The sequence below is a fragment of the Lynx canadensis genome, chromosome B2 (assembly GCF_007474595.2).
Source record: "Lynx canadensis isolate LIC74 chromosome B2, mLynCan4.pri.v2, whole genome shotgun sequence".
Classification (NCBI taxonomy): domain Eukaryota; kingdom Metazoa; phylum Chordata; class Mammalia; order Carnivora; family Felidae; genus Lynx; species Lynx canadensis.
This window is the reverse complement of record NC_044307.1, coordinates 150,340,819-150,411,215: the sequence shown is the minus strand read 5'-3', so window position 1 is coordinate 150,411,215 and position 70,397 is coordinate 150,340,819. Positions and strand designations below refer to the sequence as shown.

The 70,397-nt window shown below is 55.0% G+C and overlaps 2 protein-coding genes across 2 annotated transcripts in view; both read left to right on the top strand.

Moving 5' to 3' along the window:
- The window catches only part of TTLL2 (tubulin tyrosine ligase like 2), a 12,797-nt gene extending 7,565 nt beyond the window's left edge, over window positions 1-5,232 (top strand). Inside the window, 5 exon segments of the mRNA XM_030317131.1 lie at window positions 3,628-3,924; window positions 3,926-4,623; window positions 4,625-4,704; window positions 4,707-4,979; window positions 4,982-5,232. Of these exon segments, the coding sequence (XP_030172991.1) occupies window positions 3,628-3,924; window positions 3,926-4,623; window positions 4,625-4,704; window positions 4,707-4,979; window positions 4,982-5,232 (1,599 nt within the window).
- A 28,045-nt stretch (window positions 5,233-33,277) lies between these two features.
- On the top strand, window positions 33,278-61,105 carry GPR31 (G protein-coupled receptor 31). Its single transcript, XM_032593353.1, is given in 9 exon segments — window positions 33,278-33,303; window positions 35,259-35,397; window positions 35,794-35,954; window positions 49,319-49,374; window positions 55,045-55,161; window positions 55,227-55,784; window positions 55,787-57,688; window positions 58,237-58,354; window positions 58,450-61,105. Coding segments are annotated over 7 exon segments (1,446 nt in total). The 3' UTR covers window positions 56,176-57,688; window positions 58,237-58,354; window positions 58,450-61,105.
- Window positions 61,106-70,397: the final 9,292 nt, after the last annotated feature.

Sequence of the window (70,397 nt, the reverse complement as noted above, 5' to 3'; positions counted from 1 at the left end):
CTCTCCACCTCCATCCAGAACCCCCCGGGCCCTGACCCCTCTCGGAGCCTCCTCTTAACAAGGTCACAGAATATGCGATCCTTCAAAAATCTCTGAAGGAACAGTGACACCTGGGACCCACCACCCAGTTTACACAGATAACGGGGAGGAGGGGGCACCGCTAACCCTCTGCGGGACTTTGATGCCCCCTCCCCTCCTCCCTCCCCCTCCTTCCTTCCCTCCCCCCTCCCCTCTCCCTTCCCCTCCCCTCCTCCCTCCCCTCCTCCTTCACCTCTTCCCTCATGTCTCCTCCCTTCTCTCTTCCCTCCCCTCCTCCCTCCCCCTCCTTCCTCCCCCTCCTCCCTCCCCTCCTCCCTCCCCTCCTCCCTCCCCTCCTCCCTCCCCCTCCTTCCTCCCCCTCCTCCCTCCCCTCCTCCCTCCCCTCCTCCCTCCCCTCCTCCCTCCCCTCCTCCCTCCCCCCTCCCTCCCTTCCTCCCTCCCCTCCTCCCTCCCCTCCTCCTTCCCCTCCTCCTTCACCTCTTCCCTCATGTCTCCTCCCTTCTCTCTTCCCTCCCCTCCTCCCTCCCCCTCCTCCCTCCCCTCCTCCCTCACCTCTCCCTCCACCTCCCCTCTCTGTTCCCCCCTCACCTCCTCCTTCATCAGCAGGAGGTCAACCTTTGGACACCATACAGAGGGGAACCACATGTGCATTTCACGGGTTCTCTTCCTATGTCCACGGACCACATGGCCACACCTGGAGCTGGAACCCACCCGTGGCTCATCCTGCCGTGGCCATGAACGGTGTGACCTCCTCACCATCCTCCCTCCTAGAGATGAAGCTCAGACCAAGGGAGAAACTAGGCTATTATGAAAATCTCCGTGGACAGCTTCACTCTCAGCCGCAAGGACACCACCTCTGAGATGAGAGGATGGTGTGACCGATGGCTGGGCCACCCTGCTCCAGAAGGGGTGGGGGGGGGGCATGTGGCTCCAGGGCCTGTGAGCACACAAAGAGGTTGTATCCTGGTCCCCTCCAGCAGGTGGCCTTCGGCCCACATCTACACTCACGGGAACGGCCACGCTCACCTTAAGATGAGCACTTCGTCCTCTACAGGCGTGGGAGGCGAGAGCCGAGCGACTGGGGACGTGCCCCATGACGCCCCCCGGGGCCGGCCGGCGTGCCTGGCACGGGAAGGGGCCTCTGCAGGCTCCCCCCACCCGGTCCTCACCGCCCGCGTCGCCTCCCCCGTCCTACGGAGGGCTTCCGAATTTGTCCCCAACCAGTTTTTCATCACGACGCCTGCCCCCTCCCACGTGCGTTTCTGCGTCAGACGGAACCGTGTGCTGTCCGCAGCGTCTGTCCGTCTGTCTGAAAGAGGCTGGATGAAAGACACTTCAGTGGCTCCAGACCTTGTGTTGAGCAGAGAAAACTCTTAATTACGCATTTGGTTTCTCAACGAATTTTCACAGGCAAGTGGACACTGATCGGCTTTCTTGGTTCCAGGAAGCCCAGGTTTGCCGGCCGGCCTCAAGATGGCATTTCCTGGGTCTGTTCTCGTCCGCTGAGCCGTGGAGCCGGAGAAGGCCGGGCCCGAGCCCCCGCGTGCTGGTTCCCGACGGGGCCGGGCGCCCCCCAGAAGGCCACACTGTCCTTTCCTGAGAGGTTTATTTCCCAGGCCGGGAAGGTGGAGGTGGCCAGGAATGGGACAATATCCCATCAGGTTTGCCTGACTCAATATTTCCCACGCTGCTTTTGTGAAATGGTAACTAACGTGACACAGATTTTAGGAGGGTTCCACGATCAACTAAGTTCGGGAAAGATGGCATGTGTCTTGGAGCTAGGAAGAGACTAAACTTTTTTTTAAATTTATTTTGAGAGAGAGGGAGAGGGGGAGAGCACAGGCACAAGCAGGGTAGGGGGGAGAGAGGGAGTCCGAGTGGGCTCCATGCTGACGGCATAAGGCACGATCTCACGAACTCTGAGATCACGACCTGAGCCGAAGTCGGATGCTTAAGTGACTGAGCCCCCCAGGTGCCCCAAGACAGAATCTTAAGCAGGCTCCACGCTCCGCACAGAGACCAGCACGGGGCTCGATCCCACGGCCTGGGATCATGACCTGAGCTGATTCAAGAGTCAGACACTCAACTAACTGAGCCACCCAGGTGCCCCAAGAGAAGGAACGTTTTTAACTGCGTTTGATCCAGCTTCCATAATTATTTTTGATCTTCCCCCTTACACACACACACACACACACACACACACACTACTATAACATGTTAATATCATTGAACATAGCTTGAAAACAGTGCCATAAATTGCAAAGATTGAATTTCTCAACAGCCGCGCTGGGGCTGTAGCTCCCGGGGGCCCCTCCTCGCCAAAGCAGTAACAACACCGACAAACGCGAGGTCATGTGTTGACACGGCTTGTGTTCACAGCGCTTCTGGACCCTCCTTCGGAGCCACTGTCCCAGCCCTCAGCAGCCTCGGATCAGAGCCTACCATACTCAGCAGCTGGCCTCAGAAAACAAGGAGACTCCTTCGCCGCTCCCCGACTCTTCCCAACTTCAAATCTGGAGAAGCAGGTGGGTGACAAGTTCGACCTCCTCCCTCCTTCCCGCCCACTTTCCCTCTGGCCAGACTGGATTCACCTGTCAGAGTTACTCCTTGGGCATCAATCAGAGCCTCTCAAACGCCACAGGATTTCCACCAAATAAGTTATGTCACGCTACAGGGTAAGTTATGCACGAACAATGCTAACATCATCAAAGAAATAAGTCAGAATTGCCTGAATGTGGCAGTTTTGATGAGCACTAAATCCTTGTTTTAGGATTTTGGAATAGCGACATCTCCCCCAAGAGGCGTTGGCTTTTTTACTCCCCCCCCACCCACCCTAGATCATAATACAACATCATGCCTCATCATCAGCTTTGATTTTCTCCAAAACAATCTGATTTTCTGTCTTTGAAATTTCAGGAAAATGTCGAATATGCACTTTCTGGGCGTCTTGCAAAATGGGAGGCGCAATCTTCACATAATCATTGTTTGTGCAGAATGGATTTCTAAAAAGTCAAATTTTTCCTGTCTATTTTCCTTGCAAGTTACCATGAACTTGAAGGAACACGGCCTGACCCCTGGGCATATGAGGCAGGTGCTGGTGGCCACCACAGGGGTCTGGCCTAAGTTCCCGAAGTTTCTCGGGCTGATAAGACCCTTGCTAATCACGTAACACCCACACATCACCTTTCTTTGCCATGTTCAGATTCATCTAACTGGAGAGAACCTGACATTTGCTTTTTCTAAAGAATGCCCATGTTTCAGGTCAACAGGATTCACTGAAGGTACAGGCCTACGGCAGAGTAACCCTCGGGTCACCGTTGTGACTGCCAACGTTTTAACATGTCGCTAAGAGGAGGCAGTAGGCAGGTAACTCCGGAGCGACAGAACGCACAGGGAGGGGCACGTCAGCTTCTGCAGGGGCAGCAGAGATGGGCGGACCTGTGCAGGGGGCAGGTTATCTGGTGAATAATGTCAGGGAAGGCAGACAAGACAGCTGACGGTAGGATGTGGGCTCCTTTACGGAAAAGCTCCTCTAGGATACGACCTCCCTGTCCACCCTCTAACGTTTTTCTGATCATCGGTTTTTAGAAAAGAAAACCTTATTTGATGGCAGAAGGCAGACCTTCGGGGGCCATCCCGAAGCCACCGGTGTTCCCTGTGGACGACAGAATGCCGGAAGTGGTGCAGAGCGTCCTGCTGGAGCGAGGGTGGGACAAATTTGACGAAGGAGGGCAGAACAGCGACGACTGGAACCTGTATTGCGGGACTTCCTCCTGCCGGATGACTGAGCGCGTCCGCGTGAAGCTGGGGCAACGGCTGAACCACCCCCCCGGGCACCACCAGGCGGACCGGAAGGACCGCCTGGCCAGGCACCTGAAGCGCGTGGAAGAGGACGTCCGGCGGCCCCCTGCACGAGTTCATCACGCTGACGTTCGTCATGCCTGACGACAAGTTCATGGCTGAATACTCGTGGGAGAAGCACGTGACGGGCGCAAAACGCAGCTCCCGGATCTGCAAGCCTGTGGAGCCGTCTCGCGGGACGGGGATCATCATTTCCAGTGACATTAAAGACTTAGTCTTTGATGATACATACATAGTACGGAAATATACCTGCCACCCTTTCCTCGCGGGCAGAGGTAAACCTGACCTCCGCATCTGTGTCTGTATCACGGGCTTTAAGCCTTTGACCATTTACGTTTATCAGGAAGGGTTAGCGCGCTTTGCCACGGAGAAGTTCGACCTGAGTAATCTGCAGAACAGTTATGCCCCCTTGACCAACCTCAGCATCAACAAGTCTGGGGCCTCGTATGAGAAAATCAAAGAAGTGATCGGTCGCGGCAACAAGTAGACCCTCAGCCGGTCCTTCTCTTACCTTCGCAGCTGGGACGTGGACGGCCTGCTTCTGTGGCAGAAAATCCACCACGTGGCTATCCTCACGGGGCTCGCCATCGCTCCCTCGGTCCCCTTTACGGCCAACTGCTTGGAGCTCTTTGGGTTTGATATTTTGATTGATGACAACTTGAAACCGTGGCCGCTAGAGGTCAACTTCAGCCCTGCCCTGTCCGCGGATTGTTCGGCGGACGTGTCTGAAGAGAAAACTCATCCACGACACTGCTGAGCTGATTTACTTGCAGGGTCTGAGGCATGGGAGGGCAGAGGGTAGTGATGGTCCCAGGGGAGCGGCGGGGTCCCCCTCGCGGAGCTGGATGCCGGTGGGCTCAACCGCGTGGGCAGAACCCTTCCTCGTGAGTCCCTCTTTCCGGTCATGGGCAGACCGTTTAAGGAGGAATCTGCAGTGAAGAAAGCCGTAAAGATACGTCCCGAGAGTAAACGTGCCTCCCAGCCTAGGGAAATGATGAGTAGGAAGAAAGACCTTCTCCTTTCAACAAGAGAACCCCCCCAAACCAAGCCAAAGTTAAAGGGCAGACACACGCCCCACAAAGCCTCATTCCGTTCGTGTCCCTCATCCAAGCGTGCGCCCACCGGACAAGCATCGCCCCGTGCGTCGCCTCGGACTAGAGCAAAGTGCCAGATCTCCAAGAAGGGAACTTTGTTCTCATTTTTCCTTTCAACGAAGCAACTTTTGGAGCTTCCAGGAATAGATTAAACGTCAGGAGAATAATCCAAGAGTTCCAGAAACGAATGAACAAACAACACTCCCAAGTGGCAGAAAAGGAAACAAAGAGAAGTTGACACGGCTTTTGGAAAACCAAGGATTCCCTTCCCGGGGACTGCGATGGCTCAGCCCCTGCCCCTCTGCATTCAGCACGTTGACCACCTCGCTGGGGCCACCAATGTGGGCGTAAATAGAAATATAGCAACCCTGACAAAGTAGAGCATGTGCAAATGATGATTAAATTACATGACCTAACTGGTGTATCTGCTCCGATTGCTTGGGAAAATACCACACAGCCTCTTCCCTGTCCTCGGAAATTCTTTATCACAATTACACTGTGCATTTACCGAAACACGAAAACAAAAGATAATTAGCGTATCTTTTAAGGACTCCGAGGTGAAAACGGTACAAAAAAGGCCAAGGGTTAACTTTTTGTTTCTTAATACACCATTTTATGTTCAAAATTATTTTTGTCAACTTAATGATCAGTCATCGGTATAAGGCGAATTACAGGAAACCTTCCCCCAGGGTACCCACGTCACTGTTATGTATAGGTCCTGGGTCCTAAATCAGACACTGCACCACATTGCTCCCCACTGGGGTCATCCATCAACCGTATTTGGAGAGCGTCCCCTCGTGGTTGGCCCTATCACTGATAGATTACCATCCCCGCACGCGACCTCAGAACCTTCCAGATCCAGCCTTGTCACTCCTGCCACATCAAAAAGCACTGAAGAGTCCTAAGACACAAAAGCCGCAGCATTTACTTGAAAACATCATGCTGAGTGAGAACAAAGCCAGACACAAAGGGCCACACGTAGTAAGATACGATTTACAGGAAGCGAACGGAGTTGGCAAATCCGGACACACAACGTGATTGGTGGTTGCAGGGCCCAGGGTGGGGGCGCGGGGGCGCTGACCGCGAGGGGGAGCGGGGTTCCTTCTGGAAGACAAAAATGTTCTGGTGGTGGTTGCACAACATCATGTGCTAGATGTCACTGATGGTCAATCTTATGTTTATTTCACCGCAATAAAAAAAGAAGTTACAGCAAACCATATTTAAGGTAAGCAAGGATTAGCTACTGAGGCTGGGGACACAGAGTGGGTGATACAGCCACCGAGGGACAAAGGAAGGAAGTGACTGCTCTCAGCGCCCCCATATGATTCCTTATGGTGTTGGCACTCGCAGCGGCCTCTGAACACCTAACAGAATCCTACTGTTCCCTCTGAATGGTTCAGAAAAAAGGGGGAGAAGAAAGTTCCAGCAGTTAGCCCGGAGGCTGGACTGTGTATGTTGCTCATTGCTTGGTTTCAGGCATAAGCACATTTATTGACTCCCAGCCTTATTCCAGAAGAGATTTGAAGGAGTCACGTAAGACTGTAAGCACATCCAGATTGCCCTGGTCTTCTATCTCAGCTTTCTACTTTATAGTATTTGGCAAACAAAGGAAAGGGCCTCTTCCGCACATATGGAGACGCGCTCTAACGAGACCAAGCCATGTGGCTACCATCACCCGAAAGCCAGAGATTAGATCTCATACCCCCTTTCATCTTGAGCAACAACTCAGACGTGAGGGTGAACGTCCCAGAGACGTGTGCAGCACATAACGTTAAGGAACGATGATTTCATTTGAGCATGTGAACCTCTGCAGCCCCGGGTCCGCTGTCCGGAAAACACGCACGATCCGGGCAGTATGCTCGTCGAGGCAAAATGCGGGCCAATTAAACTGAAATAATAGTGGGCTAACGTTAGACTTGCAAAGGCGACGGGAAGCCTATGTGTGTAGAGTTTGTATCAGGTGCACGCTTGTGTAAGGGACACGGAGGGAAGACAGAGACGCGGTATTCTGGGGGACAAGAGCCAAAGCCCCAAAGTCCAGAGATGTCTCCAAGAGATAGGAGGTAGTCCCTTAAAAGAATCCTTGGGTTCCCACCTCCGGGGAAATGGGACATGTGTACCTTTCCTTATTCCTTCGCAAAGTACAATCGAAGAAGCTAGACCGCACCAGGGCACCGGGGCAAACACAGGAGTCATGGAGGGGAAAGAAGGCAGTCCCACTAGGGACCCCAAGCCAAACAGGGTGTTGGGTTTGGGGCTTGGGGGGGGTGCCTCATACTCCAAACTGGGCACTATAGGAGCTGACAATGCCAATGGACACAAAGACCCAAGAGTCTCTGCGAGCGAAGGACCAGGAGACGAGCAGCTGAAGGGGAATTTAACTAAAGGAGCCTGCGGGACGCTGGGCTCTTTGACTCCAGGAAATCTCTAGGGAGCTAGAAACGCCCCGCAGTTGGAGGTGAAGGTTCTTACTCCATTTCAAAACTGGATCCCACCTCCCTTTGACTCGAGGTTAGAAGCAGCCAGCAGCAGGGGACGCAGGAAGTCATGAGAATCTCCCGGAAGGAAGGGGGAAGTAGGAGAGAAGTGTGCTCCCGGGACACAGCGGTCACACTGGGCTGGAGTGCGGCCCCCACCTGCCCAGCCCTCCCAGCGCGGAGTGGCCCCTGAGCCGAAAGCTGCTGGGTAACGTGCGAGCGGGTCGCAGAGGCATGGTGGCCGGCAGGGCGAGGCAGACCCCAGGGGCAGGCCGTGCAGACTCAGCTCCGGCCGGCTGCCCTCGTGGGCGTGCGGGGAGCCCTGTGGACACGGGCAGACAGAGGGCAGAGCCCCGCGGTGGTCTCTTCAAAACCTGACCTTCCAGACTCTTCTTGTCTGCTGTGTAGACTCCCCATGTTCACCCGTGAGCACTGTGCATACTGTGGAGGAGCTCGTGTGGGGCCTCTTGGCTGCCCTGCAGGCGGACCCCACGAGGAAGGGACAGTGCGAGGTAAGCTGTGTCCCCACGACCCCCGGTGAGATGCTCACGTCCCCAGGCGGGGTACCCCGTGACCTCCCCGTGAGTGGTCACGGCCTTGCAGTAGGACAGCAGGCGGGGTAGCCGAGGGGTGAGGGAGGGTTCCCGGCTTGCACTGCGGGGAGATGGCCTCAGGCCGGGGGGACGGGCTGCCGGGTTGTTCCTGCCGGACTCGGCCCGCGCCCGGCTGGGCTCACTCCTCCCCCAACCGCCCTCGCCCCCCTGTGTGGCTCTTCCGGGTTCAATCTCTCACTTCCTTTCATCAGAAAGAAATTCCTTCTCTCTCTCTCGCCCTCTGTGTGGAAAACCCAAGGAAGACCCTGGCCTTCCCTGACCGTCGATGACAGGACAGGCCTAGGTCGCGTGGGTGTCATCATCCCGGGGGGTGAGGGGGTCAGGGGCGCCCCCGGGGAGCAGGAGGAGACTTTCCTGGAGGCAAGCGTGGGGTGCGGTGCTCAGAAGGGGACCTGGCAGACACGGTGAAAACGGAAGGGCAGTCAGATGGGGAGATGCAGGGAGACTGAGGCCGGGAGTGGCCCCTGAGGCCTCGACGCCACCTGAGTCAGGTGGACAGCAGATGTCGGGTGGAATCTGCTTCAGGAGAAAGTTACAGAAGGGTCCGAGACACCCACGGGGCCTCGGATCCCTCCACGGTCAGGACCAGACTGAAGAACACAGCCGAGCAGCGGCTCTCGGCACCAGTGAGGGCTGCCAAAGTGGTCGCTGGCCTCCTGGAACTTTCTGGACCCTCCGCCTCATGTGCTCCCCCCCCCAATGTTCACCCACAGCTGCTCCCAGAGGACGGACCCTGGGCTTCGGGACCCTTGTCCCCTCAGAAGAGGAGGAGCCCAGCAGACTGAGGAGCCCAGTTCGGGGCTGGGCCTCCCTGGCCGTTGGCATATTGTGAAGGGGGTGGGGGTGCCCAGCGATCCAGCAGGGCCGTGCAGACCACATCAGTGCCTTAAACTGGGGCGGGTGAGCATCCCTGAGACCCTCATAGTCACGTCACTTGTCTCTTCTGAGCTGGGAAACTGGGATGGAGTCTGGCGGCGAGGGTCCCAGGACACCTGCCTCTGGGGACCCCCGGGGGGGGGGGTCTCCCGGCCCCTGGCTCTGCCTCCTCGCGGAAACGCAGAAACCACCTAAACAAGCCTGGACCACCAGACGGCACCGATGCTGGACACACGAGGGACACCGGTGCTTTCCGAGGGCAGACGGGGGTGAGGAGGGTTAGCTCCTGCCGTGGGAAAGAGCACACATTCCACGGTGGGCTGAGGGCTGCTGCAGCTGGCCTGGGGGTCTCTCGAGAAGAGACACGGGGATCTGGGCAGGAAGTCCAGCGGCCAGGACAGTAAGTCTGTGTCCGAGCGCACGGTGCCATCAGGCAGACACCTGGCCACTAGAGGACAGAGAAGCCACAGAGCTGCTCGCTAGAGGCAGGCGACCGGAGTGGGGACGGAGCCGAGGACCCTCCTGGTCTCATACGTCCACCACCCTTGATCGGAAACTTGTGCGGGAAGGCGGGCTGCGGGGAGAGCCCTGTTGAGTGCCTCCCTTCGGGAGCCCCCCAGGAGGCAACAAAGGCCCCAGGACGTCGCGTCCTCATCCCGGGACCTGTGAAGATGAACGCAGCTGCAAAACCAGCGGCACGTGCCCTCCCCCCAGATTCGACGCTCCGTGCACCGCTGACCTTCCGGATTTTTTCCTCAAAACCCTTCTGCCCTAAAAGGAACCAAGGTTCCTGGACAGTAGCTGATGCCATCCCTTGAGGCAGGAGAAGTCAGGAGGGGTCTGTGTACTGGGTCGAATAGTGTCCCCCCAGAGTTCACATCCACCTGGGACCCGCGAATGTGACCTCGTTTAGGATCACATGTGGTCTTTGCAGAGGCTTAGGATGAAGTCATTGTGGAGTAGCACAGGCCCTAAATCTGATGGCCAGTGTCCCTGGAAGAGGAGGGAAATCGGGGCACAGACACAAACAGCGGAACGGCCACGAGGACATGACGCAGAGCCCCAGCCCCTGTGCTGTCACAGGCGGAAAGCGCCGGGAATCACCCGCAGCCCCAGAAGCGGCGAGGCCAGGGACAGCCTCCCCGGGGGGGCCTCCAGAGGGGGTGTGGCCCTGCTGCGACCTCAGTCGGGACTCCTGGCCTTCGGGGACCGTGGGGGGCAGACTGCCACGGTGTTCCTGCAGCAGGCCGCCGTGGTTTGTCACGTTTGTTACAGCAGCCACAGGGAGCGGGGACAGGCTGCCACACGCTGTTCCCGTGAGCATCACATACTGAATCTGTGAATCAATTTTTACTTCTTTGAGAAGATCTAATCTAATTAGAACCCACCTTCATTGTTTTAAAATTTTTTTTAGACTTATTTATTTTTGATAGAGACAGAGAACAGTGGGGGAGAGGCAGAGAGAGAGGGAGACACAGAATCTGAAGCGGGCTCCAGGCTCCGAGCTGTCAGCACAGAGCCCGACGTGGGGCTCGAACCTGCAAACTGCGAGATCACGACCCAAGCTGAAATCGGACGCTTAGCCAACTGAGCACCCAGGCGCCCCTACAACCTGCCTTTAAGTGCTCAAGAAAAAGTGGTTTCAAAGTCACACTGACTCGGCTGAGCGTTACTAAACCAAGTCCTCATGTTTGTGACCACAGCCTTCTGTGTTCACAGAGCCTCTGATTCTGCAGAACCAGCAATAATCAGGGTTATGGTGACCCCGTCACGTGATGGACTCGCTCACTTGTGCCAGAACTAATTCCCAAAACGTCCGGGGCACTATTGTCACAGTTGGGAGGCGGGGCAAAGATGCAGGAGGCCTGGGGTCCACCCCGATTTGCTCCAGGCCCCTGGCAGGGGGAGGGGGGGGACACGGGTAAGTAGGTGGTGGGAACGCAGTTTGGGACGGGCCGAGGGGGGAGGGGGCCGGCGGACTGGAGGGCCTGCCCCTGCCAGGAGGGAGGATCACGGAAGGCTTTCCAGAGGCAAAGTGGCCGCACCAGCCTCCGGAGGACAGCGGTGGCGGCTCGTATGAGATGGGGCGGGGGCTCGTCCCAGGGAGGGGGGCTTGGAGAAGCTCTGGAGAGTGGGAGGGAGCGGCAGGCAAGGCAGGTGGGGCCAGAGCGGGATGAGCTGGGATGCCATGCTCTGAACACAGATATTTTTCTTCGGGAACACGCAGAGCACTTCCAGTGAAAAAGGGGATGACTCCATCATGGATCTTCTCCCACCCACCCCCACAGCATTCCCGGGAAATCTATGTGTCACACGCACAGACAGGCTGAAGTAGGGAGCCTCCAATCTGCCTGGAGGTCTTCGGGTCCTCATTCAGAACCCGAGCCAAGCTGGCCCCCTTCTCGAGCCTGAACGCTCACTGTGCTTTTTCTAGGCGCTTTTCATGCTGCCTTTGTGACCAACTGCATCCTTTTACATGCTGCTTGCAAATGCCTGTATATTCACAAAATAATGTACTGCGTATCACCAGACTCCACATCCAATAAGAGACTTGAGAAGGTGCTAGGAAGCCTTGAGGAGGTGCTAAGTAGCCTTGAAGAGGTGCTAAGAGCCTTGAGGAAGTGCTAAGGAGCTTTGAGGAAGTGCTAACAGCCTTGAAGAGGTGCTAAGGAGTCTTGGGGGAGTGCTAAGAGCCTTGAGGAGGAGCTAAGAAGCCTTGAGGAGGTGCTAAGGAGTCTTGGGGAGGTGCTAAGGAGCCTTGAGGAGGTGCTAAGGAGACTTGAGGTGCTAAGTAGCCTTGAGGTGGTGCTAAGGAGCCTTGAGGAGGGTTAAGAGCCTTGAGGAGGTGCTAAGAACCTTGAGCAGGTGCTAAGAAGTCTTTGGGGAGTGCTAAGAGCCTTGAGGAGGTGCTAAGGAGCCTTGAGGAGGTACTAAGGAGCCTTGAGGAAGTGCTAACAGCCTTGAGGAGGTGCTAAGGAGTCTTGGGGGAGTGCTAAGAGCCTTGAGGAGGAGCTAAGAAGCCTTGAGGAGGCGCTAAGGAGCCTTGAGGAGGTACTAAGGAGCCTTGAGGAAGTGCTAAGAGCCTTGAGGAGGTGCTAAGAGCCTTGAGCAGGTGCTAAGAACTCTTGGGGGAGTGCTAAGAGCCTTGAGGTGGCGCTAAGGAGCCTTGAGGAGGCACTAAGGAACCTTGAGGAGGTGCTAAGGAGCCTTGAGGAAGTGGTAAGGAGCTTTGAGGAAGTGCTAAGGAGCCGTGAGGAGGTGCTAAGGAGCCTTGAGGAGGCGCTAAGGAGCCTTGAGGAGGTGCTAAGAACCTTGAGGAGGTGCTAAGGAGCCTTGAGGATGTGCAAAGGAGCTTTGAGGAGGTGCTAAAAGCCTTGAGGAGGCACTAAGGAACCTTGAGGAGGTGCTAAGGAGACTTGAGGAAGTGGTAAGGAGCTTTGAGGAAGTGCTAAGGAGCCGTGAGGATGTGCTAAGGAGCCTTGAGGAGGCGCTAAGGAGCCTTGAGGAGGTGCTAAGAGCCTTGAGGAGGTGCTAAGGAGCCTTGAGGAGGTGCTAAGGAGTCTTGGGGAGGTGCTAAGGAGCCTTGAGGAGGTGCTAAGGAGACTTGAGGTGCTAAGTAGCCTTGAGGTGGTGCTAAGGAGCCTTGAGGAGGGTTAAGAGCCTTGAGGAGGTGCTAAGAGCCTTGAGCAGGTGCTAAGAAGTCTTTGGGGAGTGCTAAGAGCCTTGAGGAGGCGCTAAGGAGCCTTGAGGAGGTGCTAAGAGCCTTGAGGAGGTGCTAAGGAGCCTTGAGGAGGTGCTAAGGAGTCTTGGGGAGGTGCTAAGAAGTCTTTGGGGAGTGCTAAGAGCCTTGAGGAGGTGCTAAGGAGCCTTGAGGAGGTACTAAGGAGCCTTGAGGAGGTGCTAAGAGCCTTGAGGAGGTGCTAAGAGCCTTGAGGAGGTGCAAAGGAGCTTTGAGGAGGTGCTAAAAGCCTTGAGGAGGCACTAAGGAACCTTGAGGAGGTGCTAAGGAGCTTTGAGGATGCGCTAAGAGTCTTAAGGAGGTGCTAAGAGCCTTGAGGAGGTGCTAAGAAGTCTTGGGGGAGTGCTAAGAGCCTTGAGGAGGCGCTAAGGAGCCTTGAGGAGGTGCTAAGGAACCTTGAGGAGGTGCTATGAGCCCAACTGGAGTAAATTCCACCTTTTTGGAAGAAAGTGTGAAATGCATTGCACTGAGTCCTGATGACCAGTGTGCCCGGATGCACACACACCAGCCCCACACCCCATCCTGTTCTGATTCCAGACCTCACACACGAGACTACCCAGGAGTTCGGCAGGTACGTGTCCTGAAAACCGCCAGCCAGGCCGGTCTTCTGGCTCCCGAACACAGTTTACCCACAAAAATTTCATTAGTTTCTCCTCGCTCGCCAGGAACAGAAGTTTCATTCTTTCTATTTGGTACAGCGGTGTTTTGTTTTGTCTGCTTTAGTGAAAATTCTCAGGATAAGCTGATTCAAAATAAAACAATCAGCAAGTTCATTTTTTTTTTTTTTTTTAGCCAAACCTAAAGCAGCTTTTCCATAACGGGGTACTTTTACCTGTTAATCTGAAAGTGACCATGATCAGAAAGGAAAAGTCCTCTGTCCCACATAGCTGAACTAGAGTGCTTTTATTTTCCTTCAGAGCTGAGACAGCACATTGTCCCTGGGTCACTTTATTATTTTTTTTTAATGTTTATTTATTTATTTTGAGAGAGAACACGAGCAGAGGAGGGGCAGAGAGAGAGGGAGAGAAAATCCCAACCAGGCTCTGAGCTGTCAGCACAGAGCCCAACGTGGGGCTTGAACCTACAAACCATGAGATCATGAGCCAAGCTGAAGTCAGATGCTTAACCGACTCAGCCACCCAGGCACTGTCCCCGGGTCACTTTAAACAGCATTACCAAAATATTGAGGGCCTCAGCAATGCGTGCACGATAGACTTTAGGACTGAAATAATTACGGGTACCAAAACATGATTTTTCATGTCGATCAAATGAAAACACAAGTACATATTGAAACCGTGTACATAAACCCACATCTTGCGATCAGATTTTTCAAGAAGGTATTTCTCCCCTGTGACAGGGGGACTCTCCCCATTAGTATAAAAACCAGCTAACTGCCAATGTCCTGCTCATGTTCAAGGCAGCCTACGAGACAGCAAAATAAACAAGAAATGGGGCATCGTTTTGACTTTGAGATTAAACGATCGTAAGTCTCAGGAGGTGGCTCGCTGTCCTTGGGTCGGGCTCCTCCTGGGTTCGCTTTGTAGTGACTAGAACCGCCTTCCTATCTGACCTGACAAGGTCATGGGTGTTAGAGGTCATGGAGGGTCAGGCTGAGCCGCTGTAATCCCGGAGGAAGGGGAAGCCTGGCGCAGGCGCAAGTTGAAACCACCTGCGGACGAAAAGAAGCCGGTATCTCTTCGTCAGTGGGCCCGAGGGGGCTGCCTGCTGAGCACCCGGCTTTATCTCTGTCCTCCCGGGCCTGTCATAGGGTAGAGCTGGCTCTTGAGATGAGCGAAGGGGGGTGGTCTTGCTTGGGTCCTGGAACTCATGCTTTCATGAGCCCCGTGTTCTCCAACCAGTGCTGATCTAACCACCTGTCCCGACCAGGAAGCCTGGGGACAAGGGGGTCTCTTCCTTGACAATTTCTGCATGACTTCGGTTGTCCTAAAGTTTTATGTGTTCCCCATCATCTCGCGCAGTGAATCTATCAGTTTTTTTGTGTCTTTTTAGCAAAGAAAACTATAATTGGGAAGTCACGCAGAGCGTTGGGTGTTGAGGGACGACCCGCTTCTGTCCAGGACCATGTTTCCAGCCTCATATCTGAGCTTCAGCCGCCCAGACGCACACTGGGTTTCCTGGTAGCCCGTGGAGTACACAATCTTGATGGTGCCATCGGGGTATTCCCTCCTCTTGAAGCAGGACGTTTGAATCTCCCTCTGCCCGTTGCTGAACACAATGGTTCTGTCGCCGTTCCTGACGGGGAAGAGTAACCTGGTAAGTCAGCCCCCTTGGCGGCCGGAGCTGCCCCTGTGCAGCACGTCGGGGCTGTGTGGGCATGAGCGAGGTCCGGAACCCTCATTCCAGACCTTAGTGAGCGAGGGCAGAGAGCGTGAACGGCCAGAGCAGGGGAGGCGCACAGCGGGTTCAGGGTATTGACAGAAACTCGGTCGGGCTGAGAGCAGGTGCGCTGGAGAATGACAGGGTGGTGGTCCTGCTCACTCAGTCTGAGGTCCTGGGCTGGAAGTTTTACCTTGAAGGAGAGAGGCGGGGACTGAGGGACCATGATGGATAATCGTTCAAGAAGAGTGACCCAGAGCCCACGTAGACTGCCCTATGAGGAAGCTGGGAAAAGTCCATCATGACGTCGGGCCACGGGGAGCCGGCCGGGTGCCGACGGCCTCAGGTTTTACCCTCTGCACATCGGGCGTCAGGGAGGAGCGTGCCCTCGGAGCACTTTCTCAGTGTGTCTCAGAGAAGTTGTCCTGCTATCGACTCGGGTTTCTAGACGGGGGCATTCACTGAAGACTCGAAGTATTTTTTCGGTTGCAACTCAAGATGACCGAGGTCAGGGAAGAGAACAAAAAAACCAGTGTTTTCATTCATGGTCTCCATAGAGGGAACCAGATCAAGTTCATAGACAAAACCTCAGGGTCAGTGACATTATTTTCGATTATTGCCCTTACACAAATACTTAGACTTCTACAAAAAGTTGAATTAATCTGAAGAAATGCTTGACCGTATGCACCTGTCGTGAAACTGGCCTTTCCACACTGACAGCTGTCCCGTCAGGAAACACAGTCTCTTCGCGTCCATCACTCAGACGTTTCACTGTCCCATCCGGAAACACGGCTTCCTTTGAGCCATCAGGGTGGTATTTTTCTGTGGAAAACATGTTTTAAAAATGGCTCTCCCTAGTCTCCCTGCTGTATCTCTCAGCTGCTCGAACATGTTTTACAGCGACCCATCCCATAAAGGATTAGTATTCAAGACTCGATTTTGTATCCTGCTCTACTATTTTTATTTGAATATCTTGTTCCAGACAGATTGACCGTCTTTGGTCTCATTAGAACACGAAATCTGTATTCTCCCAGCTTTGCTCAGATTATCCCCCCAGCTACATTTTTCCTTTCCTTCCATGTGTTCTCTGGCTCCTTCAAGGTAGAAAAGTCGTCATCGATCCCAGAGCAGCTTGGGCTTCTGAACGCCTTTGACCCTTAACTGTTGTCAACCTTCACTTCTGGTTTCCCACAGTGACTCGGGGTGTCAGACCAGGAAATGTGGTAAAGATCCTGACTCCCTCCATAGTGGCCTCCGTGGACAACACTGACTTACAACCTGATGCAAGAGGTGGAACACTTAGGGATGTCTGGTGGGCTCAGTCCGTAGAGCATGCAACTCTCGATCTCAGGGTCATGAGTTCAAGCCCCACTTTGGGCGTGAAGCCAAAAAAGAGGGGCGCCTGGGTGGCTCGGTCGGTTAAGCTTCCGACTTCGGCTCAGGTCACCATCTCACGGTTCATGAGTTTGAGCCCCGCGTCGGGCTCTGTGCTGACAGCTCGGAGCCTGGAGATGCTTCGGATTCTGTGTCTCCCTCTCGCTCTGCCCCTTCCCCACTCACGCTCTGTCTCTCTCTCAAAAATAAACATTTTAAAAAAAAGAAAAGATGTTGAATCAAATTTAATTGACCCCTTTCTATTTGCGTTCTTAAAATATTCATTTGCTTCTTTTTGTTTTGTCAAACGTTGGCAGTTGCTGGCAGACAAGAGACAGCCCAAATATATGTGAGAAAAATAAATGTGGTGACAAATCTGACAACCGAAGAAAAATTCTACCATTAAAATAGTTTTTAGCAAAAAACTACAAAAGCTTGTTTTCGTGCGGTAATTGATGGACCGCCCAGAAGAAATTGGGGGGCTCTTTGGAACAAGACTTTTGAACACTGAATTCACAGACTTCCCGGTACTACCCAATGGACAGGTCTGCTGATTTGTACGGATTTACAAGAACGCGTGCGTAACGCACAAGCACATCTATAAAATGGCAGGAAAACGAGGCCTTCGGCTCTGCTCCCGAAATGCCGATCATGGGTAGCAGTTTTGAAGGTACGGGACGTGCCTCCGAGGACAATAATAGGGCCTAGAATTCCCACGGAGAGAGAATGAAATACGGATCGTCGAAATACCTTTCTCTTCTGGGAGACCTGAATTAACCTCCATCAGTCACCTGAGACGGCACGTGTGAACTAGCAGGTGTAATGTTCCCTTCTCAAAACCTTGCGGAAGGTCCCTGAGGACAGCAATTGCTCTGGGGTCCACCTCTCCGCTCACTTGTCGAGTCAGAGCCTAAAGGACAGGTCGTGACAGCGAAGACCCAACGTGACCCAACGAGATACGCATGAGCGTCGCTGGAAAGCACGTCGAGGAGAACATGAATGCCCCTGGACCGTCCGTGAAGATCTGTTTAGCGATGACCTTGACTCTCTCAGCACCCGGCAGGTCAGACGCTCTGGAAACGGCCACTGCCACGTATCCAGTAATGCTAAATAAAATAACACGGAAACCCACGTAAACGAGCTCCCACACTCCAGGCAAAGGCCACGCACGCACGCAGCGGCCGCCGAGAAGCAGACGGAAGGGGAGCCTGAGCACGTGGTCTCCGCATCCCAGGCTCCGCACCCGGTGGCTCTGCTGGTGATCGGAGCTCATCCCTGCTTACAGACGACACACACAGAGGTCGCTCCCCGGACACAAGGATGAACTAGGAAACACCCACCCCGGGCAAGGGGAGCAACACCAGGAAAACTGCCCTCTTCTGAGCTTCCCGAAGAATCTGAGTCCAGATCGCCCCCAGACTGGACACCAGCCTGGAGGAGCCCCTGGAACCTCGGGCAGGAGCAGGCATGGAGCTTTCTGGATTGGCAGCCCCAAGCCGGGCCCCACCTGGGGATGGCCACCAAGGCGAGCGGACACATGGAACCACAACCACGGAACCGGCCAGGGAGCCGCCGTGGGGAGCAAGAGCCAGCACAGCGGCACCACGGGGGCTCCGAGGCCACCAGCGTGATGTTACCAGAATCAGACCACACAGTGGACGTGTGCGGAGTGGTTGAAGAATTACAAGAAGAAGTTGGAAACAGGAGAGAAGTGATATTAGCCAAAAAAGACTAGGTTAATTTGAAAAATACCTAAATGAAGTGAAAAATATCTTTAAAACTAGAGCGAAAAACACGGCGCCTGGGTGGCTCCGTCAGCTAAGCATCCAACTTGAACTTGATTTCAGCTCAGGTCTTGATCTCACCGTTCGTGGGATCAAGCCCGGAGTCGGGCTCTGTGCTGACAGCGTGAAGCCTGCTTGGGATTCTCAATCTCTCTCTTTCTCTCTCTCTCTCTCACTCTGACCCTCCCCTGCTTGTGCTCACTCTCTCTCAAAATAAATAAATAAGCTGAGAAAAAATTAGAGCCAAAAGGTGCATTAAGTTGATGTAATATTCAGCTAAAGAGAAAATCGATGAGCTAGGAGATGATTTTAAAGGAATGTAACAAAGACAGGAAAAATATAACGTGACGAGCGACAAGGAGTGTAGGAGGAGGCGGGCTCATACACCCGCAACTGGAGGGAGAGAAACGGGGGAGGAAGGTCATGCTGGTGAGGACAAGAGCCGAGAACTTCCCTGAACCTGTAACAGGGCTGCCGGATCAGATGGACGGCGCCCCGTGACGTCTGAGTTTCAGATGACTAATGATTTCTAGAGTAAGTGTGCCCACATGCGTATTGCACAGAACATACACCAGCCATTCATCGCTTTCCTGAAATTCAGATTTAACGGGGCCTCCTGCTACGTCAGCAGCCCTGCTCACGGAAGACGGGAGTCGTTCAAGCAGAGATGCACGCCGTCCCCAACGCACCGAACGCGAGCCCATCTGCAACCAGACCGGTCGTAACGAGCCAGGAGACGCAACATTTCCTGCAAGCGGCAAGAAAGAAAAGAATCGCCTTCAAGGGAAGAAGTTAGGTGGAGGCCAGACCTTCCAACAGATGCTACAGGAGGCAGAAAGGAAGCTTCAGCATGCTGGGAAAAATTCGTCTTTATCCTTTTGCTCAAAATTCTCCAGTGATTTCTGTCCGCATGAACGTCCAGGTTCTCACCGTGTCTCCACACACAAGGTGCAGAATAACAACACCCCCTCCCTGTGTACCCCCTCCGTTGTCTATCTTCTTACTTTTCTCTGTAGCTTGTAATACGTGTTGGTTTTTATTTACTTATTTCCACCTCTCTGTTGTCTGATCCCCGGAGTTGCGCACGACCCCGTTCTCCCTCGAGCCTTGTGTTGATGCTCCTAGGGCTCTGCTTCCTCTGGGGCCGGAGCCCCTCTCTCCTTCCTCATGCTTCTTCCTTGACCAGTGTAACCAGCTTCTTTGTGTTTAGTATTTATTTCAAATTACTGATTTTTGCCTTCGTTGATGCTTTGTACGATAGCTTTGTTTTTTTCCTCTTTCACAGATTTAAGGCTTTATGTGTATTTTGTTTTCATTAATTATATTTATTACATTTCATGTTTGACTTGACTTTCCTCTTTAACTGCTCGAGGTAGAGATAAGTGCTCATGAATTTTTGGTCTTTCTTCCCTAATATAAACACGCGCGCCTATAAATTCCCTCCACGCAACGTTTTGGTTACATCCTTCCAATTTTGTCAGCGTTTATTTTTCCAATGCAGTTCTAAGGGATACTTATTTTTTACTGTAGTTTGTTTTTGTTTTTGTGTTCACGAGTTATGTTTGAAAGTGCCTTGAAATAATTTCCAGATGTATGGTGTGTTTTCTTATTGCCATTCATTTTAATTTAGCTAAGTTGTTATCGAACCATAGCTCGTATCCCTACCTTTTCTTTGAAATCTGTTGTCTTGCTTGATGGCCCGCGATGGAGTCCTTCTCCCCCACAACGTTCCATATGTGCTTGAGAACACCGCGTATGGCGCATAAATGTACAAACGCCTTCAGATGAAGGTTTCTAGTGTTTTCAAATATTTCAAATATTTTGTTCTCTTCCTGGTTTTAAAATCAGCTCAAGTTATTAAGTAGTGACAGAAGTTGAGTGTCGGTTGAGTGTCCTGTTCCGAATGTGATGCAGACGACTGTCAGTGATGTGGGGAAATTAAATCAACACCACTTAAGCAGAAGGGGAAAGGATCGCCCTGGGATTGATTTCTGCTGTCACTCAAACAGGACATAACTATGTGTTGTTTCTGTCGTGCCTGGGGGCCCCTTCTCATATCTCCCCCACGAAACGTGGTGCTCCTTTGGCCCCGGGAGCTTTCCCTGCCCCAGCTGGGGACTCACGAGCAACAGACTGTACCTGACATGCCCAACCTGGGTGCATTCATCACATTTCCTGCAGAGAGAAAGGGCAACTGCCTGGATGTGAGAAAAGTACACTCGAGTGTGAACTCAGGTCATTCGTGTGCTACTTGGTTAACAGGAGGGCTGACCCTGCAGGTGGTTTTGACTCTGGGAATTACAGACTCGGAGGAATGGAAACACCACACATACCATGTGGGGAAGTCTTGGTTTTTGTAAAATTTCAGTGTGGTTGGTTTGAAAAGCAGAGGACAGAGCTAACCCATCTAGAACCGATCTCAAAGAACAATAAAACTGAAGCATCGGAACCGATGAAACACGTGTGTGGTTTAAAGTCATGAAAGCAAAGTATTGAGCCTCTGGAATTAAATAACCCACGTCTCGCACATTGGACAAGGAGCCTGATCTTTCAACAGAGACGGCTGGTGGCTATTCACAAACTCGACCCTTGTCGCAGCCTCTGCTGAGGGCGTTTCTAGCATTTCACCCCCTCTCCGGACTTGCCAATCCGGCTGAAGCCAGTTCCAAAACTATTTGCAGGGGTCAGGGAGGATATTTAGCAATGTCGCCAAGTGTTCAGCCCAGCACGGGATCCATTTCCAAGTTGGCCCCAGATCAGGAAGTGGTATTTTTCCTGTGCTAAGAAGCCAGATTTAACCATTCCTGCTGCTAGAGGCCAGGCAGGAAACAACACAAAAGTACAAAACCCAAAGGGCAGAACGTTGTTCACAAATGCAGATGGCCAGGCAGAGAATGTCAGAGGCTGAGAGCAGAGACAAAGCTGCGGAGACATAAAGGCAGAAGGCCGCCCCCAAGTTCACAGGAAACTAGCTGCAAGGGATTCTCACATGTTGGAGTTAGCAGATCTCCTTGGCGTTAGAATTAATATAACAATTCATTTAGGGGCGCCGTGGCGGCTCAGTGGGTTGAGCATCTGACTTTGGCTCAGGTCACGATCTTGCAGATTGTGGGTTCAAGCCCCGCGGCAGGGTCTGTGCCGACAGCTCGGAGCCTGGAGCCTGCTTCGGATTCTGTACAGTCTCCCTCTCTGACCCTCCCCTGCACTCTCTCTCTCAAAAATAAACAAACATGAATATTCACATATATACAAATAACTCATTTAAAACGTAAACCCTCAGCCACTGCAGAGGCTGGAAGAAAAGGTGCATTTGGAGTGAAGGCCTAGTCAGGGAGGGGCTCTGTGGAGCGAGCATAGGACAGGAGGAGCGGGGGGCCCCGGAAGTGGCTCGGGATTAACTCGGGGACCAGAGTGACCCAAAGACTTCCGGTCTTCGCCACGAGTAGCACCAAGCATTGTCACCCACCCCTCACCGAGGAGGACCCAGAAATTGGTTTCACACACAAAGCCCATAGTCAGCGCTCATACAAGTGCATTGTGACATGTATATAAATCACATTCCATCGCGGGGACTCGATGGACGTCCACGGAAGCCCTTTGTCTTTAAAGACTCAAGTAAAAAGTCAGCAACAAAACCGCCTGGTTATTCAGATCCTAGGTATTTTCCCAAAAAGAAGGAACATGGCCATGCTTAGTCCACGACAAAAGCATTCTGTGGTGACCTACATTGGTGACACGGTGAATATGCTTGCCTCCAGTCCCCTCCAAGGAGCCCCACTGGGCGACAGAATACGAAAGACAATCCAGCATGTTCCAGATCTGTTTGCAGACCCACAGAACACCGCTGTTGCTGCCAAGCGTTCCGAGAACAGTTTGGGAAATCTCGTGGTTTCCAGAGCCGGATCACCAACCCCCCCAGCGGCTAGGGTCGAGATCTGGGGGGCGGGGGAAGGAAACCAGACACGCAGCGCCCCCCCGCACTGTGAGCTCCAACAGGGCTGGTCGTCACAAGCCGCGGCGCCGCCCAGGGCGCCCTGGGCACCCCGAGCCAGTGTGGTTCGGCCACCGTTCTTGGCACTTGTCGCCCGCTGGCCCACGGCTCCCTGACCAGTCCGTGGGTCGGCGCTCTCCCACGTGATACCGATGTTATCACATCAACAGGGAGGTCGGCCTGCCAGGGCCACTCAGTGAGGAGTCAAAGGTGGGCTGACCGTGGTCCCCTGGTCAGCATCTCTCTGAAATGACCCCCTACCCAACGGTGCCCCTGTTGGGTTAACTAAACGCCCACCCCACCGACGTCACTCCCGCGAAGAGAACAGCAACACCCTCATGGTGTATGTTCTGCCATTTTGTTTTATTTCACAATTTTGGTTAGACTCCTTAAAATAGAAGAAGGGGCACCCGGGTGGCTCAGTCAGTTGAGCGTCCAACTCCTGATGTCGGCTCAGGTCCTGGTCTCACGGTTGGTGAGATAGAGCCCTGCGTCAGGCTCTGCCAGTGCAGAGCCTGTTTGGGATTCTCTCTCTCTTCCTCTCTCCCACTCATGGGCTCGCTCTCTCTCTCTCCCTCTCTCTCTCTCAACATAAATAAACATTTTAAAAAAATAGAAAAAGAAAACCAAGGAATGGAATCCAGAGGAAAAATACTCATTTTCTAGAACATTCTTTCAGGCTACTTTAGAAGTAAGACTTGTATAGAGACTACAACCACTGTGTGGTTAAGCTAAATGACTCCATTTGCTGAACACAGCATGTTTAAAAAACTTAAAAACTTATGCCCTTCTGCAGGGCGAGCATTCTTGGTACTAATCACACCCACAGAAGAGCACCATGTAATGTAATGTAATGTAATGTAAGGAGGTGCCCTACAGCCACGTCTCAGGGAGACACCCGTGAAAAGGTCCAGTTTTCTGATCTAACCCCCAGCCTTTGCTGGGTCCACCGGGGCTCGGCCCACAGCAGCTTGGGGTGACACCAGCCCCGTCATCAGGAGGCAGCCTGCTCACTGCAGTAGGCCGTCCCAAGTGCACGGTCTTCCGGAAGACACCGAAGCCCAGGATCAGGGCTCTGTTTGTTTCAACCAAGAGGGCAGGAGCTCCGGAAGACAGAAACAGCGGTGGTGACCACAGCGGACGGGGAGGACGCTGGGAATCCGACCTACTCTCCACTCTCTCAAAATTTCACTCCAGAGCAAATAAGCAAGGAAAGGACTTCAGCACGTCCACTGATGAAGGGATAGACCCAAGGCAAGAGGGACAAGGGGGTGGTGGCTACTTGGGAGAACGGGGTGCCTGGGGGCACCTGGGGACGAACAGGTGCACGAGGCTTCGAGGAGGAGAAAGCCAGCTGCCTCATCTTGTGCCCACAGCCTTTGAGGTGTCCTAAGATTGAGTGACTGATGCATCCATACATACCTATTCAAAAAAATATTCTTCTCATAGACCTACCTGCTGAGATGGGGAGATAAGGGATTTAAATGACATGGGTTTTTTTTTCCTCCCTGAAAGCCCCAGGTAACAACTCCAGTAAGAAAAACACACTGACGTGAATTCAAGTTGTCCCTGCAAGTTGCATTACTTGTTGTTTATTTACTGGAACATTCTGCTTATAAGAGCACGGCTCCACCTTCATATAGACCAGAGTTAACACACTGTCTCCCTCTCTCTCAGCCCCTCCCCTGTTCTCGCTCTCCCTCAAAATAAGTAAATAAGCTTAAACAAAAATTAAAAATGTTTTTCCTGTTGGAAAGTGTGTTGCTTTATTTCCTAGAATAAACTGGCAGTCAAGGAGGCTCGAATTGTCCCCTCAGAGACAGGCTTGCCTGGCCTCCAGGTCCAAGCCCCTGGGGCGGTCTGCAGGCACGGGTACAGGTCACACAGGAACTTAGGGAACAGGGGACATCTGCAGTGGCCTACCTCAACATCTGGGTACAGCCTTTCTTCCTCCTCTTCTTCCTGCTCTATCTTGGTGTCCACATGGGAAGCTCCTGGTTCTACGGGAAGATTCTGTGGAAAGAGAACACGAGGGCTCCGTGCACCCGGGTGATGGACGGACCTTGGGCCGCGTCGGGTGCTTCTGTGAAGGTTTGTATCTCCAGCCCCCTTGTTTGTGTGACGTGGGCCCGGATGCTCAGGGGACGGCAGTGCACGTAAGGAAATAACGCACTGATAGGGAAGGTGCCCTCAGCTTGTGCACGTGTGACCTGAGGTGTGGAGGTGAGGGGATGTGCTTCGCAGCCACAATAGCCCAACTCAAAATAAAACAAAACCCAGAGGAACCTCATGTATGATGTTGGAAAGGGCGACGCAGAATGTGGACTTTTCTGGGGAGGATGGGAGATCAGTGGGACCCAGGTTTTCATATTTTCCCACCGGTCGCCTGCTGTTACAACACAAGTTCACATCCCAAATTTCCTCCCGTGGAGAAAATTGTTCCATTTCATTGACATGTGTTGTTGAATAATAAGCAGGCCGCTAACCAGGGTTTGAAAATATTTTTGATTTATTTTCCTTTGATTCTACTAATTTTGATTAAAAAGTGTAAATAAAAATGGTATAAAAGTTAGATTTGGGAATTCGTAGGTGATGTAAAAATATCAGCCTCGTTCTGACCATGTGCTAAATGCAACCAACTTCAAAATCTAGGGGAAAAAAGAATGTTCTCTGTATTGAAAAGGCTGATGGGCCCTAGCAAGTAGGGGCGTTTGGAACCAGGTTAGTTTTCTGTTCTCCCCAAGGAGACGGGCAGGCGTGACAGCCTCAGCCCTTTGGGGGGGGGGGCCAGGCGCTGGCCTCACCCCCACCCACCCGTGGCTCGGCAGTGCTCGTCCGGGGACGGGCGGGTGCACCAGTCTGCTCTGGGGTGAGAAACCCGTCCTCAGGACCCTCGCAAGGCAGTGAGCAGCGTGAGGCTGAAAAAGCAAAGAAAAAGCAAAGAATGCATGCCTACGCATCTTAAAAATATTATCATCCTAACACGGTTTCTGGGTCCCATTTAAGCCAACAGAGAGTACGTTCTCTTTTTTTCATGAGATTACTTTACAAATCGAGGGTCAGTCAACAAGGGACGTTTGATCTTGTAAGAAACATGCACTGTTTCATGGATGTATTCCATAAATGTTGGCAGGACCTCAGTCTTCTTCAAGCATTCAGTTCGGGAGGTGAAGCCCGGAGGACTCTGCCTCTGCGTTCAAGCCGCTTCTGGCCCAGAGACGACGAGCGGGAAGCAAACACAAGAAGGGACGGTTATCCGGCGATAAGGGGTTTGCTGGGCAGCGGACGCTGTGGGGGAGCCCCAGCCGTGTCCAGGAGTCGGGGACGGGGTCCCCAAGAAGGTACCGGCCATCAGCTGAGACAATCCTCGGAGGTGGAGGCTGAGGCGGGAGGAGGGATTCTATTCTGCAAGAAGGCGGCAGAAAGGGTGGAGGCAGAAAGGGAGGGGGCTGGAAACTCAGTGAGGAGGGTGGGGGGGGAGAGCAGAGCACGCGGGTGGGCAGGTGTGGCTGCAGGGGACAGGTCTGGCCTGCCACACGGAAAACGCAAATTTCCCAAGGGTCTGGAGCCCTGGGGTGACAGGCACCAGCCTCACGCCCACGGAGGGACCCTCGAGGTGGTGAAGACGTGATGTGCGTGGCCAGGTGGGGGCCTGAGAGGGGAGCGCCTGAGTCAGACAGAGGGAGCGGGACCCACGGACCTGGAATGGTGCCTGAGCCGCAGGCCCAGGGGGATACAGGACTGTGCTGGGGACGGAGCTCAGTAAGGAGCGCAGGCCTGAGGAAGGTAAGAAGTCATGCCTCAGCCTGTGGAGGGTGGGGTGCCCGTGGCCTCGAGGGCTGTGCTCTACACAAGGCACCTCGTGGACGCGCCCACATCACGGGCACGGGGCGCTTCCGACAGCGGGTTCCGGCAGGTGCCACGGAGGGGGAGGGTGCCGAGATAATCCTCCGACGGCAACTTGCGGAAGGGCGCTTCTTCCCAGCTGGCCCGACGGCGCTCTGGGCTCCTGCTGGAGGGCCCGGCTGCGTGGACAGCCCTGGAGTCCAGGAGGAGAGGTGGAGGCGGGATCAGGGGGTGCCTACCGAAGTGGGCGGGGAAGCGGCCGGCAGGAGAGCCCGCGGGAGGGGAAAAGGCAAAGGCTGACGTCGTGGTCGGGTTTGGGGAGTGTTGGCAAGACACACGGAGGGGCCCAGCGAGGGAACCGGGAAAAGACGCTCAGGAGTGAGGACGTGCGTGGATGTGCGCGTCCGTGCGTGGATGTGCGCGTCCGTGTGAGAGTTCGCGCCGGCGCACCTGCTACAAGCCCTCATCTTAGGTCAAGCGGCAAAATAGGACGGAACCGCTAGTGACGCGCTCACCGTTTCCATCAGCGGCCGGGCCGTCCTGGAGCCTGACGACATCCGCAGCTGCCAGGGGCGGGTCTCGGCCGCTCAGTTTCTGCAGACTTCGGGAGGACCGCCGTGTGGCCTGGGTGCAACGGCAGTCACAAAACCCGAACCCTGTCGCTTCAGATCAAAGGCTGCGTGCTGCAGAAGCCGTTTTCAACCCCAGTGTTTCCCAGCAGCGTCGCAGGACTCGACCATAAGCAACCGCCCTCAGCGCCGCGAGATAAGTCATTTTTTAAAATGCAGAAACATCCCGAGCACGGCAGAGCCAGTGACCATCCATCCAACCAGCTACTTCTCTAGCACTAAGACCAACCTGAAGAGATCCCGTTTTCCAGTCTATGGCAATAGAATGATTGTAAATAAATGTAACTGTTTAGGGGCACCTGGGTGGCTCAGTCAGGTGAGTGTCCGACTTTGTCTCAGGTCGTGGTCTCACAGTTCATGGGTTCAAGCCCCGCCTTGGGCTCTGTGCTGATGGCTCAGAGCCCGGAGCCTGCTTCGGATTCTGTGTCTCCCTCTCTCTCTGCCCGTCCCCCACTTGTGCTCTGTCTCTCTCTGTGTATCAAAAATAAATAAAATGTAAAAAAAAAAAATTAATAATAACAAATAAATAAAACGTTAAAAAATTAAAAAAGTAATAAATGTAACCAATTTGAACATAATGGAGTATTCTCGTTAGATCTAAGTGGAATGTTACTGAAATCTAAATTTTAGATTTAACCAGTATAAATTCGCACTGTTTGCTAAGTGTCCCCTTTTCACCCACGAATGAGGTTGGGTTTTCCTCAGAGGGCACCCCCGTCGCGGGAGGCAAGGCACTTCCGTCTTGAAGACCTTCTGGAAAGAGTTTTGTCTCACACGACATTGTTTTCCTTGACTCGGTTCCTTCCGTCTTCATACCTACTGGCTGGAAATAAATGTGGGGGTACTTTCTCATTAATCACAATCGTTTCACCCAGAAGCATCCACCAATACATCACGTCGACTGTCACAGGAGCTGGATCGCTGTGACTCTGTCCTTACATCCTACGAAGGAGAACTATACGTGCGCCTCATTTCTTGCTCCATAGCCCACGGTCTTGTGGGATTCCAGAAATTTATGATTGAGCCTACAGAAAAGCTTGGCCATCACAGCAAAATAAATAGCTCACAACTGAATTGAACAACGGATAATAATTTTTTTCTACCCTTTGCATTATTCAAACATGGGCTCAGCCAAGAACGCATTCGCTCACACAATCCTTTAGGAAGCAATTACATTACACGCATGTCACTAACATGGGAACAGCGGACAAGGCTGCATCTCAAAGGACACCAGAGAGTCACTGGGACTTCAGATCCTGTCTGCTCACATGACCCAAAAAGAGGTTCTCCCTACCTACAGGGAGCGCCTGGGTTAGTGGGGACTCCACACCTTCCCTCCGGGAGTGAGATACTGTCTGATCAGCACTCGCATTGGGAAAGAGTGTGGGACGTTAGGTCGTCTTGAGTTGGGGCTCTTCTCGGTCCAAATAAGCCCCGTTACCCAATGCCGGCTGAGGATTGCAGAGGGGCTTCCCAAGCATGAGGAAGACACAAAGCTGGGGTGGCACCAAGGCTCTGGGTGCCAGAATATTCTAAGGAGGAGCTCACCTGAACAAAGAAAATGCAACGGAGGTCCAATAACGTCCTGTACTGAGGCCCCAAAACAAAGCCCATGTGGAAAGCAGCACGACAAGGCACAGCAGTGACCCCAGGAAACACCACGGCTTTAAAGCCAAAAGACACAAGTGTGACTACTTAAAACCCCTGGCTCCGGCTGCACGAAAGGAAAGAAAGCACACGGCCCTGGATGCCTGTGCTCAGCTCCCAGCCAGGCTGTCTGTGGTGACTGTGCTGAGGAGACCACCTGCTGGACCGGATCCCTCAGTTTGCAGAGATTGGATCCCTGAGTTTTCAGGGACTGGATCCCTGAGTTTGCAAGGACTGGATCCCGAGTTTGCAAGGACTGGATCCTTGAGTTTGTAGGGACTGGATCCCTTCCCTGAGTTTGTAAAGACTGGATCCTGAGTTTGCAAGGACTGGATCCCTGAGTTTGTAGGGACTGGATCTCTGAGTTTGCAAGGACTGGATCCTTGAGTTTGCAAGGACTGGATCCCGAGTTTGCAAGGACTGGATCCTTGAGTTTGTAGGGACTGGGATCCCTGAGTTTGTAGGGACTGGATCTGTGAGTTTGCAAGGACTGGATCCCTGCGTTTTGCAAGGACTGGATCCCGAGTTTGCAAGGACTGGATCCTTGAGTTTGCAGGGACCTGGATCCCTTCCCTGAGTTTGTAAAGACTGGATCCTGAGTTTGTAGGGACTGTATCTCTGAGTTTGCAAGGACTGGATCCTTGAGTTTGTAAGGACTGAATCCCTGAGTTTTCAAGGACTGGATCCTGAGTTTGCAGAGATTGGATCCCCAAGTTTGTAGGGACTGGATCTGTGAGTTTGCAAGGACTGGATCCCTGAGTTTGCAAGGACTGGGTCCCGAGTTTGTAAAGACTGGATCCTTGAGTTTGTAAGGACTGGATCCCTTCCCTGAGTTTGTAAGACTGGATCCTGAGTTTGTAGGGATTGGATGTCTGAGTTTGCAAGGACTGGATCCTTGAGTTTCTAAGGGACTGAATCCCTGAGTTTGCAAGGACTGGATCCTTGAGTTTTCTAAGGACTGAATCCCTGAGTTTGCAAGGACTGGATCCCTGAGTTTGTAAGGACTGAATCCCTGAGTTTGCAAGGACTGGATCCCTGAGGTTGTAGGTACTGGATCCCTGAGTTTTGCAAGGACTGGATCCCTGAGTTTGTAAAGACTGAATCCCTGAGTTTGCAAGGACTGGATCCCTGAGGTTGTAGGGACTGGATCCCTGAGTTTGCAAGGACTGGGTCCCGAGTTTGTAAAGACTGGATCCTTGAGTTTGTAGGGACTGGATCCCTTCCCTGAGTTGTAAAGACTGGATCCTGAGTTTGTAGGGACTGGATGTCTGAGTTTGCAAGGACCTGGATCCTTGAGTTTCTAAGGACTGAATCCCTGAGTTTGCAAGGCTGATCCCTGAGGTTGTAAGGACTGAATCCCTGAGGTGTAGGACTGAATCCCTGAGTTTGCAAGGACTGGATCCCTTGAGTTTCTAAGGACTGGATCCCTGAGTTTGCAAGGACTGGATCCCTGAGTTTGTAAGGACTGAATCCCTGAGTTTGCAAGGACTGGATCCTTGAGTTTCTAAGGACTGAATCCCTGAGTTTGCAAGGACTGGATCCCTGAGTTTGTAAGGACTGAATCCCTGAGTTTGCAAGGACTGGATCCTTGAGTTTCTAAGGACTGAATCCCTGAGTTTGCAAGGACTGGATCCCTGAGTTTGTAAGGACTGAATCCCTGAGTTTGCAAGGACTGGATCCCTGAGGTTGTAGGGACTGGATCCCTGAGTTTGCAAGGACTGGATCCCTGAGTTTGTAAGGACTGAATCCCTGAGTTTGCAAGGACTGGATCCCTGAGTTTGTAAGGACTGAATCCCTGAGTTTGCAAGGACTGGATCCTTGAGTTTCTAAGGACTGGATCCCTGAGTTTGCAAGGACTGGATCCCTGAGTTTGTAAGGACTGGATCCCTGAGTTTGCAAGGACTGGATCCTTGAGTTTCTAAGGACTGGATCCCTGAGTTTGCAAGGACTGGATCCCTGAGTTTGTAAGGACTGAATCCCTGAGTTTGCAAGGACTGGATCCCTGAGGTTGTAGGGACTGGATCCCTGAGTTTGCAGGGACTGGATCCCTGAGTTTGTAAAGACTGGAACCCTGAGTTCACAAGGACTGGATCCTTGAGTTTCTAAGGACTGAATCCCTGAGTTTGCAAGGACTGGATCCCTGAGTTTGTAAGGACTGAATCCCTGAGTTTGCAAGGACTGGATCCTTGAGTTCTAAGGACTGAATCCCTGAGTTTGCAAGGACTGGATCCCTGAGTTTGTAAGGACTGAATCCCTGAGTTTGCAAGGACTGGATCCCTGAGGTTGTAGGGACTGGATCCCTGAGTTTGCAAGGACTGGATCCCTGAGTTTGTAAAGACTGGAACCTGAGTTCACAAGGACTGGATCCTTGAGTTTTGTAAGGATTGAATCCTTGAGTTCATAAAGACTGGATCCCTGAGTTTGCAAAGACTGGATCCCTGAGTTTGTAAAGACTGGATCCCTGAGTTTACAGGACTGGATCCTTGAGTTTGTAAGGACTGAATCCCTGAGTTTCACAAAGAACTGGATCCCTGAGTTTGCAAGGACTGGGTCCGAGTGTGTAGGGAGTGGATCTCTGAGTTTGCAAGGACTGGATCCCTGCATTCGCAAGGAGAGGATCCCCACGTTAGTAAGGACTGCTCATTCAGGGAGGCAGGTTTTCCCAGTGAGATGCTGGTGGGATACATGGGTTTGGGTGCCGGGCCTCTGCTTATTTCTTTTTTTTTTCTGCCTATTTCTAAAGGTCATAAACATTGAGGGTCACCTGGGAAGAAGGGCCACGTTTAGAGGACTGTCCTTGTCCTATGACAGTAGCACTGTGACTTCTGCGGCCTGCGTGCTTCAGTATTATTTCTTCATCAGCTGACAGAGGCAACATTTTCCCCAAAGCAGACTGCGATACCTGAAAGGCAATTCATCCACAAAGGAGATTCAGGGGAAGTGTTCACATCTTGGAAGGCACAGCAACTCGAAGGTAAATTCCTCGTGGAACCGACCATTCAACACAATTGCAGTGTGCTAGGGAAGAGTAAGGCTGCAGGAGGGGGCCTCAAGCTGGTTTCTCCCCACAGCGTGTTGCAGATTCTCGCAGAACTCAGCGCATCACAAACTGGGGTCGCCTCTCACGGTTGTTCACCTCTTTCAAAGTATCCCAGGTGCCCAAAGGCAACAAAATAACCACCACCCACGTCTGTCTCCTTGGATGATGTGTCTTCCACTGGGAAAGTACTCAGCAAGAAGGAAAACGTGGCCCTGTTGTTAGCGTCGCCGCTGACAATTGTTGAGGACTTGAAATGCAGACTCTCAAGCCTCCCTGCTCTGAAGCAAACTCTGGAAAGCGGGGCCCTTCCGGCGGGACGCGGTGACTTTATGTATTCACCGCTCGGCCCTCTGGCGGAAGGACGCCGACGGGAGGGGGCTGGACAGCCTTCCGTCCCGTTTCCAGGGCAGATGATCAGTCCTGGGCTCACGAGTGTCACTGACGGCTCGATGCGCTGGCCCCACAACCGTGCCTGCCCAGCAGGTGCCTGCACGGACCCAGAGTGAGGGTCCCACATCCGTCCTGCTTTCTTTCAGTCGGGTGTGCTTTGCAGAACGGGTGCTGTCCTTACACATCACCGCACCATGCTGGGGGCGGCACTGCGCACGGTGGAAATTCGCCCAGCACGTGAGCTCCAAATAAGAGGGAGAGAGAGTGCGTGTTACGGTGTCAGAGCTGAAACATCCTGACTCCGTGAACTGTAGACTTACACATTCACAAGCAAGTACGCCCAGGCCCTGGGGCTCAGCAGCCACACGACGCAGGGGGCATCAGCACCGGGATGCATCTCACAGGCTCACTGTCCGGTCACGGTCCCCAGGAAGTGCAGGCTGCTGCCCTACCAGGTGTCATGAGATTATTCTGGAGACCAGACAGGTGCCGGGTCCCCGTGTCCGTCATTCATTTCGGACGTGAGTTAACACAGCCAGCCCCTCGCCTCCCAGAGGGTGAGCGTTACCGCCAGCGCCAACGACGATGCGGCCACCTTTCCTGTGACATCACTTCTAAGTAAAACCAAAAAAAACCTTCTGGTACCAGAGTGGCCGACTTCCTTCTTGTGCAGACGGCGGCTGCAAACGGCCCCCCGGCTGGCCGGTCCCCGCAGCCCCGACACCCTCAGGCCGTCCCGAAGCTCCAGGTTCTGTCGCCTGAGGGCGTCCATCTGGCTCTGGGCTGGCGGTGACCGCGACTCCTGCTCCTGAACTCCTCGTGAAGCCGGGCCACCTACCGCTGGAGCCACTGTGCCCATCGGGGGGGAGAGACAGGGAGGGAATGGGGCTCAGGCTTCGCTGTGGTGTTTGTGCGGGGGGGGGGGCTCTCCTACAAAACCCTCCTTCGGAGGGTTAGCCTGGACCTTCTAGAAAAGAGGTCAGGGCCTCCGACAGCTAGGAGATGAATACGACTCTGACGCCTTTATGCGTTCTGATTAAGCAGTGTCCGTTGTGACTCATTCCGCAAAATATAACCGATAAAGGTGGTTAGCGAATTGCTGTTTTTTGCCGAAAGAGGCAGATAACGCTTTCCTTTCTTTCTTAATCTCACCTGAGGGGGCAGCAGGCAAGAGTTAGGAGCTGGTGCTCTGGGGGCGCCTGGTGGCTCAGTCGGTTGAGCATCCGACCTCGGTTCAGGTCGCGATCTCACGTCTGTGGATTCGAGCCCCGGGTGGGGCTCTGTGCTGACAGCTCGGAGCCTGGAACCTGCTTCAGATTCTGCGTCTCCCTCTCTCGCCCCTCCCCAGCTCGCACTCTGTCTCTCTCCTCAAAATAAATAAACATAATTTAAAAAAAATTTTTTTTTAAAGGATGTGTTTTGAAAAGATTCAGAAAAGGTTATAATCCTGGCTTCACCACTTCCTTGCTGTGTGACCTCAGACAAGGCACCTCACCTCTCTGGGGCCTCAGTTTTCCTCTTCTCCAAAATGATGACAGAATGGCCTCAGATGGTTATTCTGAGAGGTGAGGCCTGTGCTGGAGTGGAGCCCCCGGAACAGGGAATGGGAAACAGGACAAATGTCACCTGTTACTTCGGTGCCTACGTGGTTCAGTCCGTCCACTGTAACGTCACCCGGGTTTTTGTGGCTTACAAAACAGACTTACAAGACGCTGTTGTAATTAAAAAAAAAAAAAAGGCATTTTCCTCTCCTAGAGATTATCCCTGAAAAGTAATCAGAATCACACTGCAAGTTTATGATTAAAAGAGAAAATAACACCATGAGGGAAGAAATTAGTGATTGCATTATTCTCTCAGTTTGTTCTAGAAACAGTAGGAAAGTAATTGCGTTTCCATTTTAAATTAAATTATTCCCCCTCCCCCTGGAATTATCCTAATAATGCCAAGTTTGTGAAGATTGTCACGGCAGGGCTCCGGGCAGAGGGGTGGGGCTGGCAGGGAGCCAGGGACCTGGGGTTCCTGAGGGTCATCGGAGGCCCGGTGGCTTTCCCATAGGGAATCTGCACTCAGAGTTTTGGCGGGGGCGCAGGGGAAAGGCCAGCGGGGGGGAGGGCGGTGAGCGGTCTCCAGCACAAAGAGGAGGAAAGAAAGTGTGGTGACCAGACCATGTGTACGAGCCCCCCCCCCACCCCCTGCGTCATGGGGAGCCAACCCCCTGCTCTGGGACATCCTGGGGGTGGGGCTTCGGGGCCAGGAGCTCCGCCCGGATGCTGTCCGGGGGAGAAGCAGGGGCGTCTTGCAAACTCCTGCTCGGGCACATCACCTCTGCCTCGGAAACACTGCCCACCTACTTAGCACCTGCTCCCTGATGATCACCCGCCTCCCAAAGTGGTCTTGTGTAATCCCGAAGTTAGCCTTGGAGGGAAGCGGTCATCTCCACCCCAGCAATCGCAGACGAGGCCCCGCAGGCCAGTCACCAGCCCGAGGCCACAGACTGACAGCGGGGACTCTGAACTCAGAGGGAGAGGTCGAGTCCAGAGAGGGCATTCCTCCCCCGTTTCCTTCAAGGCACGCATCACTTTCTAATGTGGTCTGTGAATTACTTGCTTACTGTGTTCCCTCGACAGGACAAGTGCCCGAGAACAAGGAGGGACCCCCAGGAACCTACAACAGCGTCCGGCACCCGGCAGGGGTCAGTGAGTATCCGCCAGTTCTCCCAGTGTTAGCGCACCTGGGAAGACGGACGGCTGGCCTTGGGCGAGGGGTGGGAGGAACCAGAGAAGGGACCTCACAGAAGGTGCTGGAAGCCCACCAGGGGCACAGAAGTGAGCCGGCTCGGGGGCAAAGCGGCACATCTCGCTCCCGCCTCGGGCCCGGCACTGGGGTCTGATGGAGACTGCAATCACTGCCCTTGGGGAACCACATGTGGCTCTGGCTGAGACGGCTTTGCTCACCGTGGTCCCGGGACCCCTGCCAACCCCTCCGTCTGTGGGCAGCCGGGGGCTGGGACTTGGAAAGAGCTTTACCCTGGTGCACGGCCCCGTCTGACTCCTTCTTGAAGAGAACCTTGGAAATACCACCTAACCCTCTTAGCCAGTGTTTCCAGCTAATAGAGGGCGTCCTCTGTCCCCCACCACGTGGTGGCCTGGGGCACCCCTCCTGGGGCCCGGCTGAGACTGTGTTGAGTGTCAGCTCCCCGTGTCTGTGTCCCCACGGGACTCTCAGTTCATCACCATCTGACAAATGGGGAGTCAGATAGCCCAGACTTGGGGCTGCGCCCGCCCGGTGCTGCTTGGGGGCCGTAAGAAAGACACCCCTTGTCTCTGTTGTTCACTTGGCATGCTAACACCTCTCGCCAATCCATGAGGATCCAGGGCGGTGGGGCGCCTCACGCGCCCAGGACCGGCCTGGCACGCACAAAATACAGTTACCCCAGCTCCTGCGGCCAATACCTCTGAATTCCGGGGAGCGCAGCAAAACCCTGTGTCGTATTCAAAGAGATATTCTGTCACCTCTGCAGAAATTCGCAGAAGCCACGGCGTTTTAAAGCCAGCCTACCAGCTTCTCCTCGGAGTCCTGCTTTGGTGGTTGTTCGGAGAATAAATGAGGTTGCCGAGGACGACACGGCCCTGCGCTGTGTGGTCACAGCCGCTGGACAGGTGGGCACGGGAGGGGACCCGGAGGGGCTCGAAGGAAGCAGGGGGAATAGAGAAGCGGAAGGTCTGCGACTCCCGGGGGGAAGATTTAAGTCTCGGGAACTTCCTCATGTTCGTTTGACCAAGTTCTTACAGCCTCGCGCCTTCCCTGGGATTCAGGAACTTAGCTGGAAGCCGAAGTTCCTTAAACTCCCATTCTACCTCTCGTCTATGGAGACACCAGGCTGCGGAAGGAGAGCCATACGCCCCTCCTAGAGGGGAAGACGCGTGTCAACCTCCAGGTTAAAGCATCACCAGAAGGTCTTGCAAGAGGACGCAGGGAAATCCGAGTGCCGGTGTCAGGGGCAGGATGGGGACACAGGCAGGTGAGACCGAGGAAGAGCCCCATCTCATGCCCAGCACGTCCTCGGCCCCGCGTCCTCCCCGGAGAGCCCCGGCCCCGCCGTCCTCGGGGTGGCGGTCTCCAGCTGCTACGAGGGCTCCTGGGACGTCCAGCATCCCGCTGGGGAAGAAGGAGGCTTTGGGAGCCGGGCCCGGGCCCCCGCCCCCTCCACCGTGAGGTGAGCTGGGAGACACCTGTTGGTCACGGGCCTCTGTTCCCCACGTTACAAAACTACCCCCGGGAAGGACCCGCTCAGTGTCAGGGCCCACAGACAGACGGGGCCCAGTGGGCCACAGGTGGCCTCTCCTTGGCTGATAGAAACCACTTTAATTCTAGCACATGGGCCAGCCACGCTGTGGCGGACGAGGAGGCCCCCCAGAATAACTTAAGAAGGTCAAAGCCTTTCTGGCACACAGACAACTTGGGCAGGGCGGTTCGGGGTGGGGGGGGACTTAGAAGGGACACCTCCAGATTATACGGGACACACCTGTGCTGTGCACGGAAATGTACTGGGTCACAGTCTTCAAATGGCATGAACTCACGGTATGGACAGCGTAACCACGGTGACAGAAGACTCCTGGGTTGAAAGCCCCGTCTCTGGATGAAAACACAATCACCCGGACCAAGGACCAACAGATGTCTCTGCCATTCTGTCCCAAGGTGGATTGGCATCAAGGTCTCACCAGGGAGATGGCCTGACTCCTTCCGTCTCCTGCGTCCCTGAAGGGGCACTGGTTTCCCGTCTCTTTGAAAGAGGAAATTCGCACGGTCCTTGACCCCAAACCCTTCAGCCCTTCAGTCTAAGGAAGACCCCCTCAGTCCCCCAACTGAACTTTGTCACCTCGCCAGTGCACGACACCTTCCAGGGTGTGATCCTGTCCTTCCAGGGCGGCCCCCATGGCTGCCCCTGGGCCCCCTGCCCCATCAGAGCAGCCAGGAAACCATGGACTGGTTTCTAAACGGACTCGCTATCTAAGGGGCCCACACAGCCCCAACCCACGTCATAAGCCTAGGTTTGTAATTCCGTATTTACAAATATGTGATCTGAATATAGTAGGCTCTTGGTTGGTGGGAATTGGAAATGGTAAAGGTCGACCTCCCAACTGACCAGAAAAAGCGTACTTATTTATTTTCAGGTGTTTATTTATTTATTTTGGAGAGAGAGAGAGAGAGATGAGAGAGATGAGAGAGAATCCCAAGCAGTCTCCACGCTGTCAGCACAGAGCCCAACGAGGGGCTTGATACCATGAACTGTGAGATCACGACCTGAGTCCAAATCAAGAGTCAGGCGCTCAATCGACTGAGCTCACCCCGGAGCCCCCAGGAAAAAGCGCATTTGATATCAAGTTCTCTATAGACAATATACAGTAAGACCTCACTTCTCTCAGCACATATGCAGGAAGACTATCAGCTGCCATCTGATGTCAGAACAGAGCATCTGCTGGAAGAGAGATTCGTGAGGAGAAAAGATGCGCAAGCTGGAGGAGAAAGGGCTCCAAAATGCCATTGCTTCACAAAATGCCCCTGCGTCTAAATTGTCCGCATGACTTGGTGACAGTGCAGATGGCCGGGAAGCCAGAGAATCAACGCTCAGTGTTAAGTGTTCACCATCCTCTCTCACCGACGGCCCGGCGTCCGGAGCGATCACACATTTCCAGAGTCGTGCAGGTGCCGCACAGACGTGCCCCGGGGCCCCCTGGGGCCCGACGCTGCTGCCGCCCAGCCCTGTTCTCCCGGCCCCGGCCCTTGTCGGCCGGGGTGGCCGGCGCCCGGCGCTCTGCTCAGCATTCACGCTGCCCGTGGGGCAGCCCCGTGGTCGCTGGGACCCCGGCCCGGCCAGGTGTCCCCTGCAGAACAGCTCTGGCCACGTGAAGCTGCACGTGCAGAGGAGCCCCTCGCCGTGTTCTGGATGCAGCCACAGCCCAGTACGTGCGGGCGCTCTGTCCAAACTGGAAGAGCCCAGAACTCGACGGTGCGCTGTCCAAACTGAGTCCACATCCTTCTCGGCACAGAGGCCTTTGTGGTACTTGGAGGTGCCCCGATTTGGCGCCGAAGTGCCTGAATCTGCTGCGACACCGGTCAGGTGACTAGCTCAGCCCACGACGTGCACGTGAGAGGCGGGAAACATCGATATCTTGAATGAACCGGAGCGAGTCTTGCGGTGGTTCCACGTTATGCGAACACGCGGCGGTGGGAGGCCCCTTCACCCTGGAAACCTGACTTCGTGATGCCCTCGAGGCTGCGGTCGCCTCACATTTCCCCCAGGTCAGAGGGCAGAGTCCCTGACAGCCTTTCTTTATTTCTGATCTCAGCTTAAGGATATGTGGCTTTGAAATTAGAATCGTTGGGGCGCCCGGGGGGCGCAGTCGGTTAAGTGTCTGACTTGGCTCAGGTCATGATCTCACGGTTGTGGGTTGGAGCCCCGCGTCGGGCTCTGTGCCGACAGCTCGGAGCCTGGAGCCTGCTGCGGATTCTGTGTCCCCCTCTCTCTCTGCGCCCTCCCCCACTTGCACTCCGTCTCTCCCTTCTCTCAAAAATAATAAATAAACATTAAAAAAAAAGACAGAAGAATTGTTGGTCCCTGAACGATGACTGTATTTAGCTCCCCACCAACGTTAACAGCAGGAGATCCTGTATGTGCTTGTTCTCCAATAAAATAGTGAACTGAAGACACAAAATGATCCTGTCCTGTGCCCACGCCCGTGACACATCCTCAGCAAGCCCAAGTGTGCGTGCGAGATTCCGGTAGGGCCCGGGGGTTATACAGGTGGGGGCTGCTGGACGCAGGGACCCATCCGTGGGAAAAGTCACTACGTGACTTTTCATTTTCTAGGCCCAACATAACGAGGCTCACGCGTGTGCTGTCGCAGCTCCTCCCTTTCCCCTGGGAGAGTCGAAAGCCTTCTTGGGCCACGGCGTAGTCTCCGTCCATTTCCTGAAGTTTCTCAGTGAAGCATCGTTTTAGTTTTGTCGACGCAAATTGAAGGAGCCTGTTCGAATTTCCCAAAGAAGGGAGGGAGTTTATTCGAGCCCACGTGGGGGCAGCCAGCCCGGCAGGCCCACCTTCACAGAGAAGAGCGTGGTCCGGAGAGGGGACACGCCGTGCAGGGCCCGTCAACGCTCTGTCCGCGTGAGGAGCTACAAATCGTCCTGATGAAGGACGTTCCAGAACGTTACAAACCCTGTCTTACACTCTTCGTACGTGCCAGGCTGCGTGGCTCTGGTCTCATGGGGACGTAACTAGGTTTTACGCTTATCTTTGTGTGTGGAAATGGTTTTGTAAGGTTATTGGTCAACTAAACAGCGTGCGCCCGGGCAGAAACACAGCCCAAGCTTCGAAGTGCGGTCCAGTCACTCTGACCTGGCTGAATGTTAAAGTAGGCAGGGCCCATACTCCTTAAAGCTGACAATCTCTATTTTATCAGTTTCTTCTATCAAAAAACACAATTAATAAAAACCAGTATGACTGGTTATGGTAACAACAACAAAAAAATCTACAGAATCTAAATTAATAGAGATCAATGTATCGCTTGCCCTTCCACCCCAGCCCCTGGGGTGCTTGCCCCAAATCCCTGGGCTGAGTAGGGTGAGCTCTGCATCCTGGGGTGAAGTCGAGAGGGTCAGCATGTCGGTATTCACCCCCAACAGCCCCAGCCCCGAATGTACAAGAATTGTCTAAGTGCTTCTTGTTTTTCCCAAGCACACTTCCGAAGTGAAAAAGAGCACAAACTACAGAGAAGGGACTTGTGCCAATATTATCGGGTCGTGTTGGGAGGTTTGGGGCCTCCGTCCGGGGCCCAGGGTGACTCGCTCCAGACCAGGCTGCTCTGTCTCCGCCTGGAGCCAAACGGCCACCTGCCGTGTGACCCCCGCCCGGAGCGTGTTCCTGCCACGCTCGGGGCCATGCTGTGGGCTCTGCCCTGGTGCCCGTGGCGTGGACAAGCTGAGGGGGCAGCCAGGCTCTGCTTCACGACGCAAGCTGCCTTTCCCAACCATCCCCGGAAAGCACAGGGGCGAGCATGCGGAGCCGAACACTCGGCAGACAGAGTCTAGCGAATCATCTCCGCATGATGTCACGCACCACGCACAGGCACGCACACACATGCACACGGTGGCGTCACCAGTTTCAAACACTGAAATGCGATGGGAACAACACCGCAGACCATGCTGCAAATAAGCTGTTACTTTAGATTTTGCTACCTTATGATTTTGCACTTCGTCGGATCTGTTTCTGTAAATGTCACCTTGACCAATGAGAGACCAAAGTTTCAGACACTTAGCTGCTGGTTAAGACTGGCTCTCGCTGACACTTGCTGAAGCCGGGGAAGCGGTTTCTCTACTTCTGGTATTTTTGCTTTCCCGTAATTAAAATTGTAAAACAACACAGTGCCCATTCTTACAGAGTCAAACCACCGAGACTGCCTGGACGCACTCTTAGGCGCGTTAGCCTGAAAAAGCCCAAAGAGTACGAAACATAACAGGTGGATTTTTGCTCGTTTTAAAGTCTATTTTGTCCTCTGGCTCCGTTTTGGCATCCACCTGTGTGATCGATGTCCCCTCCCCACTTGCAATCCGCGGGTGTCTTTCAGTCTGAAGTGAGTCTCTTGAGGTAGTTGACAGACGGGTCTTGTTTTTCTATCCACTCTGTCACCCTGTGTCTTTTGACTGGAGCCTTGACTCCATTTACTTTCAAAGTAATTACTGATAAAATGTATTTATTACCGATCACTCATCACCAGGGAAACGCAAATCAAAACCACAACGAGATACCACCTCACACCTGTCAGACTGGCCAACATCAACAACACAAACCATACAGGTGTTGGCGAGGGACGCGGAGAAAGGGGGACCCTCTTGCGCTGTCGGTGGGAAAGCAAACTGGTGCGGCTGCTCCGGGAGAACAGTGTGGAGGGTCCTCAAGAGTTAAAAATAGATCTACCCTACAACCCAGCAATAGCACGGTGAGGAATTTACCCAAAGAATACAAGAACACTAGTTCAAAAGGATACAGGAACCCCGATGTTTATAGCAGCATTGTTGACAACAGCCAGATACCGGAAGTAGCCCAAGTGTCCATCGACTGGTAATGGGCAAAGAAGATGTGGGGCATATACCGCGGAATATTACTCGGCCATAAAAAAGATGCGATCTTGGGGCGCCTGGGTGGCTCAGTCGGTTAAGCGTCCGACTTCGGCTCAGGTCACCGATCTCACGGTTCATGGGTTCGAGCCCCGCGTCGGGCTCTGTGCTGACGGCTCAGAGCCTGGAGCCTGCTTCGGATTCTGTGTCTCCCTCTCCTCTCTGCTGCCCCTTCCCCGCTCCACACTCTGTTTCCCTCTGTCTCAAAAATAATACATAAACAACAACAACAAAAAAAAGATGAGATCTCACCATTTGCAGCAACGTGGATGGAGACAGAGGGTATTATGCGGAGTGAAATAAAGTCAGAGAAAGACAGATATCGTATGATTTTACTCATATGTGGAATTTAAGAGACAAAACAGATGAGCAAAGGGTGGAAAAAGGGAGAGAGAGAAAACCAAGAATCAGACTCTCAACTACAGAGACACAGTGCTGGTTACTAGAGGGAAATAGGGGGTGGGGGATTAAGGAGGGGACTAGTGTGATGAAATAAATTAAACTAAAATAAAATAATTTTTTAAAGTAGGATTTTTTTTTTTAAAAAAAGGACAATGCTCTTTTTCTTAAAGGGACATTTATAAAACGGTTCATTCTAAGTACCCTCTGACCTCCTGCTCTGACCCCAATCCAAAGGGCATCTCTTAGGTCAAACTTCACCTCCTGAACTTCATGGAAACATTCTAGAGGTTTCCCTTTTTCCCTGCTCAGAAGGGTTTCCTGGGGCCCAATCAGGACCTGACCCAGTCGTGAAGCCCCGGGTTGGTGGCAGGCTGATAACTAAGGGGCTTTCCGTGAGGGTCCCTGTCCTTCCAGGCCCTGCTCAGTTGTCGTTTATGGGATCGGGGTTCCCGGCTGACGGGGCGGGGCACTCTTGCACCCTTGCCCCACTGCTGCCTCTGTGGGGTGGACTCTTGCTGCCAGCGGCTCTGCCGGCCTCCACCACCCAGTGGGCATCCAGGCCTCCTCCCACCTCTCGTCCGCACTGCCGGGGTCAGCCTGCTCACTTCCGGGGAATCAGACTCTTAACTACAGAGTTAACTCCAGCCTCCTTGGCCAGGAACCCCCAGACCTGGGGCCAGGAGACCAAATGCCCACCCAGCGGCTGCCTTGTCCTCTTCTGGGCTTTTTCTGATGGTCAGGATGTACTTACCCCTCAAGTGTGGTTCCGGAACTCAGGTTGTTGTAAGTGGTTGCAACTGACCACCCCCCTCAGTAAGCACTGACCCCCCTCGGTGCACGGGTCAGACAACGGGCAGTTGTCAGTGTTTCGTGAATTTCTCCTACTGAACCCCATACCCGGGTCTCCCTGAGATACGCTGAGGTGCTGAGTGAGATTATGAGTACCCCCCGAAGGGTTCTTGGTGGGCATGATGATTGGTTTGGGAGATGAGCTTGGGCTGAGCTCTCCACTCTCTGCACAAGGAGAGCTTGTTTCTGTCCACCTCACCCCACCGGAGACAGGACCATCCCCTGGCGTGTCCACGAGGGCCTGACCTCAGCCGGTGCCGTGTGGCACCGTCTGCACCTGCTGGGGTGGGAGAGGACCCCGCGTCACGGTCTCCTGTGCCCCGGGTTCTATTCACATCCTGAGGCTGCGTGCGCTCAGACCTGCCCCATCTGCCCAGGAAGGTGACCTGGGACCCCTCCTCATGGTGGCACCCCAGCTCCTCCGATTCTCTGCTCAGCTGCAGAAGTGTCTTCCCGGGGCAGGGGGGGGGGGGGCGCGGGGTCTCAGCTGCTCTCTCCGGGCCGGCCAGGCCGCTGTCTTCCCTGAAACTGCCCTGGATTCGCGTCCTGGGGCAAACGCCGCTGAGGCCACTGGTCGAGGGCCGGCCCTCCTGGGCGTCAGGACCCCCGGTCCTTCTCTCGCAGATGGGAAACGTGGTGTGTGAGCTACCAAAGGGGAATCCAGAATGAGATCCCCTCCACCGCAGTTTACGTACACACCTTGCCCGAGGTAGCTAAGCCAGACGAGGGGGCCGACCGTTTGACCGTCAGAGCGTCACCAGGAAGGGCCACGGGCCCCTGTGCTGGGCTGTCGGCCCGCTTTCCTCCTCCAGTTTCCACAGATGCCGGGAGGTTCCAGTGAGATACTTAAGACCAACTGAGTTCGGAACCACCCAGAACCGTCGTGTAAACGTTGCGATTTGTGCAGATTAGGGAATGACGCGGTCCCCGGATTGAGCCCCAAACAGATTTTAAAACCATTTCTTAATAGGGTTCCATCCTTGTGCCGTGCCACGATAACACAAAAAGGCCAACGGTCACTTCTGCCAGTTTTCCCGGTGTTCGCTCAGCCGGGCCGGTGGCGTCGAACTGACGAGGCCCGTTTTCGTGCGCTCGACACCACAGGCGCCCTTTGGTTTTAGGAGCAGAGACCAAGGCCCTGAGAGGCCCTCTGCGCGGAGGCTTTGTGACGAGTGAGCTCGGGAAGGCACGGCCTCCGTGCTCAGCGGTGAGGCAACGACGCGGAACCACGGGTCAGACCACGGTGGGGAGCGCGTCCGCCGTGCCGCGAGAGATTCGGTTGCCGGAGAGGAGCCGGGGGAACAAATACGTCTTTTCTCGGCAGCTTTGCTTTTTTCCAGAGAGAAGCGTCCAATGACCGTTAGCCACCGCAATGCTCTATCCTGGTTTGTGAGGCTCTGCTTTTGCAGAAGATTCGTGGGATTCGGAGGAAGCCTGCGTGCTTCCGTGTCCCGAGCGCGCGGCCGAGCGGGGGTGGGGGCTGGCCGCACTTGGCCAGACGCCCCGCTTAGGTGAGCGGCAGCCCCGCGACTTCCCACAGGGGCCCAGAGGGGGCTCCTCAGACCTGAAGCTTCCTGAATGGAGAGAAACACAAGCTCCCGGGGACGGCGTGAGGCCAGGACTGAGCGGGGGCTCGGGAGCAGGCCCAGCCACCACTCTGAGGCGGCAAATCCTTGTTATCTTTTCACGTCCCGATCCTGTAGATCGCAGCCGCCTTGGGGTTTCTCGCCACCTCCAAACCAATTGAACGGATTCCCATTCTTTGTGGACTGTTACTGGTTTGTGAGATCGCACATAGCCTTTATGCACAAATCAGTCTGTCACGTCCAAAGTGGCCCATAGTCCAGCAGGAAGTGGTTACCCAGGTTCCAAGGTCCCACAGCCACGTGGGGAAGTGAGGGGTCCGCTGTGGAGCAGACCATGCGTAGAGGAGCAGAGGCATCATGGGGAGGGACAAGGGGCAGGGGGCAGGGGACGGGGACAGAAACAGGGGACAGAGACAGGGGATGGGGGACAGGGAACAGAGATGGGGATGGGGACAAGGACAGGGGATGGGGACAGGGGACGGGGACGGGGGACAGGGGACAGAGACAGGGGAGGGGGGACAGGGGACAGAGATGGGGATGGGGACAAGGACAGGGGATGGGGACAGGGGACGGGGACGGGGGACAGGGACGGGGATGGGGACAGGGGATGGGGACAAAGGACAGAGAATGGAGATGGGGATGGGGACAGGGGACAGGGACGGGGATGGGGACAGGGGATGGGGACAAAGGACAGAGAATGGAGATGGGGATGGGGACAGGGGACAGGGATGGGGGACAGGGACAGGGGACAGAGATGGGGATGGGGACAGGGGACAGGGATGGGGGACAGGGGACAGAGATGAGGATGGGGACAGGGGATGGGGACAGGGGACAGAGATGGGGATGGGGACAGGGATAGGGGATGGGGACAGGGGACAGGGGACAGAGATGGGAATGGGGACAGGGGATGGGGACAGGGGACAGGGACAGGAGACAGAGATGGGGATGGGGACAGGGACTGGGGACAGAGACAGGGACGGGGGTGGGGACAGGGGACAGAGATGGGGATGGGGACAGGGGACAGGGACAAGGGACAGGGACAGGGGACAGAGATGGAGATGGGGACAGGGGATGGGGACAGGGATGGGGATGGGGACAGGGGACAGAGATGAGGATGGGGACAGGGACAGGGGACAGGGATGGGGATGGGGGAGAGGGGACAGAGATGAGGATGGGGACAGGGACAGGGGACAGGGATGGGAACGAGGACAGGGGACAGGGACAGGGGATAGGGATGGGGATGGGGACGGGGACAGGGGACAGGGACGGGGATGGGGACAGGGGAGGGGACAGGGGATGGGGACAAAGGACAGAGATGGAGATGGGGACGGGGACAGGGGACAGGGACAGGGGACAGGGACAGGGGACAGAGATGGGGATGGGGACAGGGACAGGGATGGGGGACAGGGGACAGAGATGGGGATGGGGACAGGGGATGGGGACAGGGACAGGGGACAGGGATGGGGACGAGGACAGGGGACAGGGACAGGGACAGGGGACAGGGATGGGGATGGGGACGGGGACAGGGGATAGGGACAGGGACAGGATTTCCCAACTTAGTAGAAAACAGGATCCAAAATTTTGTGTTTGTCGTGAGGAAACGATAAGACGAACCGAAAGAGAGGACCTTTCTGCAAAACGACGCCCTGAGTCCCGCAGACAGGTGGGTGTAGGAGAGACAGGACAGGGGAGGAGCTGGCGTCTTTAGGAGCACTCCTAAAGTAAAAGGGAGAGAGACAGCAGAGAAGTGCCAGGAGTTGATGGATCCTGGTCCCCAATTACACGTGAAGGAAGAGGGAGAGAAAGAAAACCGGCAAAGAAGACATTGCTGGGCCCTGGGCCAGGAACACCTTCTCCGTCTTCAACCACTGAAGTGTGTCTGATCAGCTTCCCGACCGCAAGACTCGCGTGGGTCACATGGGAGAAGGTTCTCGTCCTTAGCGGGCACCGGGGCTGAGGCGCCACGGCGTCTGGAATCCTCCATATGGCGACTCACACGTGCCACACAGACCTGTGCGCACACACGCGTGCAGACAGCAAGCAGCCCAGGCGTGAACGGGGGTGGAATCCGGGCGAGGGTCCGTGGGCACTGGCTCCTTTCTTATCCCTGATCTACTCCGTGGGTTTGAAATTTTTCAAAATAAAAGGTTGAAGGGGAAAAAAGCATCGACACCAGCTTTGTAAACACCCAAAGAGCAACAACTAAGATCTTTTAAAAAAAAAAGGGAAAGGGTTCCATGTGGGAGGGACAGGGCAACGGGGAAAGCACTGTTGATTTGTATTACGAATCCCAAAGTTGCATGCAGTTATAATTTGATAAAAAGAAAACTTTTAAAAAACTACAGTAGATCAGACTTCAGATTCCTTTATTATGGTCCAAAAGAAAGAACTAGAAAAACGTCAGCACGAAGGGTATCTGTACGTTCACTTGGACCGCACGGAGCCTATTACGAAATAGCCTGTTATGTCAGTTTTTTCCTATGAGGTTTTGAACCATAACGTTTTTAAATAAAATGTAATTACTTCACCTACCATGTGCATGCAAAAGCGATACATGCGTTCAAAAATATTCCTACAACGAACAGAAGGGTCATACTTGTCCCGATAGCAAAACGGGGGCGCGTCATCGATGGTGAGCTTGTGTCTGCATTCGTGTTCTCTGGTTCCTGTCTCCTTGATACGTGGCCTGGATTCAGCCACAGTGGAGACAGCGTGGCCCAGACAAAGAAATCCCTAGCAGAGATGTCCTCCTCCACCAAAGAATTATTTGACCTGGAGCGAGTCACATGATGTAGGATTTGAACTCAGTTTTTATCGCCTCTTTTAAGGACTAAATCCTCAGACGTGGCACCAATCTGTGACACAATGGTGGGGTCCGTGGCGAGACATAGCCCAACACCCGTTATACTTTGACGCATCAGCCGGCCGTGGTCTCAGGACTCATCTGCTGACCAGCACCAGGGGACCCCCCAGACAGAATCCAATACCAAATATCCCATTAAGGACAAGTAGCTAAAAGTGCATTTTACGATACTTTCCAGCAAAATCTAATCGTTGCTTTAGCTAAAAATCTTCATGTAAGACACAGAGGTTTGTTGCATTGTGTGAAGTCACAGTAAACATTCCATCACCTGGTGATTACTTAATCTGAGCTCTGTTAACCAGAACTTTCTAACTAGTTGCAAAAAAACACAAAAAAAGACCTAGCGTTGGTCTTAAGATACTGAAAACCATGGTTCCTCTGAGTGATCAATGAAAGAAAAACACAGTATGTTTCTCTTATGTCCTTTATGTTCTAACTCCTTGCATATGAACGGATCAGCAATGCCACGGGCCTGGTGCTGAGCAGGTCACTGAGGGCCGAGGGCAGACCGAGACGCGGTCCCTGGTCCCTGGGACCCTCGGGCACAGCTGGGCCGCGAGAGTCTCAGCTACAAAGGGACAATGAGTGGACCGCACGGGGCTGACAGAGTGTTTCTCTGTGGGGAGACCCCTGAGGGGCGCTCCTGCAGGATGAGGGACAGGGGCCGTGTCCTGCAGGATGGCCAAGCAGGGGAGCTGTGCAGACCACCCCCACGGGACGGGCCGTGCCTCCAGGAGTGTGCGGGAGGAGGCTGAATGTATGGGGTGGACTCAGACCCAGCCCCAGCAACATTCACTCAGCCTTGGTTGGACTTGACGTGATGAGCAGGAGGAACCGTTCAAGTTTGCCCGACAAAACTCGTGGCTGCCAAGGGACATGGGGACATATGGAAGGCGGACAAGACAAGACAGCGGGTTCTCCCGGAGCCCCCGGAGAAGTGCAGGCCTGCCAGCACCCTGGTCTCGGTCCCGAGAGACTCAGGGTGGACTTCTGGCCTCCGACTCCGTGAGACTCACGGGCATTGGTTTAAGCCACTAAGTCCGTGTGACCTGTCCCAGCAGCCACACGAAACAAATGGAAAAATCCAGAGGACACGGTGTAAAATGTGCATGCCTTGGCCCTGCCCACAGAAGCTCTGATTTGGTTCTTCCTGGACATTTGAGCCTCTGACAGGTGCCCCGACCTACCGCGAGCGTGTTCCAAGACCGGCACTTAGGGCAAACGTGGCTGTTAGAAAGCAATCGAACCGAAGACGATCAAGTCTATGGCCCCCGCGGGGTAGAGCACGGGTCACGGAGATCATGAGGCTCTGAGAAGGGAGGAGGGAGGCCATGCTCTGCGTCCCAGCCGGAGGAAGGAGCGAGAGTGTCTTCCCGCAGACGCGGGGAAGGGAACGGGGCAGGTGTCGCCGGAAGGCAAGAGTCACGTCTCACGTGTGGCTGCAATGTGGTCGACCAGATGCCCGGAGGCAGGAGGCCTCGAGGACTGTGGGTCCCCAGCTGAGACTTGGAGGGTCGCCGCACTCGCAGACCACGAGCGACTGTGCAAAACGGAGGGTCCCAGGGGAGACACTAGATCAGGTTGTTGGAGGCTCGAGGAGAGAAGAGGCAGGGCGGGGGCAGGGCCCTGCTCCCCGGACCACAGACCAGGGACAAGAGGAGAGAGAAGGGCGGGCCGAGAAGACAGCGCGGGGACAAGAGAACCAGAGGGGCACAGACTCCCAGGCCCAAGCACTGTGGGACGTGTGTCATCAGCAGTGTCGGCTGTGGCTGGGATTTCTGGAGCACGCAGGAAAAAGACATTAATTGGGGGAACTTGGTCCAGGTCGAGGCAGCAGGCCTCCAGGGGTTCAGTTTCCCCGTCTGCAAAATGAAAAGCTGGGTTAATCGCGAAGATCTCACTTGCCCTAAAAAGTGCTGTGATTCTTTGATTGAGTAGAAAGATGATACGTAGCTGGTGATGCCCACTGAGAAAACAGTTTGAAAATAGACCAGTGACTGTGCTAAGATCATCCCCGGGAGAGAACAACGGTCCTCAGACACGGCGGGGGGGATGTCTGCTTAACTGTGACCAAGATGTCTTGGTTTGGGGCATAATTTTAAATGCCCCCTTGCCTCCCCCGTTCCACGAACGCCTCCGGTAGAGGAGCCCAGCCCGTCCCGAACGGGGTCCTCTGTGAACATGAGCCGCTCTTCTCTCCCTGTTGTGGGCTGATCCTGCCTCCGCTGGGAGTCCCCTCTCTGCCTGCTGAGGGTCAGGTCAAAAGGCCCCGTTTCTCCCTAGGTTCCCCCAAACTGCAAGAACTCAAATGTGAATGCGGCTTCGGTTTCTGGTTGACCGTAGCTAAATGCAGAAGAGCACTTGGCTGGTAAAACGTGATCCCCTCGGACTCCCTCGCCCCAAGCCCTGTGGGCACGAGCACTCATCACAGGAGGACGGCCGGTCTGGCAACACGGCTGGGGACCTGTCAGGCTTCGTGACCACGAGCCTGAGAGGCAGGAAAACGAGCGCCTCCCCTAAAACTCACATCCCGGTAGCCGCCGCGCCCGAGCGCAAGGACACGGGGAGAGAATTATGCCTCGGCCACAATGCTACGTCCTAGCAGCTTCCACAGAGAGACGGCTGACGGGGTGCAGACTTAGCGGACAAGCATTGCTGTGGTGCCCTGACACTAAACTGCTGATGTGCTAAATGTTCCAACAGCGACGAGGCGAGCAGCCGTTCTCCACCGCGGATGACAAGGAGGGAACGGCCACGCTGTAAGCCGCGCACAGGGCCCCGACTCCCCAAAACTGTAGCCCGCACCTGTCCCTGCGCGCCGGGATCATCCACGATTTCCCGTTTGACCTCACAGCCGCCTGTATTTTCGATGACAGAACAGCTCGAAAATAATCTTCGTAGTAGGAAAATGCCTGGAAATTTACAGATTGAGTTATCAGGGTGCGACCGCGCACGTGAGAAGCACCGTCTTGGGAAGAAGCCATCCCAGACTAAGGGAGGGCCTGCTTCCACATGCTGGCGATGCTCACACGGGCTTCGCGCTCTCCTGGGAGGAGAGACACGGGACGTTGGGGTGATTACGACTTTGCCACTGGCCTCACGGCCGTGAGAATGTAAGGAACCTTTCCAATAGGTCTTGCAGCCGTAGAAACGGCGTTGTCCCGTTTCAGCGTCAGGGGAAAGAACAGAAAGGAGGAGAAGAAACGCAGACAGAGCCAGCCAGCCGGCGGGGGGAGCGGTGGGGGCAGCCATCGAGCTCCCCGGGGTCCCCGACCTGGCCCTGGGAGGTCGGGGTCGGGGGACGGGGAACAAGGACAAACAGCTGCTGCGTGTGGCACCACGTGTGTTTAAAAAGCCACGCCTGCCTCCGTGGGTGGACGGGCAGGGGAGAGGGAAAACGGTGATGGGCACTGAGGAGGCCACTTGTTGGGAGGAACCCTGGGTGTCGTACGTAATCGATGAATCACAGGAACCTACTCCCAAGCCAAGAGCACACTGTATGCACTGTGCATTAGCCAACTTGACAATAACTTATGTTTAAAAGATCGAGATTAAAAACATTTGAGAAAAAGACACGCGTGCCTCTGCTGGGGTGTTGCAGCTCATTTCTTTTCCCTTTCCGCTGTGCTTTTGCATGTTTTCCATGCTTATGCCTCGAGAACATACCAGATGTGCAATCAGATAACATTCAAGATTATTCTGTAAAGGTGCTTCCAGGCTCACCAACGGGATGGGACCGTAGTTGGTGTGCCATAGACTTATCGGACGCACTCATGAATAGCGTACTTAAAAATTATCAGCTTTGGGGCACCTGGGTGGCGCAGTCGGTTAAGCGTCCGACTTCAGCCAGGTCACGATCTCGCGGTCCGTGAGTTCGAGCCCCGCGTCAGGCTCTGGGCTGATGGCTCAGAGCCTGGAGCCTGTTTCCGATTCTGTGTCTCCCTCTCTCTCTGCCCCTCCCCCGTTCATGCTCTGTCTCTCTCTGTCCCAAAAATAAATAAACATTGAAAAAAAAAAAAGAATTGTAAAAATTATCAGCTTCACAAAAATCTAGAAAAGAAATGCCATTTTTTGCTATGTTCAACCCATTTCTCCAGTAGCAAAGAAGCGAAAAAGAGTATCTCTGAGAACCTGGTCCCATTCGCCTGGATGCCCTCGGTTTTGCTGCCGTGAACACCATCGTCTTGCGGGTCCACTTAGCAAATGGAAGAGTTGGAGGCTTTCCATCATTCTGAACGTGAAGCTGTTTAACTTGTACCCAAAAAATGGCGACAAAGAACGCTGTTGGGCTTTTGTTTGCTTGTGTTTGCTGCAAAGAGCCTCCTGTACACTTTCCCATTGGAGCTTGAGTGTGAGAATTCAAACTTTTGTTTTTCTAGGGTTCCAATTTTTCTAGAACAAGAACCTACGTTCCGCGTTATTTCTTCTGCGTGAAACACCGACTACATCAGCCATCCGCTCTTTCGATGGTGTTCACACCGTAGGGATATTCTGAGGTTGCTGAAGTTTTTTTACCCAAACCGTAAGCTGAGATGTGCGCTCAGGACCGTCACAGGACCCGGCCCCAGTGCTGTGACTTCCAACCTCGGAGACTTCACTTCCAGCTCGTTTTCGCCAACAATATCATTTTTCTTGGAAATAACCACGGCTCCTTTCCCCTAAGGCTCCCTCTCCCCGGGCCAGGGGTGAAAACAAGAAAAGAAAATGAAACGTAGTGAACTGCTGAGAGTCTCTAAGACAGTCACGAAAGGGGCGCCGGGGTGGCTCAGTCGGTTAAGCGTCCAATGCTTGATTTCAGCTCAGGTCATGATCTCATGGTTCATGGGTCCCCCAGCCCCACGTCGGGCTCTGCGCTGACGGCCCGGAGCCCGCTTGGGATTCTCTCTCTCTGCCCTTTCCCTCTCATGCTTGCTCTTTCTCTCTCTTTCTCAAAATAGACAGACAGACAGACACTGACGGGGGTTGGAAATCCTCCTGCTGTAGATGTATCATCACAACCAACCCACCCAAGCCGTGGGTCCGTCTCCCCGGCTGCACGGTCCCTGCCCTGAGCCCCACCCCAGCATTGCTGACTGTAATGTTTCTCCTCCTTCCCTGACCCCACTTCCCCCATCCCATTCCAGTTGTAAACCTATTATTTAATTTTATCATGTGTTCCTTACAAGTCTGGGTGTATTCCTTGCCCCCCTCCCTGCCCCGTTGGAATACAAGTCCTTAAAGTCAGGAAGTATTATTAGCATTATAAGTATTTGCATCCCCAGCACAAAAGGAACAACACTTAATATGTTCTAAATGTTTTTTTTTTTAAATAAATAAGTGTGTAGTAAAGTTTTTAACTTTGTCCAAAAAGAGGTGTGACCTTTGGCCCCAGCTGCTGGGAGGTCATCTCGGAGCCCTTGGAAGGTCATGCTTGGTGGAGGCAACTTTCCGCAGGGGCCTTGGGCCAGCGGGGTAGAAACACTGTGATGAGGGGTGGGGGCCTGGGGCCACACACGTCAGCTGGCCCCCCAGAGGGGCCGGAGCCTGAGATGGGCCACGCGGACGGCCGCGCCCGTGTCACAAATCTCAGTAAGGACCCTGGATGTCAAGGCTGGGGGGTCCCCTAGTTGACCATGCCCGGCGGGGGTTGGCACACGTGGGGACTGGGAAAGCCACCCCATCCTGACCGCGGGAGAACAAAGGAAGCTTCATACTGACTCTTTTCCCGGAATCTGCCCGGGCACCCTCGCCCTCCCTCAAAGCATCCCAATCTGTGACCTTTCTCTGGAACAAAACAGAACAATGTCCAGGGAGTTCTCGGGTCCTTCCAGAGATTTATCAAAACCGGGGTGGTCTTGGAGACCCCTGACTTAAAGTTGGGGTCTGACAGGAGGTGGTCTTGTGGGGACCGCCCTGTCGCTCCAAACCCCACCGCTGGCTAACTCCACAGCAAGCGATGGGAAAGTCTGATTCAGAGTGCTCATGCAGGCTTTACGAAGTCTGCCACCTGGTGAGACAAAAAAGACACAAGAAAGGAAAACCAGAGAGGAAAAATCTCATTAAGTATGCGTGTGGGTTTCAAGCCGTGATTCAGTTTTCATTTAAATTTAGGAACACACACACACACAAAAAAAAAAAAGAACAAAAATAAATAAATAAATAAATAAATAAATAAATAAATAAATTTAGGAACAGGTGCATAAATAAAGCATTCATCACAAAAACGGGTGAGAACAGAGAAGCTTCCTAAGCAGGAGGAGCATTGAAGAAAGAGTAATGGTTGAAGAAAGAGTTCCTGGGGCGCCTGGGTGGCGCAGTCGGTTAAGCGTCCGACTTCAGCCAGGTCACGATCTCGCGGTCCGTGAGTTCGAGCCCCGCGTCAGGCTCTGGGCTGATGGCTCAGAGCCTGGAGCCTGTTTCCGATTCTGTGTCTCCCTCTCTCTCTGCCCCTCCCCTGTTCATGCTCTGTCTCTCTCTGTCCCAAAAATAAATAAACGTTGAAAAAAAAAATTTAAAAAAAAGAAAGAGTTCCTGAGGTTACTGCGATTTCAAGAGACAAGATCCCTAAGGGAGAAGCTCAGATATCATAACGTGAAAAGCCAGGAAGAAAAGAACAATTCAGTCTTTTAGAAATAAGGAAGACAAATGTATAGTGAGAGGAAGAAGCAGAAGTTTAAATTCGGTTATTTTTAGTTCCTGTATCTAAAAAGGAAAATGGGTACTTATTAATGTTTGTGTTACCTATTGAGCTAGACTATCTCTGATTTAGCAAGTTTGGGGTCGAAGCTGAAATCTGCAATTAAGGGGTAGCTTTTAGGGTCTGTCAAAGCTTTCAGTGTGTGGAGAGAAACACATTCAAGTAGCTTCCATCCCCGAAGACTTAGCCGCCGGCTTTCCTGGGCGGCGGCGTGTGCCGATGGCATCCGTAGAGGGGAGGCACGTGGCCTGTGGGCACCACCGCCCCGGAACGTGTTGGATCACACCCTTCCGTGTTCCCGAGGAGCCACTCCCAGTGAGAAGGCATCGCCGTGGCCGTGCCAGTTCTGACTGCGGGGGGGGGGGCCCTCCAAATGCACCTGCTTGGGAAACAGGCGGGCGAACCCGCATGCAGCAGAGGTGGGGGACGCGTGGGCCGGTGGGCCGGCCGGAAAGGAAAACCCTGAGACAATGAAAGCAGCGCCCGACACCTCACAAACAGGCCGCCAATCTCAGCGATGATCATCGCGGAGATGTTTCCAGAGGTTTGCAGTCGGGTCTCAGAAGCGAAGGCATCGGGGCAGCCTGGAACGGATGTTTGGTGCAGGAGCGGAGCGCTGGTTGGAAGTGAAAGGAGTTGTGTTGAAAGTCAGCGTCACGTACAGGTGAGCAAGATAAGCGCAGGTGGGTCCAGCGGGCGAGACGCCCCAGGTGCGAAGTGCGCTGCCTGTGATGGCGTCTCAGACACTCGTCACGACCCTGCAAGTAGGGGCCATCACCGTCACTCCTCAGCGAAGGGGCCCCGTGTTGGTTTGCTTCCCCTGAGCCGCACCGCTGCCGACCGGAGAAACCAGAGTTGGAACTGAATATATTCGACTCCAGAGCTCAAACCGGGCTAAACAGAAACGAGGTGAGTGAGGGTCGACAGTGGGTCAGGACCCAGATCGTGAGGGTCAAAGGAGGGTCGGGACCCAGGTGAGTGAGGGTCGACGGTGGGAGGGTCAACAGTGTGCAGGCCCCCGCTGAATTAGGGTCGAGAATGGCCCAGAACAAGTGAAATGTGGTCCACAATGGGGAGGGAGAATTGGACTCATGCGACAGTTGTGGATCGACGCCCGCTTTGCGCAGACACTCTTTTATCGCTGGCACACAGTGCCTGTCCCCGGGCTCATGCCCCTGACATTCTGGGGGGAATCTGTGCATCTTGACCAGCCATCGGTGTTATGCGGCTCTCAGGGCCAGTGGAGGCCCATGGGCCCGGACCCTGATCCGGATAGAGTGGGAGGGGAGGGGGGGCCCCTTGGCAGAAAATCAAATCCGGAAAGTAAGGGGACAAGCATCAGGGGCCAGCCGTGAAGTGGCCGGGCCTCCGCAGAGCCTCCTCTGTGACGGCCGTGACCCGATCGGACCGCCCGTGTGGGAAACGGAGCGCCATGCAGAAGGGTCTCGGGAAATGCCCCTTCCGTGGAGGAGGAGAGCTTCCCCGCAAGGCTCCGCGACGCTCGCGGAGCCTGTGGCCGCCAGCGTCCCTCTGACGGCCGAGACGAGAAGCCTGACGGAGCGAGGGCCTTCCGGCTCCTTCCGCGGCCCCCGCCGACGGAGACCTGTGCTCGCCCAGCTCTTGAGGGCCTCGTGGCTTCAGTGGCGCGCAGATGACGTGAAGCGAAACACAGCTTCTCCTTTTTAGGGCGAAACCAAGCAGAACAAAACCGAAAGGGTGTTTTCCCCTCCCCTCCCCGGTCCCCTTTCCCCAGACACGTTTGAGTTTGCTTTTGACTTCATCCTGTTCAGTGTTTCTTCCTACTGCGAAAATGCAGAACTCCCGTCCCCGCGCGGCAGGGAGAAGCCCGCGTCTCTCCCTCTGCAGGAAGGCGCGTCGCCCGCAGCCCGGGCTCTCGGCCCTCGGCCACCTCGCGGGGGACCCCGGCGGCGTGAGCGGGGGGACATGCCGGCCGCCAACTGCTCGCGGCACAGCGACGCGGTGAGGGGACCGTGGCCGTGCTGCTGGCGCTGGAGCGCGGGCTGGGCCCGCTGGGCAACGTGGTGGCCCTGTGGCCCTTCGCGTTCCGCCTCAAGGCGTGCCAGCCCGACGCCGTGTACCTGCTCAACCTGGTGGCCGCCGACCTCCTGCTCGCCGTCCGCCTGCCCTTCCACGCCGCCTTCTCCCTGCGCCACAAGACGTGGCCCCTGGGACACGCGTCCTGCCGCGGCCTCCTGTCCCTGCAGGTGCTGAGCCGCGGGGCGGGCGTCGCCTTCCTCACGGCCGTGGCCGTGGACCGCTACTTCCGAGTGGTCCACCCCCGGCTCAGGGTCAACCTGCTGTCCCCGCGGGCGGCCTGGGGGGTCTCGGGCTGCGTCTGGCCTCTGCTGCTCGGCCTCAGCCACCGGAGCCTGCTCGTGTCGGAGGCCGAGCTCCCCGGCCTGGAGCCCCGGGGGCAGCTCTCCCTCAGCGCCCTCTGGCAGGAAGCCCTGTTCTCGGCGCAGTTCGTCCTCCCCTTGGCCTCATCCTGTTCTGCAACGCCAGGATCGTCAGGACCCTCCGGGGGCGACTCCCAGACCCGGACCGGCAGCCCCAGCTGCAGAGGGCCCGGGCGCTGGTGACCGTGGTCGTCGTCCTCTTCGCGGCCTGCTTCCTGCCCAGCTTCCTGGCCCGGGTCCCGGTGGCCGTCTCCCGAGGGGCGGGCGGCTGCAGGGTCCTGGGAGCGACGGTGCACGTGCCCGACGTGAGCAACGGCCTCACGTACCTGCAGAGCATGCTGAACCCAGCGGGGCACTGCTCCTCCGACCCCGCGTTCAGACGCTCCTACCGCAGGGTCTTCAACACCCTCAGAGGCCGAGGGAGGGAGGGCGAGGCCCCGGGCGACATCAACGACTCCTACTGCTGAGGCCGGCCGGCCACCCGCCCCCGCGGGCTGAGCCGTGACGACCGGCTCCTGGGGCTCCGGAGCGAGGAGATGCCCGGGCTGCGCTACAAAGGTGGGGACCCCGACTCCGGCGCACCCGCAGCGAACGTCTCCTATCCGCGGCCTACCGTGTTTCCCGCGGCTATTGTGCGCGATCGGACCTCGGATCGGCGAGCCAGAGGCTCTTTGCGCCCACGACGACGCAGACGGCACGGCCGGCCTGGAAACACACAGCCGCGGGCGGCCCCCGCCGGGGGAAGCCGCCCTCGTGGGTTCCCGCGCTGCCCGCTCTCGGTGAGTCGCCTGCTGTCTGTCTGCTTCAGCCCCCGAACGCACCGAGTCTGCTTTCTTCCCACTTGCACGGACTCGTAACGGACTCGGGAAAGTGGGGACGTGGGGCTGCTCGGCCAGGCTCTGGGCGTGCACCTTCCCGTGCTCTGTGCTGGGCCCTGCCTGGCGCGGAAGGTTCTCCATTTCATAAAATTCTGCCTCGTCTGCGCAGACGGTGCCTCATGTCCAAGATCACGCGGCTCCCTAGTTTATCCTAAGAAACGCGTTCCTACTAAGCGAGTCGAAATTGCCTCTGGAACTTTCTTCTCAAGTCGGAATGTCTACATGCTTGTGAAATTCACTTTGCTTCCCTGCTCTGGGAAGTCACTGTACGTAATGCCTCGTGGGAGAAACGCACAGGGGGAGACCCCAAACCGCGGTCCCCACCCGACGCTGGGGGGTGGAGGGGGGGCCACCCCAGCCCAGCCCTGGTGCTCCTGCAACAGCTGCATCGTCCCATGTCATACTTCTAAATTATGTCCCAAGCCTGGAGCTCATGATGGTGACAACCTCCTCCCTAACTGCCTTGTCTCTCACTCTCTGTCCAAAGCTGGTAGTGTGGTCCCCAAAACAGACCCCCCAGGATGCTTAGACACAGGATCGGCTTCGCAACCAGGCCCACACCTGTCACCCTGCCTGGAGCCGCACCTGCATTGCCCACGCAGACAGATGGCCCACGCTTCTCCCCGGGCCACCCCATGGCCTCTGTCATACTTAAGGTGGACATGGGTGACATCAGGCAGTAGAAAATGGCAGATCGTCCCGGGTCTGTCCTACCAGGGAGGCTCCTTCTCGGAACCGAATTTAACATGTGAGTGTGTTCGTCTCACCGTGCCCAGCTCGTGACGTATGTCGAGACCTGCTTCACAGAGTCCCCGGGGGGTCACCGTCTCTCAGCGATGCTCCCTACTTTCGTGGGTTTTGTGTCCTCCCCGGGGAGGGGATTTCAGGGGCCTGGAACGCAAGTGTGACCCGCTGTGCCCGGCTTCCTGCGCGGACAGTCCTACGTGCTGCTTTTTAAAAATCTAACACTTACCGTAAACATTTCCCGCGTCGTGATAAGCTCTCCCCGGGCAGTTCGTTACTCGATTACGCAATAATCCGACCAGATGTCTCTTCACCACGTCCCTGAGCCTGGACGCGATGATCTGCAGTCCTGTCACAGGTAAATCACCCTGTGACATCACGCAGCCCCCATAGACCTCACTGCAGCCGTGCCCTTGGGGGCCCAAAGCCCCCAGCACGGCCACGTCTGTCTCCGGGCTCAGCCGGCCACACCTCCCACCAATCCCTGCTCATTGTTAGCCCGGCACGACGCCCGCGTGGCAGGTGGGGGGCCCAGAAAACCCTGATGCCTCGGCCAACCCCAGTGTTCTGACTCAGCCTGTCTGCGGAGTCCCGGGCGCTGGTGTTTTTGAAGCCTCCTCATTAGTTCTGTTAACACACAGCCAGAGCTGACGTCAGACACGGGTTAGTGGCCGAGGTCAGGGCCTTTGGGTCAACATCCCGCTCTGTCACTTCCTAGCTTTGTGACCTGGGACATGCCACCCAACTGCCCTGTGAGTAACAAACCCCAGGACCATTGCACGGTTTAAGTAAAACAACACATAAAACGTTGAGCGCAGAGCCCGGCCCACGATCAGCACTCGGTAGGCGTCCCTTGGCTATTTTCAAGCCATCGGTTTATGATCTTAACTTTGTTTACGTCCCCAGCCAGACTGGGCGTCCTTTAGGGACACAGCTTTTCACCTGTGCGCCCTCAACACAGAGCCCGGAGCGGGATGGCCGGTCTTGACCTGGACACCTCCAGCAACATTCTGCCAGATCCAAGGTCTGTTACTGCGCGCTTTCTTTCCGGTAAATCCTCTCCAGATCCTCTGCGAGCATTCTGTCTGACTCGAGTTTTATTTTGCACATCTGTGAAAGGGGATAACTTCTCGGTACGCTGGAAGGTTCCGGATCCTGCCAACACCCACCTCTGGGGATGTTTCTCTGGCCTCCTGTCCTGTCACTCCCATCACAGAAGCCTCACAGGAGCTCTGCCCTCAGACGGTTGTCTCCTCCAAAGACATCCGAGGAGGAGCTGTCCCGTTCCAAACTCTCTTCTCTGGGTGAGGAAACGGGTCAGAGGGAACCGTGGGCAGGCAGAAGATGACGGGCCTCAGAACCACAACCACTTCGATGCCGGCCGCAAGTCTTACTTTCTTTTCTCTTTGACTCGCTTCTTCTAACAGAGCAGGTGCACAGTCCCATCTGTGAGTCTTGCAAATCTCAGCATTGTCTGAACTGTGGAAGGACAGACGGGAGCCCGAATTTCAACTTGAGCGATGAGTCTCTTTCCCCAGGCAGATGATGCTATCAGTGTTTTTAAAGTCAGCAAGTGTTGTCTTGTCTTTTTCCAAAATCCAGTCAGCCACTGACTCCTCCCCGGCTACATAGACGTCCTCCGGGTGCTGGGCCTCCTTCACGGAACGTTCTGATCTCTGTCCTCTAACTTCCTGCCTGCCTTTCCTGGTCTGACCCCTGAGACCTGCCTCTTCACAGAGCCCCCAACAACACGACACCTGCACCCCAACACATTCCCCACACCCCACAGGCCACCCTCCGGTGCTCACGCCCGCCTTCCCCTCTGCGTCACCTCCCTGAAGCTTGGGAAATGCCCACCTATCTTTGTGTCCCCGGCACTGTGCGCAAGGCCTGGCACACGGTGCCCTTGTGGAGTCAATAACAAATCGATGAACGAATTAACCTGATTTAAACTTTATCACGGGCTACAAAAAGTGATTTTTTTAATACAGTTTGAAATTCTCAGGCAAGGATCCCAAGGCAAACTTACAATGTATCTTCCTGAATCTTCTAGGAAGACACTAATACAAATGAAAATATGACGATTTTTCATATTTTTTGGAGAAAGATTTTCCTCTCTATTTTCGTGGTCACTTCTGCCAACAGCCAAGTCAATAATTTTGATTTGCTGAGGGGTCAGGAGAATGAACCGACCGCCTTTCTGCCCGTGGGCTGGGTCGGGGGCTGAGAGGTGCGTCAGTGGCTCTCAGAGGCTTCTGGAACATTTCAGTGCTCGTGGAGTGCTCACGGAATCCCCAAACAACGACCTCCTTGAAATGTCTCCTTTGAAATTGTGGTGAAATGTACATCACAGAAAATGTAGCATCTTAACCATTTTTAGCACATAGCCCAGTGGCGGTGAGACAATCCCACTGCTGCGCTTGCGCCCACCATCCGTCTCCAGAACTTTCCATCTTCCCAGACTGAACTCTGCCCCCATCAGACAGCAGTCCCCACTCCCCCGCCCCTGGCGCCCACCCGCCTCCTAGGAATCCGCTCTCTAGGAATGGTGCCACCGTAGAGACCTCGTGTGAGTGGACTTGAATGGCGTTCGTGGTTTTGTGTCTGGCCTGTTGACCTGGCACGATGCGTTCCTAGATGACCTCTCTTTGGCCTTTCACTGCTTACTTATATCTTGATTTTCCTCCTATCTGGTGGCGTCCCAGTAACTGGTCCTCTGGGAGAAAAGCAGGTTTGCTAGCCCCCCGTGGCCAGCTCGCCGATTCCAGAATGTTCCACAGCTGAGTCGCCAGCACAGCACTGCTGTACCCCCCTTCTGTTCCTTTGCGAGCTGGCATCAGTCCCCGAAAACCCCGCGGGTCTACCCTCCCCCGCTGTCACCGTGCAGACAGGGAGACGGACAGAAGCGAGATGCACGGACGAAGACCGCCCACGGAGACGCCCACAGAGAAATTCAAGAATACTACAAAGGCAGAGCTGGGGAAGGGAAGCCTCCCGTGTCCCGGGCCAGTGTCACCCTGTCCCCCCCGCCTGTTGTCAGCAGAGCTTTGTGTATGTCCCGTGGAAACTTCTGGAAACGTCCTGCAGTGGAAGCTCTTCATAAAGGCTTCTGAGACGCCTTTCGAAGGGACTGAAAGCCACAAGCTCCGGGGGAAGCCAGACGCTCTTGGGACAAAATCCCAGCTCCTCCCCTCGAGGGCTGTCACTTACCAGCCAGAGCAAGGCCACTCCGCTCGCCTCCTGCCTGCTGATCGAGGTCCTTCTGGTGGCACCCACGCCCTTTCCCTCCCCACGTGCTCAACGGCAAAGGGCTCCCAGGTCCAACCTGCCTGGAGACCCCGGATTCCACACCCGCCGGGGGTCAGCCCTCTCCCCCCTTCCGTGAGGAGTGATCGAAACAGCGGCACATCTGTGGTAGGGGATTCAGACGATTTAGAATGAAATACTATTAAGAATATTAAATGAAAAGAAAACTTACAAATGCAAGAGGTATTAACGAAAACCGCCACAGGGCTTCCCTTTTACACACATATTTTATTCGGAAAGTGTACAATAACATGGAACAATTTTTTTTAACGTTCTAATCAGGGATAGCAGCAGGGATATTGGACCCAAACTATATTCTTACTTTCTAAGTTAGACCCTCTGAACACAGCGCAGCAGGAATTGGGGAGAGAGGCTGCGTTCACGGTGTCATTAGCAGGACGGTTACCAATTTCCTTACGGTGCTTCCTTCGGGCCTTCCTTCCTTCAGGCCTTCCTTCCTTCGGTCCTCCTTCCTTCGGGCCTTCCTTCCTTCGGGCCTTCCTTCCTTCGGGCCTTCCTTCCTTCGGTCCTCCTTCCTTCGGGCCTTCCTTCCTTCGGGCCTTCCTTCCTTCGGTCCTCCTTCCTTCGGGCCTTCCTTCCTTCGGGCCTTCCTTCCTTCGGGCCTTCCTTCCTTCGGGCCTTCCTTCCTTCAGTCCTCCTTCCTTCGGGCCTTCCTTCCTTCGGGCCTTCCTTCCTTCGGGCCTTCCTTCCTTCGGTCCTCCTTCCTTCGGGCCTTCCTTCCTTCGGGCCTTCCTTCCTTCGGGCCTTCCTTCCTTCAGGTCCTCCTTCCTTCGGGCCTTCCTTCCTTCGGGCCTTCCTTCCTTCGGTCCTTCCTTCCTTCGGGCCTTCCTTCCTTCGGGCCTTCCTTCTTCGGTCCTCCTTCCTTCGGCCTTCCTTCCTTCGGGCCTTCCTTCCTTCGGGCCTTCCTTCCTTCGGTCCTCCTTCCTTCGGGCCTTCCTTCCTTCGGGCCTTCCTTCCTTCGGTCCTCCTTCCTTCGGGCCTTCCTTCCTTCGGGCCTTCCTTCCTTCGGGCCTTCCTTCCTTCGGTCCTTCCTTCCTTCGGGCCTTCCTTCCTTCGGGCCTTCCTTCCTTCGGTCCTCCTTCCTTCGGGCCTTCCTTCCTTCGGGCCTTCCTTCCTTCGGTCCTCCTTCCTTCGGGCCTTCCTTCCTTCGGGCCTTCCTTCCTTCGGGCCTTCCTTCCTTCGGTCCTCCTTCCTTCGGGCCTTCCTTCCTTCGGGCCTTCCTTCCTTCGGGCCTTCCTTCCTTCGGTCCTCCTTCCTTCGGGCCTTCCTTCCTTCGGGCCTTCCTTCCTTCGGGCCTTCCTTCCTTCGGTCCTCCTTCCTTCGGGCCTTCCTTCCTTCGGTCCTCCTTCCTTCGGGCCTTCCTTCCTTCGGGCCTTCCTTCCTTCGGGCCTTCCTTCCCGCCCCCCGGGGTTCTGGCCTCTCTCCCACCTGCTGGTGAGACGCAGGGGCGGCATTTCCGAGCCGCACAGGGTCGGACCCCAGCTGCCCGCAGGATCTCCTCCCCGAGAAGCGTTCCCGTCCCCAGGCTGCGGCCTCTGGGAACACCCCGGAATCTTCTCTCCAGTCGGCTGCCGGGAGCACAGAAGGCTTTCCGCATTTTCGTTCGCTAGGTGGTTTGCCTCCTGGGCCACTTTGACCGGAGGGAATGGAGTCACTACTCTGTGACATTTCTTCTGCCGTCTTCCCTTTGCACCTGCAGCAGGTTCAGAGAACAGGTGCATGAGGAAGACGACAGGGACCCCCAGGGCCAGGCGGCCCCCGCAGACAGGCTCAGGCGGTGGGCAGGCCGCGCGGGGGACCCGGAGGAGAAGCATCAGACCCCCAGGCCTACGGAGCCACAGGAGCAGGGGGGCCGGCGGGGTGTCCCGGTGTGTGTGCGGGTGTAGACGGTTAAATGACTGTCCATCTCAGAATTCTTTCACTGGCTGCCCAAAGCTGCATTTCAGCCCTACAGACAGGTTCTGATGAGCTCACGAGTTATTTTTATATTTTCATAGCACATGTAGTTATAAAAAAGACCACATTTTTAAAAGTCTAGGTTTTCAGCGCTTCTTGAAAACCGGAAGATTTACAAGCCCTGGACCCTGATTCCTGCACACATCGGCGGGGGGGCGGAGCCCTGCCCCGTGAGGTGGAGCGTGCCTGCCCGTCCCATGTCCACGGATGTGTGTCATTTCCTGGTCCCTGAGGGCGTTTAGCTTGTGGCCCCTCCTGTACAGCCCACCGTGTTCCAAGCATGCTTTTTCAGTGTTCCTTAATAAATGTGATGGTTGACTTTGTGTCCATTTGGCCACACGTCGGTGGCCAATGATTCGTGAGACGCTAACCCAGGTGAGGTGTGAAGGTGTTTTATGGATGCGGTTAACATCTGCAGCCAGTTGTCTATGAGTAAACAAAATTGTCCCTGCTGGTGTGGTGGGCCTCGTCCAATCAGGTGAAGGTCTGAAAAGCCAAAACTCTGAGTGTGCCTCCAGACTGGGATTAGCCACCCCGCCTGAGCTCGCAGCCTGTCCCCTGAGTTTCAGACTTGCCCGCCCCACAGGTACACGAGCCACGTCCCGTAAGTAAAGCCCTGTGTCTGTGTGCACCCCGGAGGGCTGTTTCTCTGCAGCCCTCACAAACTCTGTGCCCTGCTGCCCCCCATTCCCATGTGTCAGAGCAGCGACTTCGGTGACACCTGTCACCTGTCAGTGCGATTTTCAGGTTTACTTTGTCACTCTGTTCCTGTGGCTGTCACCTGCAGCCCCCACTGACGTCCCCTTCACGTTCTTCAGACTTTCACCCAGGCTCTGTCCCTTCCTCGTCCAAGCGCCCTCCTGTCCCCGGAGCCCCTCATTCCTCCCAACACACGCGGCACCTGACCCCCGACTCTCCTACTCGGTCTTCCTTTACCGGCTTGAGGACAGTCCAAAGCCCCCAAAGCTCGTCATTTGGTTTTTGTGTCACATCAAAAACCTCACGGTACAGGGGACCCTGGGTGGCTCAGTCGGTTGAGCGTCCGACTTCCGCTCAGGTCGTGATCTCGCGGCTCGTGAGTTCAAGCCCCGCGTCGGGCTCTGTGCCGACGGCTCGGAGCCCGGAGCCTGCTTCGGATTCTGTGTCTCCCTCTCTCTCTGCCCCTCCCCCACTCATGCTCTGTCTCTCTCTGTCTTTCAAAAATAAATAAACGTAAAAGAAACATTTTTTTAAAAATCTCACAGTACGGCCACACCACATGGGTCAGGCCACTGCCCGTCCAGCTACCAAACCCAGGTGCATTTTTTACCTCTGCACCAAAGCTCAACCTCAAAGCTCTATGATCAATAAACTTGTATGACAGGTTTTATATTTAGCCACAAGGAAACAGCCTCCCCACAGACCCACCCCACGTAACACCTGCATGAAACAGAATCGCCGATTCTGAGCGGTGTGCTCGTTTCTAGTTAAAACACACAAAAGGCATATTTAATAATTGGTAATTACTTCTAAGCGTCAAAAACGCAGGCCGAAGAAGCCACTCTAAGCCTGAGCAGTAGCCTGAGGAGCAAACACAGTGCACGTTCTAGAGAAAATAAATACCCTCCCGGGAAGTGATTCCCCGAGCCCGAGGCCACGAGAGCGCAGCCCGGATGCGGGACAAGAGACGCGGGGCTCGGGCTCCTCCCTGCCGTCGGGGAGGGACCCAGCCTTTCATGACGCACTGTTTGCATTTTTGCTGAACTCCGACGCGATCATACCTCTAGGTTTTCAGACTCCAATCGGCTGTGTAATCACAAACCTGTTAGCGTGACTAAATAACTGTGAAACACTCCCCTGGTTTACTATTTTACCCACAACACGTTACGAGCAGTCAGAGCTTTTTGTAAATTCTGAAACACGGGGTTTCTTTGATTTCAAGCCCCAGCACGAGACCATTTCAGAGCTAGCTGCCTGGAAAAACACATCGCTTCTATCTTCTGCAATTAAAGGTGAACGCTGTGAAAGTAAAGGAAAGGAGATATAAAAATGATGTAGCAAGGGGTGCCCGGGTGGCTCAGTCGGTTGGGCGTCCGGCTTCAGCTCAGGCTGTGATTTCGCGGTTCGTGAGTTCGAGCCCCGCGTCGGGCTCTGTGCTGACAGCTTGGAGCCTGGAGCCTGCTTGGGATTCTGTGTCTCCCTCTCTCTCTGCCCCTCCCCTGCTCTCTCTCTCTGTCTCTCTCTCTCTCTCACAAATAAATAAATATTTTTTTTTTAATTTTTTAAATTTAAAAATGATGTAGTGAAATTCACCAGAAGCCATGGTGACTTGGGAGGTCACATCACTTGAAAACCACATTCCCAACCTGACGTGTAAGGGGCCTGGGGGGCGATGGAAAGGAACAGGGTCATTAGCAGAGAGGGAGACAGAGCCTGCCAGCCTCAGTGGGGGGAGAGGGCAGGAGAGATGCCCACTCCCACCCAGACCTCAGCATGTCCCAGGGGGCGTCCGAGGCCCCCCTCCCGGTCCTGCCCACGCCCCCTCCAGACCCCCTGGAGTGGCTGACCGTGGTGACTGTGGTGACCGTCCACAGCCTGGAGAACCATCAGGAGCCGGAGCCGCCTGGTGAGCCGCTGGGCTGAGGGTCTCCTTCCGTGTCAGATCCTGACAGAGTCCTCAACACCCCAGGGTGGGCGCGCAGGGCGTGAGCGTCCCCGGGAGAGGGGCGGGAAGCCAAACCCGTCACCTCCCAGCAGGACCCACATCGGACCTACAGAGAGGGCTCCGAGTTTGCTTCTCCGCGCCACGTGTCCTTTAATCCACCTCTGCCTTCTGCTTGTTATTATTAACCATGGCTCAAAACTCAGGGGGTCGGGCGCGTGCGGGGCCCACGGGGGGCCGTGGCCAGGGGCAGCGATGGGCGCAGGCTGGGGGGGAACAGGGAGAGAGGCACTCAGATCAATGATCAACCCGCTGCAGACGCCTGGGCCATCTTTGCGGAAGGTGACCGGCCTCCCCGTGATGGCATCCCCTCGGGGCTCCCCCTCCGCAGGGGGAGGACAGTGTGGAGGAGTGAGTGGGAGGACGGCGCGGCCTGCAGCGGGAAGCATCGTGTGCCCGAGGAGGTCGGCCAGGCCCAGGCCAGGCCCTGCTCGGACAGGCCAGCCCTGTAATGGTAACAGCAAAAGGCAGGTTGGCTCAAACCCGATTTCTTGTTCCCGTGGGAGCACCCGGGAGTGGACCGGCCAGCGGGACCCGGGTCACCCGGCATGACGGGCACACAGGTACCCGGCATCTCCGGCTAGAACAGAGTCACCGGGCGGAAGGCGGTAGGCGTGTCGTGTCTGTGCCACAGTGACGGAAAACCTGGAGCCCACCCGGGAGTCCGAGGGGAAGGGCAGACAGCTGATGACCTGGCTGTCGAGGTCCCTCCCGCGCGTTTCCACAGTGGGGCCCCAGAGCCCCGGCTCCCGGATCCCGTGGCGGCCGCTGCGTGGCCCTCTCCGGATGACTGAGGCCCGGCTCCGGCTCCGTTGAGAGGCTCTTCCCAAAGGTGAGGCCCGGCTCCTGGCTTTTCCCCCGGTGCCACCGGCGAGGGGTCTGCAGGGGGGACGACCCACCACGCCCCGGGCCATCACGGCACAGACCGGAAGCATAAGGACTCTCCCCGCGTGCTGACTCGCCCCAGTGCCACGCTCCTGCCCTGTCGTCCTAATAATTCGAGGAAAATGAACCAGGTCGACCCAGAATTTAGAAGGCTGAGGAAATGAGTGTTTAATTTTAGAATCTGAGAATTTGTTTCTGGTGAGGAGGAGACTATACCTCTTCTTTAAAAAAAATCTGTTCTTTATGACTTTAGGAGACCCTAAAAACTGTCCTCAAACATATACTTTAAAGGGTATATAGATACTGTATTTTCTAGATCGTTAATAAAATACATACACATCCATAAACACATATGCATAGACCATGACCTGAAAACCAAACTGTATGTACTCACGTGGAAAAAAATTAAAATAAAGAGCCAATCTACTGTTATGGGAATGTGAAAGGCAACTTAAAAATGAATTGAGCCACGCTGCCATCGGATTCAAACTTAATAGTTCCTATAACGATTTTATACCAGTTTCTGGAGGAAATGCCTCCAGTTTCTGGAGGTTTCTGGAAATACCAGTTTCTGGAGGAATGGTAAAAGATCCCATTCGTTTTGTACGTTTGGTTTCTTTCTGTGAAGCAGATTTATTCGTTGCAAATAAATGGTCTCCTACTAAAACTACCAACTCCGAAGGCATCTAGTTTATTTTTGTCTCTCTCCCCTCAAAAGGTGGAACTAACGATCTGGGATCTCCTTTTTTATTACATGCCCCTTTCCCGTCAGAGCCAGTATTTTAGTTCCTGGATCCGTCATCGCCCACTCGGTTACTTTTCCTTTTGTTTATTTTCCAAATCAGGAAGTATAGCCCCACGTTTTGTTAAAGCTTTGCATTCCGGTAACCTACTGCCTGCGGCGGAAGCAAGCAAGGGGGGTTGGCACAGAGTCGTGAACGTTCCCTGGAGAGCCTCCTTCCCGGTCCCCACCTTGTTTCCAGCATCATCCCAGCACAACACAAAACGAAACGATTACTTAGCAAGCACCGAGACGTGTGCTACGTAACAGGAGTTAGTAAGGCACGACACAACATCAAATCCTGGGATGTAGTGACAGAGTACAGAGCACAAGCAGAAAACGCGCCACGCTGAACTCAGAAGCCTCGAAGCGCAAGCAAAGTACACGTTTTCAGGCGGTTCCTTTTTTTCCACGTCGAATATTTGTTTTTGAGCCTAACCCCCCCCCCCCCCAAGAGCCCCGGGGCACGCCCGCCACATTGCCGGCAACCCCGGCGACCGTGCGGGGGCGCTGAGCGCTGAGCGGACCTGCGCGCGCCGCCTGCGGCCACCAGGGGGCGGCAGCGCCCCGCCGGGGAGCCGGCCGCAGCCCCGCGGGGTCTCCCGGAGCGTTTGCCCGCCGGGCGGGGGAGGGGGCCGGCCTCTGGCCCCTGCGGTGGGGGCGGGGCCTCCCCCCCGCGGCTGCACCTGCTCCTGCGTCACGTGAGCGGTACCGCCGTCCTCCCTCTCCCTGAAGTTCGGGTTGCCGGCGCCCCTTCTCCCCTCGCACACAGCAGCGGAACCGCTGTGTGTGCCCTGCCTTTACAGGTGTGTGGACGCGACTCGTGGGCAGCCGGCGGGGGACTCCTCCCCGGCTTTTTTCCCCTGCTCGTAACCCCACGGCGAAGGCAAGGCCAAGGAAGAAGCGACTCCCGCAACTTGAAGGGCATCCCGTTAAAGAAAAGGCCGCCTGCTTTCCCCTTTTCCCCTTTCCGGTGGCCGGGATGGAGACGTGACGGAGGGAGCTGGGGCGGCTCCCCTGCACCAAGAGGACCGCCCTACTGGTCATCGTGGATCGGCTCCGTGGACTCAAAAACAACAGAGAAATCAGCCTAGGGGTCAGCTTGCCTCTAGCTCCCTTATGGATTTCCGAAATGAAACACGAGACAAATTATTACATCAGCCAATGCAAGCCGGGGAGGGGCGTGAGACTGCGCGCTGGCCGTCGGCTGCGGTGTTGCAGGTGCGCGCACTGAGCCGAGAGACGCGAAAACAAGCCGCGGCGGGTGGTTCCGAGCTGCGCACGCGGCCGCCCCCCGCTGGTGGAAAATCTCTGAGCACAAACACCGCACGTGCCAGCTTCCCTGTAGGGCAAGGCGCAGAGTGTCGGGCGCAGAGTGTCACAGGAGCTGGACTCGCTGGGGTATGACCGTCCACAGAGTTCACCGTAGACGTGGGACATCGTGGGACATCGTGGCTCTTCCCAGCGTTGCGAGGGAGGAGGTGAGGGCTCCCGGAACGGGGCCACGACAGCAGAGGCCACCCGAGCTCGGCCGCGGGAGCGCCCTGCGTGTGCACCGGGGCGGGCACAACCGGGCCCCCCAGGCACCCCCTTCCGCGGCCACGCTGCGTCCCCCGCCCCCACAAGAGGGCGCTGTCCACCCCAGCACAGAGGAGCTGGAGGGCGGCCTGGGGAGGCTGGGACCCACCGGCCTCTGGAATCCTGGGGCGGAGGCTCTCCGCGCGGAGTGTTGCGGGTGGGTGGGGGGGGGTGGGTGCGGGTGCTCAGTTACCGCACTGGTTAGGCGGCGGGCGTGGCCTGACCCCAGGCAGCCGCCCCTTCCCACCTTCGTTCCGTGGGGATGTGCGTCTGAAAACCTGAAAAAGGAGCGGGTATTTGCAACACAGCTTGTCAGGAAGAAGGAGACTCCCCGGGAAAGAATTCTCGAGTGTGTGACGTTAACCAGAGTGTGAAAAGTTGCTCCGCCTTCAGAAAACGGGTTGTTAGGAGCTGACTTGTGGCCCCAAATTCACCTGGTGGAGTCCTCACCTTCGGTTCCTCGGATGGGACCGAATTTGGAGACGGGGCCTTACAGAGGTGAGTAAGGCAAAGTGAGGGCCTGTGGGTGGGCCCTGACCCAACGTGACCGGGTCACACACAGGAAGCAGGCGGCCGTCTACACGGCCAGGAGAAAGGCCGCCGGAGAAACCGACCCTGCCCACGCCTGGATCTCAGACATCCAGCCTCCGGGACCGTGAGGCAGTAAAGGTCCACCACGGCGGCTGCGGGGTCGGTGCCATTTTATTCCGGCACCTTCCCAAACTCACGCGCAATTCGCACGCACGCTGTGTTCCTTTCGACCAGGTTCTCTGTTCCTACACCTCCGCAGTGCCTGGAATTGGCACGCGTTCTCAGAAATCTTCAAAGGATGTGAAAATATTGTACTTCTCCGGCCTCCTTTTAAAACTAGCCTATCTGTCCGGAAGCAAATAACGACGCTGTCTGCAAGGTGATGCTTCCCTGCCCACGGTGTCCCCTTTGTCGAGATTTATGGGTAGCGAAATCTCATTTGTCCGGAAATAAGTGCTCAGGATCGCCTCAACTACTCTGGAACAGGAACCAAGAGAACTTGTCTTCTGGCTAGTACAAGTAGTTGTGCTTGTATATAAATCCACACGCGTGCGTATGTAATCATCGTAAGCACATGTATACGACTAACTTACGAACAACACACGGGCAAATCCTAAGTCGTTGCCCCTGGGAAGACGGTTCTTGCAAAAACAGATAGGTGATTCCCCAGCCATCGTAGAGTCGCGTCGCCAAGGCGCGGAGGGTGGCTTAATGTGAGACACACATAAGGTCCAGCCAGAGCCTGCGACGGGAGCGGATTTGGGGAAACCAATGAAAAGAAGACACCGGGACTGTTAAAGAACAAACCAGAGCCACCTAATATGGGAGCGGATCCGTGTAGCTCTGGGTCCCCTAGGGCGGCAGTGCGTTTCGGCACCGAACACTTACAGGTGTGCCCAAGGCAGCAAGAAACGATACGTAATGAAATAAAGTATGTGTCATATTTTAGAAACGTTTTTATTCATTATGGCTGAAGTCTTAAACGGGCTAATGCATAAAGAAGTAAGCTTCACTTATCTGAAAAATTATACACAAGAACTTATTCCTGCTGTGCCCAGCAGACACGGTGCTTCTGTGCCAGCCGGGGACACACGTCGAGCTGCGGAGACCCGCTCGGCGCATCGGCCGTCCTGAGAGGGGCATCTGAGTAATGTCCCCGTGCTTTGATTTCTGGAGTCGAACGCTGACAGGTTCCAAGGAGGTGGGACCTCTGAACACCACAGTCTCCCAAGTCAGAACACCGATTCCGGAAGACGAATCCTACTTCCCGTGCAAAATAGTTTTATTTTGCAAAGCCAAAACTATCTG